Here is a 72,089-nt window from a genome sequence, read left to right as displayed (position 1 = left end):
TCAAAGGGGAAAAAAAATAAGACAAATACAGATTCAGAGCCTTTCCTAGGCAATCTATTCTAACAGAGCTCTACAAACAACTCTTCCTTTCACTACCTTCATTTAAAAGATATTTTCATTTGTTGTCATTGATGACAATGAGAGAACAAAACTGGATCACAATGACTGAGAAATTTTTTATTTTTAATTCTCAAAAATTTTCATTTTAGTTATGGACTACAATTACAGGAACAACCAAACAACAAATGCCTCTGCTTACACATCATCAGTTACTTTTGCAATTTTTTCTGTGTGTTGTTTTTTCTACAAAACCTGAATAATCCTAATAAGGGGAAAAAACCCATTCTGCAATTCCCCAGACTGCATTGGTACCAGTGAAAAGCACTGCTAAGAGTACTGGTAGCAAACTGTTTGCAGTAGCACCAGCTAAAATGCCCTGGTGTTGACTGATGTGGGACATTTAGCAGTAATGCACAAAAACCACACAAAATAGGGAATGAGTAGGAAGCAAACCAGAGAAGGAGAACAATTCTATCAGGGTCATGCACACACCAAGATCAGAGATAGAAAAGCCAGGAATAGGGTGACCAGGGTCAACATAAAGCACATGATTTCACAGCTTATATTAAAAACCTGCATCTGTGAAGGTAGGTAAAGTTTCCAAACCTCAAGAAAAGGATCATTACTGTCAGGCTAAAATGCTATCTTGGAGAACTCCCATTTGTGCAAAACGCTTCATTTTCAGGTAGAAATGTAAAATCTCTTGACCAAGAAGGAAAAGTAAAAAATAGCAAAACATCCTGCTTCCAGTTAAAGGCAGAGGAAAACTACATAGTAAGGTAGCACTGGAAATAGTTTACAGGGTTGGTGCCTGGAATGTGTACAAGTTTCCAAGCACTTTTCCTGATAAAGGAAAATACAGGAAAGCAGTATATAAACAGCCTGAATCCCAGACTGCTTTTAAACCATACTAAATCACCAGCCATACACACAGCTAACTCCCAGCCTAGGGTACGAGAGAAATGTTTTTATGGTGTTACAACTATGAGGTAACAGTGGCAATTGATGCCAATGAATCAAACATTTTTTCAATATCTCAATAGGCCTTCATCACAAAATGGACTGTAGCTAAAGAGGGCCTGGAAAACCCTGGGCAGTCACAACAGCTCTGGTGCAAACCCATTATGTGCTCAGAAAGGACACTGAGCTACCCACTGGCAAACAGGTGAACTTAACACACCAAAGAAACAAAAGAAAGGCAGTGGCAGTGTAAATGGGAACAAAGCAGTTTTTATTTCCTAGGTTTTTCTTTTTTCCATAGCTTTTCCATGAGCTAAGTTTAAAGTCTACCCCTCCCACCAAGCAAAATGTGATTCTGTACTCTACATGCTGAAAAGAGGGCAGTCTCTACCTGGAGACTTGATAGTCTATTTAAAGGATTGTAATAACCTCGATAGCACTAAATATAAATTTAGAGAGACTCTGATGAAAGAATGGCTCATACTGCACTAGAACATGATTCACACATTCCCAGTCAAGACAGTTACAACTGTGTGCTCTGTCCTCTTGCATAACTCATGCTACAGGAGCTCTCCCAACAATTTCTGCCTCAAGCCACAGCTTGTGATAAAGCTGTAGTGTACCTTCAGGAAAACATGGAGGTTTGATTCAACATGTATAAAATTGACTGCATCCTTTGGCAGTATTTTCCACTGGTTAATTGTTCTCCCTCCTCAGAAATTTCGAGTTTGAAAACTGCTGACTGATTTCTGCCATGGATCGTGTTATGAGGCCTTTTGTTTTGGTTTGATTTTTTTAAGAATCTTCTCACCTCCATTTTTACCTTATCCTTGCTATGCAGGGGGTTATAGACCACAGTCAAGTTGTTTCTTTACCTTTGCTTTTTAAATAATCTAAATAGATGAAGTTGCTTTGGGCTGCCACTGTAAAGAGCACTTCCCAATTCTCAAATTATTCCTGCAGCTTTCTTCTGAACCTGCTCCAATTTTACATCACCCCTTTAAAAAGTTAATATCTTAATGGGACACAATATTCCTATAGCAACCCTGACAGGCAAATACTACTTTTTAGTGAAAGACACATCTAGATACCTCTCAAATATCAAAAACATAATTTAAACTAAGATAAAAATGCATATGAAGCTGACTTAGAAAGAGTTGCTTTTAATTATTACTAAAGAAATCTTTTTACTGGCAATTTAGCATCTTTCCACATTACAGTAAAGCAAGGAATAAATATGTAAAAGTTTTAATTTAAAAAGAACAGCATGAAGCTTGAAGGCTGATTTAACAGATACTGCCAAGCTCAATCACCTGATGTGAAGCTGGAAAACATTTCTTTGGTGCCATTAGAAAACACTTGATTATAAAACTCCAGCCTAACTAATGCTGTTGGATTTTACATTTATTGAAAAAGTAAGAGTCCTGTTCCCTAACCTATAACATCTGACAAATCAAGATGGAAATCAGGCCAAAAGAATGAGCAATGAGCAAGAAAACTTGGAAGGTTTATTTCATCATGATGCCCTGTGTACTGCAGTCTAATAGACAAGAGCCTTGCAGTTAAGCTGTACATCCTCTGAATAAGAAACCTTTAAATAAAAGGGAGGTTTTCCATTTTCTTTTTCACACAGCATATATATATATTAAATACATTCTATATCCCATAACAAATCTAAGGAACTACAGTGAATGCTGGCTGTGATAGCTTTAAGGCTATATTTAACATGGGAGTTTTTTTCACAAAGATAAGGGCTTTTTTGGGACAGATTTTGTGATCTTTGACTTTGCCTATGTCTTCCAATTTATATGGCTAAGATTATAAATTCAAAATCCCTGGATTATCTTGCCCCATCTTCTTTCAAATGCATCTTGTAAAATGCTGCCTACTGTGGTTTATAACCCTCTGCCTACACGGGTAGGAAAGTGGCAGTTTCCACTGACCCGTTTGCCCTTCCTATGGGGTCTCCCTAGACACCAATTCTTTGCTCCGAGGGGACTGGTGGAAACATTGAGGGAGCTGGTGGGAGACATCTGCATCCAGATGTTTCTAACCATAAAATAACCTCAAAGATTTGCAAGAGGTCCCAATGGTGTGAAACTCCCCCTTCCCACCACAGCTGTAAAAGAAACACAGCAGGCGCATCCTGCCACCTGAATGTGCATACCTGAAATAAGATGGTTTAATGGTATCAGTATCTATTTAGGTCTAGTTGTGGGGAATTTCCAACAGGTTGAAATGCAATTTTTTTTTAGCCAAGTTAATGCTATTACTAGCTTTACTCTTATGTACTTAATGAAACTAAGTGCATGACTGGGAGATGAAGGTTTTGATTTATTGAGCTATGTCAGCCAAAGTTTAGAATTACGTTTATGCTGAGTTCCTTCATGCTGTTAAAGAAAAGCTTTCCAGAGTATCAGCAGAACAAGTATTAACTAGATTTAACTAGTTAATTAACTAGATTTAACTAAATTAACTAGATTTAACAAGTATTAACTAGTTTACTCAAATCTCTACTGCACAAGAGAGGAGAAAGCTCAACATGCTTTAAAGAAAAAAAATGTGAAACAAGAATGAATTTATTTAGTGTGCCAGCACTCTTATTACCAGCCAAAAGTCGTTGACTAACACAAATATTAAAGTAAAATATTCCTAAAATAGAAAACAGAATCTGCAATCCAGTCAATAGATGCAAATTACTAAGGTATTTTTGCAAATAGATGTTTGGAATAGCTTTTCACACAAGAGAGATTTAAATAGAAAAGTATATAAGGCAAAATTAACTAAGTCAGTCTGTTTGCTGCTTAACAGCATATTCTGAAGGTCAGATATTTTGATGACTAAAATATTGGTAATATATGTTTATATAGCATCAATGATCTGAAAGAACCAGACCTCAAGGCAATTTAAAGACTGCATGAAAGTCTGAACATATCTGTGAAGAGGCCTCAGAGGTGAATGGATGATGGATACAAGTAAATATAGAGAGAGCTGGTACCAGTTTGTGCTTTACTGCTAATTCTAGCTAGATCTAGAGCAAGATCCCACTGCAGGTATTCAGTGTAAAATATACCTGCTTACAGAAGAAGGCAAGAGGAGTAAGGTATTATATTAAAATCTTATGCTCTGCTTGAACCAGGGTCTCTGTCTCATCAATAAAAGTTAGAGAAAAATGCAGTGTCTGTGGGAGGAGAGACAGGGAAGGCAAGGTAAGGCAAAGCATGGTGATGCAAGGAATTGCTAAACACTGAAATTCCTGTATAATGCACATAAATATTCTGCATGATTCCTTTGAATATCATGGAAAACATTAAAATCTAAAGGCTTGGTGTTCACTCTTCTGTTTGTCCAGCTGTTTGTCACTGTGCAGACACACAGCAGTGGGACAGGGTACTCAGCAACTCCTCTCATTACCTGCCAAGAAAAAATTCAACTAAGCTATAACTTTTGGTTGATTCAAAGTCTGAGTGGGACACATTTCTGAGGTACTCTAGAGATCCTCTGATGGATGCTTCAGAACATGACATCAACAGTACATAATATCAGCATCAAAAACAGCTGCCACTGAGCAGTGCTTTGTTTTTTTATCTTTTTTTTTAACTGCATGAACTAAACAGGAGAGGATGTATGTATCCAGAACTTTCATTACTTGGTATGACCATCCTTAACAGATAGAAACCATGTTGCAGAGTATTTGTAATTCAAATACTTATCTGGAGTTATTTATATTCCTGTCACTTTCCCCACCCCCAGCTAACATGGAGTCAGATTCTATTCTCAGTTAGCCCAATGAAAGTCCACTGAAATCAATGGAATTACTCGGATTCACTCCAACGTAACATGGAACAAAGCCACTGAACATCACCATTGTGCTTTTGCACCTAAGCTGCTCCTTTAAAATATAAGTATTTGAGTAATTCCTGATCTTTATTTTCAATGGAAATACATCAACTTTTTCCCCTGGAAACTTTAAATGAGTAGCAATGTCCAGTGTCTTTACAGATGCACTGTGTTTCAATGTGCTTGGTAAATAGTCTAAATTGACCTCCCTTCCCCCCCTCCTGGTACCTGGTTCCAATCACACTCAAATCATATTACTTATTATTCCTGCTATGAAAATCATCAAATACAGTAGGTGAAGATTTATTGTATCTCTTTAAGAAATAAATAATTCATTGAATACATTAGATGGAGTATTGTAGACTTTCTGAAAATCAACAAGATGGCTATTTCTTGCAGCTGATATGGTTTAGAATGCTTTTAATCTTGGAGTAGATAATAAGTTATGTTTCTGGAAAAAAAAAAAGTAAAAGGGAGAAAAGAGAGTTGTGTAAATAAACTATACTGCTTTCTCCTCAGAAATGTATCTATGTCCAGAAAAGCATTTAGATGTGCAAGCAAAATTAAGACCTCGCTTAAAACAATACAATTTAATATTTTTAATTCCCTCCTGACAAGGGATGATACAGTTTTCTCTAAAATAATCTTTGAGTTAGCACAACAAGAAAATATAGTTTGGAACAGAACTACAACTAGTTGGAAACCCAATACATTTGTTATGAAATCTGGGGTAAAATGAGAATAAAGGAAGGGGAGAAGTGGATATTTTTAATTGTCATTACATGACCAGCATAACAAAATTTAAAGTACCACTCTCTCTTTCCAGAACTCAAAGTGAAAAGTAGATGGCAGGTTTAAAAATACTGGGCTGTGGTTTGGTCACAAATAATAGAAAGCCACAATGTCCACTGACTGCTCCAGGTCACTGGGAAAATCCAAGCCTTTGATCTAAACATAGATTACATACTAAAAATGGACCTACATCCTTGAGTGAGACAGAAGGAGCCAGCAGTCCTTTTTCTGTATTACAGAGGTCTTTTGCTGAGATCAAGTAATCTTATATAGAAATCTGGTCATAATTCAGAACATGTTTGGTAAGGATTATTCATTTGGATCAGGTAGATTTTCTGAAAGATTGGGTTTACATCCAAAGATACGTACAGTCAGTTTAATCTAACATCTCTGTCTTAGAATTTGATTGTCATGGATGTTGCTACTTCATTACAAATGAGAAAGGTATTCAGTCATGCTGAATGGGGATATTTATATGTAAATATAGGAATTTTTGCCTTGGCAATAACTTCATTTCTGGGATGGAAGTTTATGTTATTCTCCCAGTGCTACATTAACCACCAAAAAAACCTGACACAAAGTAAAGCCAAAAGACAAGCTGGCTTCTCTCTCCTTGTACATACTTAGCAGCCACTACAAAATTATGCAATCAGACAAAGAAGATGGTTCAAACCAAACTTGCCCCTGGTGTTGGTCCCTGGAAAATCAATACATCTGTTCCCAGAGAGACCCGGGCCAAATGAATGCTTTATGTAAGTGACGACTGGGTTCACTGACACAGGAAACTTTTGATGTCCTCAGGAGGAAAACATGAAAATGCAGAGATGATCACACAAAATATTTACATTGAAAGTATGTGCATGTTGCAAATTTAAGCCGCCTCAACTTCAGAAAAATCAGAATTAAGCTTGCTTTTGCAACTTTAATTTGAGCTCGTTGCACATATGCATGATAATAAGTCTTTAACTACAGAGACACATACATCATTCAGTTCATGGGATGGACGATGCTCCCAGAGTGAGCAGCTGTTCAATATTCTTTTTATTCTTATCACTCAATATGTAGCTCCATGCCTTCCTTACTGCACATCATTCAAACCCTGTGCAGAATACTGAATTATTAATATCTTTATGGGTGTTTCTGTAGCATTCTCTAGTAGGGTTTCTGAGTGCTTCCCAAATACTAATTAATTTACCTTCAAACCTGAGAAGTGAGACTGTACTATTAGACTCACTTTACAGATGGGGAACTGAAGTGCTGAGCCATTATGGCCAAGATTGATAAAAATACCTGCTAATTTGGGGTCCTCAATATGATGTGCTCAGAGCTAAATTTTCCAAGATGCTTAGCATTTTTATGGTATTTTATATGTCTAAAGCATAGGTCCCATTGATTTTGGCAGCATCTGTGAGTACTCAACACTTCTGTAAATCAGTCCTGAGTTTATGAAGTTGTGCACTCAGGAAATAAGGAATACACAAGTGCATTCCACCTATAAAACTTTCACTTGAATCACACGGGGAACATGAGTCTACAGAAGAGACAAAACCAGGATAGATGAGGGTTTACTTCTGGAGCTACAGTTTCAGGAGAATCCTTTTATCAATCATAACATAGAGCTGTTTTCAGAAGAGAGCTTGCTGTCTCCCTGTTCTGGTTTCATTTATGGCAGCTTCTCAATTTTTCATGATACTCAAGCAGATGACAGTCTTCTATGTTACAGTACCCCAGGAAACCCCTGTGCCTGACAAAGTGTGCATGCTGCAGAAAAAAGAAAAACAAAAAGACTGCTCATTTTAAGACTAATAGATAGCATGAAAAAGGCACTTAGGGCTGGCAAGGAAAGCTTAATTCTGTCCATTTCCAATCTCTCAGTTGAATGCACAATCTTCAGAGTTTTTTTGATACTAATTTTTAGTATACAGTTTTATAACCCTTTCTTTTTAAAAACTAAACAGGATTTTTGCTGTGTAGAGCAACACTGTTGCTCAGGGTGGCTCTTTGGCATGGCTGTCAGCTTGTGATTGACAACATCACCTCCTATAAGGCAAGATAATGTAGGGCAACAGCACTGGTGGTCATGGATCTCCATATAAACCCATGGCAGGGGTGTACCTGGCATCTAGCCCTGTTTGCTTTAGCAGCCATAAAATCTTGAGGCAAATCTTGACAGGAGTTTGTGCTAATGGTGTGTCTTTCTCCTTCTAGTATAGCACTTATGATCCTATATCTTCCTTTTTTAACCCCATTTAGATGTATTCAAGAAAATAATTGTAAAATAATTCTTAAAATTAGCTAAAATATGCTTGCTTATAAAATTAATTTTGGAATTGATAAGATTTTGAATTATTTTTTTCTTTAAACTATTTTAAAGTTTTAAGATTTGGCAGACCACTGGTATAGAAAATGTCACCATTTTAATGGAAAAATGCACAACATTAGAAATAAAGAGCCTTAAAATGGAAACTACTGAACTTCCTCAGCTTCAAAACTTTGGAGGAGGCAGAGGTTGGACAATGACAGTGTATTTATTCCTTGTCTGATTCTGACCATCTTCATTGCCTTCTTTTCTTACACTATTACTCATATCCCTTTGGTTAAAAAAAAAAATAAATTTACCCTGATAATTATTGAGCTGTCTTTTTGGTTATTGTTTGGAGGGGCTCCAGGGGGTGGTAATAGGTTGGGGCTTTTTGCTGATAGATTCTCTTTATACATGGCCATATTCTATATTTGGCTATTCTGCGATTTTCACCCTATTTTGTAAATTGATTTCCTTTCAAGGAACATATGACTTTTTTTCCTGGGATGCATTTAACACCTACACAGAGAGGCTGTCTGTGAATAGGGGAGGATTTGGCAGCTAAAGCCACTGTACTCTGTTTCTCAGCAGCCTGTTGAAACGCTAATGACTGATCTAATAAGCCAGAAGTATTAGAAGGTCAGAGTGAACAACATTGCTCAGCTTGACCCTCCATTATTTATGGTTTGTCACATCAGCTATCAAAGCTCCAAGCCAGGAGCTGATAAGGAGCTGAATCAGCAGCACAGGCATGACACTGCAACATTCTCACTTTGTGTGAATAGCGACCCTGCGTTGTGGTGACCTGTGCAACCACCCATGACACATGTCCCTAAAGGTGGTCCCTGCCTGCTCACTATTTCATGTAGAGACTCTCTTTGTAAAGTTCAGGATTAACAATACAGTTGGCACTCAACTTTTGCTTTCCTTTTCCTTAAAAGGTCTAGACCCCAAATAATCTTTGGAATCAAAGGCTCCTCTTTTTATAAGAGATCTGTTTTCACACTGCTGAGACCATAATTTAATTATTAAATAAATTATCTGGTTAAAAAAAAATACAGTCTTAAACTTGGAGATAACAGCATCTTGTTCATCTGAGAGCAAGGTACCTCACCTCAGCAGCAAAATTTCTTGATAAAGCAAAGACAGGGGTGAAGAGAGTGAATAAGTTCCTAGAATCAACTCCTGTCTGCATTTTAGCACAGAATAAAATGGATTGGATTAGGGTTGGAGCAATCCAGTGGGTGAGTGTTACAGGCTTTCAGTGGGACCACAGAGACAGCAAGAGGACAGCTCATGGCATAGCTCCTACAGGCTGTGGGATAGTATGGGTGCTAAAGGGTCTCAGAAGCCATCCTGCAATCCAAGTCAGAAATGGATGCACAAAACCATCCAAGTGTCAGGTTTTGAATGTTGTTGACTTGTATGCAGATCAGGGTAACCATGTTAGGAAGTGTTTTCTTTGTTACATTATTTATTATTCTGCCATGATGAGAATGTGAATGTTATTTTATCAGATTCTGATGTAATAAATGGCAATGTTGTTCCTTACCTCAAGAGTGATTTTCTGGAATCTGACAAGGTGACAGTATTGGCCAGGTTGTTAAAGGCTGCTAATTTTTCTCTACCTATTTCACATAATTTAACAAATCATAATAACATACCTTTGAAGGTTGCCAATCCAAAGCACAAACTACATGTCATAAGTAATAAGGAGTTCAATTGTGATCCCTTTTCATAAGACAAAGGCAAATTCTCTGAGTTGCTTCAGTGTCTATGTGCTCATTAAAATCTTCCTAAGCTTATTAACTTTCAGGATCTGCTTCCTTGAAAAGATTTGGAGGAGGAACTCAGTCAAAACATCCCCAAGGCTAGTAACAATGTTTATAACTCCCACAATTTTATTGTGTCACTATATTTGGTGTTTTTTCCAAGTTACAGACCTCAGAAGAAACTGCTGTTGCAAAATTCACAGCTCTCATTAAAAATGCACACAACAAACCAAATTCTATTCTGCACTATTTCACAAAAAAGATGGCATAAAATGAGTGTACACCCCACAGTCATAAACCAGAAGGAAAATGCAAAATATTTAATCTCTATCATCTCATGAGAAGGCCATGCAGAATTGGCAACAGTTTTCTTGCCTTCTGTTACAAAGCACAAGAAAATTCTATACACAGTGATCTGGAGAAAACTTACTGGAACATTTCTTTTGGAAAATGAAACGTCCAGGCCAGGGTTGGCCAAGTTTACTTTCTGAATACAACATCTGACACGACTGTCTTTTCTGAGCAATGAGAGAAGGCCAACAACCAATTCAGTTATATGTTGTTTCCCCCAGCAGACACATGCAGGAAGATATTCACCTTTGGGCAGTCTAGCAAGTCCCTTTCTTTCCTTTAAGCTATTGTCTTTCTTACTAATATCTTCACTCCATCTCTAAGATCCCAACCCTATGGTAACAGAGACCTGAGGAGGCACTGAATCAATTCCTGTCTCCAAAAATCTGGGGGCCTGGATGAAGACGAGTATGTGATTCCACATAGGGCAGAGACAAGTTTGGTATGTACATGAAAAGAAGCAGAGGAAATGAAAGGTAGGATTTTAGTTCCTGAACCAGAGAGACTGGAGGGAAAGTAGGATCTCATTTTTCATGATTCTCTTCTGTAGTGCAGGAGATTTTGCTATATCTGTGGGCTTCTTTTCTGGATTGGTCCAGCTGTGGAACCAAGATCATTCTTCTATATGTAAATAATAATAATAAAAATATTTTTGGTCTTTGTATGCAAACTTAATACCATATTTGCAATTGGTGGTGACACATTAAAATCTCATTTAAGTATAATCTGATACAGTCTAGTACGGTCTTGTTCTAGGACTTGATATGGGTAAATGCCTTGAGATAAGACTGGCACTTCTGTGGAAAATGTAATTCATTAAGTTTTGTTTAGAATATGTTTAATGAATAAATTGAATGTTAAATGAATCAATGAACCAGCCTCACTAACTGCCTCCTTTCTGCATTCTTTTAAGAAGAGCAGATAAACAGAGGTTAGAGCTCTAAGAATCAAAGCAGGAGGTAACAGAGTGACTGAGCTGCTGAGCCGTTCCTTCAGTGGCAGCATGCGTGTAAGCCACATCAGAATCACCATGTCACCACAGCCTCAGTGCCACCAGGCAGTGACAGGCAGCCTGACAGCCTGACTTCAGAGGGTGGATTCCCCTGGACAGCAGAGCTGAATGTCACAATGCCTGAATCCCTCCCAGCATTTTGCGCTTCGTGCTTTCCCCAAATCTTAGGACGTGAAGCTGAAATCGTAGGTCACAGGGGTGTTTGCTTCACACAGTTGCTGCTGGATGGGACTCCGAGGTTCATCACAGTAGTTCTTAACTGTGATAAGAAAAGGAGTGCACATTCCACTATTCACTACTAGTTTGTCGACAACTGGAAGAGGACATTACAATTAATTTGAAAATTACTTTAATTTCTATTCCGAGTTCAGGGATTGAGGGTTTTTTCTATTTGTTTGTTTGTTTGATATTTTTGTTCATTTGTTTATTTTTGCTTTTGACAAATTTTCTGGATATTAAACCAGAGATAATGAGGTTAAACATTTCTTTTACATAATAACATATTCTTCCCAGCCTCTTGCATCCCCTTCTCTTCCTCCTCCACATTTTCCCTCTTTCCTCTGCTCCATACACAGTTGTGTCAAAAGAGGCCACTTTTGAACTTGCGAAGGATAAGCTAAGTTACATCCCTCATTTTCATCTTCCTCCATCACTCACCACTGTAGTGTAATTCCTAACCTGAAAGAATAAGTATTTTCTGCTTTATGCTCATTTGTGTATATATCTGCAATTTGCCTGCCTAAGGACCACATGCCTAGGTATAAATTATTGCTAAACACTTTAATTACAATTAAAATGTGTTTTATTAACAAATGCAGACTAAACTAAAGCCAACAAAAACCCAAAAAACTCTTAGTAGGATCAAAATTCTGAAGACCTTCTACACTGCAAATTCTACTGTTCAAGCAGTGGAAAAACAATACAATTACATGAAAGGGCTTGTAGAGACTTGCTTAATGCTTGATGAACACGCTGACCAAATACACAGTCCTCCTACCTCTCTCTCCCAGAAGGATCTGAAAGGAAGAGGACAGATGTAGTCTTCCTGATTTTGGGCCATCACAGAGAATGGGATGACAGATGTTGAGCTATTCTTTCAGTGTGGGCAGGAACACCTCTCTGTCAAACAAGGAAGATTGACAGTCTCAGAGCCCAGTTTATTTGTATAAAAAAGCCAGCTGCTTCTTTAACAGTTGAAGGCAGTATTCCTAGCATAGTGAAAGTAGATGAATAAATTAATAACTACTAACATGATGTCTGTTGAATGATTCTCTGGAAACAGTAATTCCACAAAAATGTAGCATAGACTTAATGTCACTTTTCCCCATGGAATGAAATGTGTCTTTACAACTGAACATACCAGGTTCCTAAATTCGTACTTGAAGCCATCCTGAAATCTGTGCAAGTTCTAATTAATGCTTGCTGCTATCATGTATAAAACACTGACTGCATCCTAATAAAATATTACTTTAAACTTTCTGCCTGTGAGAGAATTTTTTGGTGTAAACAGATTTCTAATCACCAACAAATGGACTTCAGCCATTTCAGAAAATCCATTTAGCATTTGATATCTCTTTTGCCTATTTTTAATATTGCATGACACAAACTGGTATTTAAAGGGTCGTTCTTTAGAGCACTGTTCATTTTTCATTAGCCAAGAACATCTAAGGAAAAAAAAAAGTAGTTTATGCCACGAAAGTCAATTTTGAACCGCAGTGTCTGAAAAACAGAGTCCACATACAAGCTATGGTCCGATTACACACCTTTCCCAGTCACTGGGCTCTCTCCAATTAGCTATCATCACACTGAACCCGAGCTCGAGGAGCGTGCGCTTTACCGCTATCCCCCCGCACAAGCTCTGCTCGCGTCGCTTTGGAAGAGCAGGGTTTGTGTTCGCTGGGGCGGGAGCGCTGCGCCGCTCGGGCTGGCGGCGGCCCCGGCTCCGAGCGCTGCCGCCCGTGCGGGCGCGGCTCCCGCGGCGGGGGCGGAGCGGGGCGGGAGCGGGCGGGGGGCCGGGCCGGGGGGCGGGCGGGGGCCGGCCGGGGAGGGCCGCGCCCGCCCGCGCCTTTTGTGCGGCGCCCTCCCAGCCTGTCAGCGGGGCGGCCGTGATTGAGGGGGAGGCGGTGAGCGAGAGCTCGGGGCAGCGCACCGGGGCCGTGCCCGCGGCTCGGGCTGCCCGCAGGCGCTCCCGGGGCGGGGGGTAAGGCACAGGCTAAGGCACACGCGTGTGCTCGCTCGGGGCACGCTGCGGGGGCTGGGTTTCAGTACAGGTGCAGTGGCCGGTGTGCCTCGCTGTGATTTGGGAGAGGGGGCTGCGGGTCGCGCAGGTCACGGCCGCGGTCTGTCAGGGAAGCCCAGGCTCTCTGCCAGAACTCAGGAATCCCTCCCACAGGGATAGAGGTGTTTCCCTATGCTTTGGCCCGGCCATCTCGGCGTGGCCCGTGTTTATCTCAGTGTTGTTTCCAGCTCGGGGACAACCCTCTATCCCACTGTGGCAAAAGTCAGTACTTGCATCATTACCGTTTATTCCTCCCCGCTATGAAACAGGCCACTACAGTAAACTTTGTCTGAGACTGCTCAGTGTTTGAAGAACAATTTTACATTTGCACGAAAATGAGCATCCTTTCACAGGAGCAATGAGTTTTTCTACCAGAAATCATTCTGGCCTTTTACCATACAGCTCTGATACAGAGCAATTGCTAGACAATTAGCTACGACCCCAGGAGCAATGGTGTTGGCTTCATCTTGTGCAGACATCGCTGCTCTGCATCCAGTGGATCTAAAAGCTCAGTCTGCACGTTCTCTTTGGACTCAGTCTCATGGGGTGCAGTGCTGTCACTACTTTGGCCGTTTCAAGAGGCCACGCTGCATCCTGCCCAGCAGAGCTCTTCCCCTTCCCGATGGATGCTTCTCTTGGGTTGATTACAGTGGTGACCCTGAATCCAAATACCAGCTTAAGGCATTCAGAGCCTCCTGCTGGTTTAAACCAAACTTGCCTGTCCACAACTGCCAGGTGTACACAGGGCACCCTCTTACAGATGTTGCAAGAAATAGGGCAAAGATTCCTACCCAAAGAGAAACAGACCCATGTTTTGGGTCCTAATGGAGATTGACCCTTCTGAGAAACCTTCTGGGTATCTTAGGCCAACATGATAAAATAATCAAAGTAGACCTGGTCACCTGGACAGACACAACACATGTCAGACTGCTTCAGTAGGGTTATTCTCCTCCATCACCTCACATGTGTCAGGAGTGAAAAATTTATCCACTGTGAGCGTGGGCAGTGAGGTTAAGGAGAACGTTACACGGGGTAGACATCCTGGATAGTTGCATGAAGGGTAATGTATTGGCTGGGAGAAAAACACCTTGCCAACGCTAGTTGTGTTCCCCCAAGCACAATCCCAGTGGGTGACTTGCCTGTTCCCCAAGTAATAGGAAAAACAAGTGAACCTGCTGATGAAAATATAGAATATCATACTTGTGTTTCCAAAGGTTGCTACTATATGTAGTCAATGAATCTGTACTAAGCTGGCATGAAAAAGTGGAGCCTCTTGAATTTTTTTAGACTTGGCAGTACTTGGTGTATTCTTGAAGATGTAAGCAGAAGAATCGTGTAATGTCATGGATATGGAGGAGTTGCCAGTCTATCTCTTCGGGGGTGGATTTATGATGTGGAGGCAAGTGAGAACAATTTGCCGAGGTGATTTGGATCCTCGGAGAAGTAGGAGGAGTCCCTCCCTCTACAAAAGTAACCCAAACCGGGAGGAATGCAGAAACCCCGGGAGGTAGGACTCTCCCTCCGGGCTCAGCCAGCCCCGGCCGGCAGCACTCCGGGAGCGCTCCAGGGAAAAGGGCGCCTTTCCACCGCCGGTGTGCGGGAGCAGCGGGGCTGGGGAAGCCCTCGCTTCTCACATCTCGCATCTGCGTTCGCCTCGGCCATTGCGTCCTCCTTAAATGTATGTGCATACATACATATACGTACCGCTCGCCTCCGCCGCATCGCCTTTGAGGATGTTTACCCAGAGAGACGGCACTGCGATAGCGCTTTATTGCAATATAATGCACTGGGGGAAAAAATAGAAGGGGCTCATTATTGTGGTTGATAAACATGGGAAAAGCACATGCCTGACCTTTCATTTGTACAATTAATTGTTCCAGCAGAAAGAAAATGAGTCTTAATTGTGCACAGCTTCCTAGAGGATCAGCTGTGTGTGCTCCTCTGCGTTCTGAGAAAAACGCTGTGAAGTTTTCCTGGAGACTTTTGCTTTCCACTAGGGTAATAACAAGAAGAAAGGAAGATTTCTATGTCCCACCCCTCTTCTGTCTCAAAGAGGAAGGATATTGAACTATAGTCATATTTCAGTGACCTGCAGCATTTCCTTCAGTTTTGTAAAACGGGCTTTTCCGCTTGTCCAGTGCTATTTCGCCCCCATAATAAGGAAATTTTTAATAATGCACAACCAAACTCTATTTGAGAGATCAAGGGTTAGCCCAAAGCTGCACCTAAAACCCGAGCTCAGTTTAGCTGTCAGATCACGTCGATAGCAGCGGGTGGGTGGTCAGGGTTAGGAACGGGACTTCCCAAGCCCTGCTGTGCTGGTGTTCAAACGGGGTGTGAGCTGCTTGCGGGCTCTGAAGGGGCCGCTTCCTGTGTCCTCCTGCAGGACTCTCGGCATCCAAAGCCTCCCTCGGGAAACGGACCTCTTTGGTCGGTGACTGGGGACATCAGCCACGGCGAGCGGAGGGACAGAACACCGCCGAGGGGGCGGGAGGGGACGCGCCCGGGACGCCCCCTCCGCGCCAGGGGACAGTGGACGCCGGGGCCGCGGGATGGACCGAATTCCTCCCACAGCACTGACAGTCCCGCCGGCCCCGGGAGGCTGAAGCCCCCGGGAGAGCGAAGTTTTGGTCCTTTCAGAACCGCCGGAAAAGCTCTTTTGTCTGGCCCCGGTTGATGATTAATAACCCCCGGCACCGATCCTGCCCTCGGCGTCGTCCCTGGGGAGCCGCGGGGCTCAGCCCTCCCGGTGCAAAGGGATCGAGCCCTACCCGGGGCGCGGGTGAGATCCTGCCTCGGGAGCGTGACCGTCTTAACTTTTTACCGATACCGATTTTTAATCTCTAAATCACAAAGGGACACATTCTGTGCTCCTTAATAGAGCACAACGTCCATTGACTTCTGTCCCATTGACTTCAATGGGAGTTTCGCTCCATTAAGGACCGCAGAATTTGGCCTAAACTGACCGCAATAATTTTGTTGCCGGTAATGGAGCTTCAAAGCCCTCTCTAATTAGCCGACGAGCAAGAATCGTTAAACATGCTGTACAATTCCGAGTGTGCTACGTGGGGGCTACGGAACAGCTGAGCAGTCCCCATCAGACCTGGAGAAGCTTAGAAACCGTGTTCAGCGAAAATTCCAGCTTTTCGGAGACAACCTGGGGACAAGGGTGTCTGACGAGTCACTTAATATCTGCTGCCCGAGCCTGAGGAAAGAGACGCTCTGAAAAGTTATGAAAGACCTGATCTTACACTCGGCTTTTGCCCCCCCTTCGAAGACGCATTTAAAGAATCACAGTATACGCTGCTGCTCCTATTTATCAAAGCTAAACCAAATTAATTGTGTTTATCCTTAGCCCGGAGCACTCCTAACGAGTTACGCTAAATCCCTGAGCGCCTGCGAGCTGTAAGCAGCTGCAGTTTGGGCTGGGGTGATCTTCACTACGATCAGGCACCTTCACGTCCAGCTTTATGACTAGCACTTTTCTCAGTACGGGGGCGGCGGTAGAGGGGGAAACACAACAGAAACAAATTCAATCCACTTTAGCTGAATTCATCTGTAAAGGCGCTTTCATTACACCACACTCCTGGGCACAAACTCCTTCCTCAGTTCCGCAGCTGTAGATCCAGCAGCGTGAACAAATATTTCGCCAATGTTTAAATGTAATAACCTGATTGTTATACACATACATTTAAATCCCTGCAGACTGTCTACTACCTGTAAATTTTAAGCTGGAAAAAAAAGCGTTTTCCTCTTGAGATCAAATATTGAAGCAGTGAAAATGGAGTAAAGGCTTGCGATCCTTCTAGGTGAAATGCAGAAAGAAGAAAATAATAGTTGTTAAATAGCATAAACTTTTAAGGCGATTCATAACATTTTCTCGACGAACTAACCATATGAGGAAAGAAAAAAAAAAAACCACCTCTCGAAAACTCTAGTCATGTCCAGTTTATTAGTCATCTATGTTTAAAAAAAAATGGGTTCGGAAGTTTTGGTCAATATTCTAGGCAAAATATGCTCAACAGATGATAGTGGAGATGCAGCCAGAAAACAACTCCAGCTATTTAAACTGCCAAATGAGACATAAAGCTGCATTGTAAAAATCATCTGGAAAACAGGTTTTCCTATTGAAGTCGCTATGTGTTAATTACTGTGATCTGGAAGAGCTCTGTATCTAAACGCCTGGAAGCCGACTTTCACCCCGCATATGTAAATGAAGAAAGTGCTGAATCTAAGCCAGAGGGTTCATGTTCGGATTCATTTCCGTGCATGCCTAGACATTAATATGTGTTCATGTAGGGTTCGTACAGTACGAGGTGTTATTTCCTTATAAAGAAACACCAGGTCTCGCTTTCCATTCTCCTTACAAAATTATTCGCATTATTTATGCTACATTGAGCGATCTAATTTCTTCGTGATAGTCAGCTAATTGCTCTGGCAGGTAATTAGAAGCGGTTTACAACGCAAAGGGCTTTTGCGGTGGCCCTCGGATTATTAAGTTGCTCTGTAAATTATACCATATTTGCCGAAGAGAGGGAGGGGGAAGGGGCTTTTGAGAAGTTCTTCTGCTACGATCAGAGCTGAGACACGTCCCTGTCCACCCCCCAACACTTAAAAAAATGGGGGGAGGGGGGCTCTTCCAGGGCTCGGAGTCGAATTATTCTCAAGCACGCGATCTGAAGTCCATTTTGTTCGTGCTCACTGGTCCAGAATAACTTGGCCATAATGGCCGGGAATGGGCCAGGTCTGCAGCAAGCTTCCTGCGCCCTGGCAGCATCCAGCAGGCATGTGGGAAAAGAATGGCTTAAATGGGGACATCTGTTCAGTGTTGCTCATCTCGCTCCTGCAGCCAGGTCGGGTTAAGAGAATAACCTGTTCACCACCTTGCCTCCCTCCCGCTGCTCGTCTGCCCCCCTCCCCCGAAGTTAATAAGGCTGCTGGGGAAGGAGGGGGGAGAGGGAGCGAGGGGGTGACCTAATTGCTCTGCCATATAGGCAAATAACGACAGGAAAGGTGGCAGCTACATTGTAAGAGGAACAGTAAATATATCAATATTAGGGTCTCTCAAGTCAAATCGCAGGAGTTCTGCATTCAGGAGACGGCTGTGGTGCACACTGAGTGTGTGAACGGACGAGGGCAAAACCTTCCTGGCACAGTGCTTCGGAGGTACGTCTTTCCTGGAAGACCAGGGGTTCTTCCACGCCACAAACAGCAGCAAGCAAAAATGCTTTAATTTTTTTTTCCCAGATTGACACTTCTGTGCGGTTGGGAGAACAAAGAAATACATACGTACATAATACATACATACATGCGTAGAAAGCCTTCCTTTTTTTCTGTGTTCTCCGTAGGCTACGATTTTAAGTGTTTTAGGATTTGCATATGCGAGTGTCTGTCACACACATTCATATACGCGCACATATCCACAGGCGCTCATGTGTATATAGATTTATATATTTGTATGTTTATAAATAAATAGCATGTATTTCGGGGCGTGACCCAACTTCAGGCAGCCTGTTTAATGGGAACGTCCTGTCTTACACACCGATTTTCCAAACGGTTACTATATCTTGGCACCCTCTTGAAAAGCTTGTACTATGATTTGAACACGTGTGGTTAAACCATCGGACCCGGAGCAGCTCCTAGATTATTTGTAATTAAGCACAATTCCCAAAGTAACATTTATCTTCCCGAAACTGCGATTGCAATTGTCAACCGTCTGGAGGAGACGCGGGGTAATCTGGAAGCATTACCTCCTCTCCTAACGGAGCAGAATGAAAAGAAATCAATACCTCTGAGGAGAAGAATTTAGTAGTTTTTAACTGTAAGTGGTGCCTGGGAGAAGGTGATCTATAATAGGGAAAAAAAAAAAAAAAAAAGAAAAAACAAACCAGAAAGCAGCTTAAACAAATCTATTCTAGGCAGGACCGAAGGAGCGGCGGCGGGGGCTCCGCGCTGTGCCCCGCCCGGTGCCGGCGCGCTCAGCCCGGGCGCTCGCTCTCCCCGCCGGCGCCTCCCGGTACTTACATGACCGCCCAGGAGCCGATGCGTGCACAGCGATAGCGTACCGGGAGAGCGGGCTGGGGGCGGGGGTGGGGAGGGCAGGGGAAGAAACGGGGAGAAGAAGGAGGAGATGCGGATCGGATCTAGGCGCACACCGGCGATGTAAACAGAGTGGGTGTGAAGGTGCCTCTTCCTCTCCCTCCCCAGGCATGCACACACCAGCATGTGCGCGGTGTCTTCCCGGCTAATTTAAATTTAATTACAGGGACCTTTCGGAGACGCAGCTAGCTGCTTTTTTTTTTTTTTTTTTTTTTTTTTTTTTTTACCACAGATCCAGACAAATAAATAAACAAACGAGGAAAGACGTCGAAGTGACTCGTGAATCCCCTCCGCCGGCTGCAGACAGGTCGGCGTGTCCCCTCTCCAGAGAGAAGAGAAGCCCGGGCTCTGCCGGGCGCCTCTCCCCGCCGGCTGCGCGGAGGAGCAGTCAGGCCGCTCCAGGCTGGGAAAAGCGTGGCGGGCAGCGGGACGGGGACACCGGCAGGGTTGCCGGGTACCTGGGGCACGTTTACACCTACGGGAGAAAAAACCCACCGAGGCAATAGGTGGAGGCAGCGGCGCACACGCACCGTCCGCTCCCGCCGCGCCGCACCCGTGCCCGACAGGGAGCTCCGGTGTCCACGAAAGTGCCCAGTGAGGCAGGGAGGGAAACGTCCCAGGTGGAGCACATCTGTGCAGAGGTGTAGGTGGAGGTTAAAGGAAGACATTAACCACCCTCTTTGCTCAGTGACCGCCAGGCACAGCACGGTCCTTTCTGACTGGTGGCCGTTTGGTCTCGTTTATGTCCCATTCCCCTTTCTCCGTTCCCCGAGCAAGCCGAGCCCTCGTGCGCCGGGAGAGTTGTTTGTCACCCCTCCGTAAATCTTGCAGGTGACAGATTCTAGGTGAAAGTGTCGGGCGAAGGGGACACTTCCTGGCCCCCACCTACCCAGCCCAGGGCAGCAGATACGGGGCGGTGGGGCAAGCACGGGGGCAAGGCAGCCTTTTCCAGAGCACGGAGCCCAGGGAGGCGAGGACAAGGCCCCCGCCTAGAGGCTTTGCCCCGTGACCACGGGAGCGGAGCTGGGAGCCGCTGGACGCCGAGGAGCGAGGCTTCCTCCTCGCTGGACACTTGACAGACGGCGGAGCGGAGCCGCACCGCCAGGGAGGCGACAGGAGAGTCTGGCTCCCACCCGTGTGTCCCTAAATTGGCGCAAGGGTGGCCTGAAACGCTTTCCCCCGCTAACACGGACATTCAGCACACGGCGTGGTCAGCCTGCAGCTTAATTTTTCCAGCTACGCCCTTTCAAATAGCACAGACCTCTGTTTCCTCAAAGAGAAATCCTCCTCTACACCCCGGTAGCGCTGTCTGTAGACAGGCGAGGACCTCTGGTACAAGGGTCTATCCATCTCTGTCCGCTTGCCGGTCGCAGCGCGGAGAATCGGGGTATGCTCCAAGAAAATCCACCCCCCTTCCCGAAAGGTTAGCGACAGCTATCGTTGTGTCTAAAGTTCCGAGATTGCTAATCTACATTGTAGGCTCAAGATGTTAGGTAGACTTGAGCAAGTTGTTCCCAGGATGTAAATTAGGTCCAAAAAGCTGTTGTCCAAATCGAAGAAACAGAGAAATTAATCTGGGAGACTATCCATCATAGGCTGTAATAAAGGGAGCGACATGGATGAGACAGATGATATGATTAAGGAGCTGTGGTCGTTTTAATTAACTTTTTGCTGTCCTGTAATGATCAAACTGGTCAACAGACCCGGTCAATAAGCATGTTAATATCAAACAAATAAAACCAGGGATGATTAAAAACCTCCTGGTTTATTAAATTTGAAATTCAAATGAAATTTATGCTGCAGATGCATACAGAATGCTAATAGATTTTAGCTTTATTGAGAGTGGATCCCACAGGTTTTCAAGAAACGGCACGAACATTTATCTCCTCCCGTACATTAAACTTCAAATGGGGGGGAAAAAAAAGTTTTAATTAATTTCTGGAAAACCTCTCTTTGCTGGCTTCCCCCCCCCCCCACCGCCGCCCCGCCGCCCCCACCTGCATATTATGTTGATGTACTGCACCCTTAAGTGCAGTGGTCAATAAGGCAAATGCAAACAAAATTGTAAGCTTGCTTAAATCCTTTGCCCAGCAGGCAATGTATACAAAGGAGGAAGGTTACAGATGTTTCCGTGGCCAATTCAGAAAATATCAGCTCACCGCTCTCAAAGTTCAGAAGCTGCTGCTTTTCCAGTTTCGGGGAAATTATCAGAGTAGCAGGAGGATGCCCACTGGCAGGAGTTTTGTGATTTCTGTTCTGATGTATTTGCCTTTTTTTTTTTTCCTCCCTCTCAGTTGAGTTCCCTTGTAAAGACTCCCACGACTATTTTTGCAACGAGTTTTTCATAATTTCCCACATGGTGCTTTTAAAGGAAAAGCGCACTGAAAATTAAGGATTTTCGACCCCAAATCAAAGGAGTCAAGGCAAGCATCAGAACAAACAAACACGAAAAGATCAAAAAAGGACACGTTTCCTCTGGGCAGACAAGTGCAGACAAAATACGGATGCGAATGGAAGACCCACCCGGCGAGGCTGTCCTAAAAAGAGATATATCACTAAAGGCTTCTACTTCCCCGGTGTATGGCAAAGTCTCTCAGACTTTCTGGGGCTGAAAGGAATGCGTGTCGATCTTTTTACCTAACCTGGCACACCACAAAATGCGATTTTGTGTTCATCTAAAATGTAATGCTCACGATGCTTGTTTTGCTCTTACGCTTTCTGATCTATGTCTTAATAGTTTCTCCCCATCTTCGGCAGATAAAGAAAGTGGAGATAAAAAGTTAATAAGTATTCATACAAGGGAGTATCTCCGGGAAATGTTCTTCCCCTCTTTGCGGGTGATAGTATTGATTAAATTAAATCCGAAATTTAAACAAGTGTACGTTAGGTCTGTAAAATGAATATCATTATAGAAGGAGACCAAAGCAATGAAGTTAATTCTTTTTATTTGTTAAACGGAGTTCCCTCCTTCCCCCACCCCTTCCTCCTTCTGGGCTGGCCTGTCACGCCTTCTCAACAGGCTAAAATCATTCAGAGCAGCTCGCAGAGAGAAACGCGACATTTATGGTAAGCGTCAGCTTTCAGAGAAAGAAAGCAGTTCATTAATTTACTTCACTCTTACTTCAAAGTATGATAATGTACATTACTCCCTTGATCAATAGATATGATGTACAGTCAATATCCCCACGACACGGAAACGGGTCAAAACCGGAGCCGAGAGAAAGAGGAAAAACATCCCCTGGAAAGCTAAGCAAAGCCGTGGAAAACCCGCGGGGGTGAGAGCACCTGGGCGAGCAGGGCCGGGCCGAGCGGGGTCCCGCAGGGCCAGGGGGAGAGGGCTCTGACCTTCCCCGCAGCCTCCCAGGGCTGGGCGAGGAGCCGAGGAGAGCAAAGCGCTCACCTTCGGGGGGGACGAGGCGGCGGGAAGCCAGCCCCTGGTTGTGCCGGGGCCGCCCGGGTGGACTCCGCTTGTGCGACTCCTCCGCCAAGAATCGCGCCTGAAAGCGCGGTCGGCGAGGGCGAGAAGGGAGGGAACGACAGGCAGCAGTGACCTAAAGTGTTCCCCCCTCCTTGCCGGGACAACGGGAGAAGAGGGGCTGACCAGAAGGGATCGGGAAGGGCGGAAAGGGGGACTAGTGGAGAAACGGGATGCTACCGCTCTCGCCGTGCCGATTATCACAGTATGACTGAGATTATGATGATGATCATGATGGTATAAAAATTCAAACATAAACCGCTCCGAGGGGAAAAAAAAAAACAACCTCAAAAGCAACTGTTGTCAAATTGCGCACACGGCTGTGGGGTGGGGGGGTGATGGATAGGGCGGCCGGGACGAAGTAGCCCGACCCGGGGTGAGCGGTCCCTGCGGACCGGCACCGCAGCCCGCGCCGCTCGCCGACGTGAGTGCGTGAGGTCATCAGCGCCGGCGGGGCCCGACGGCTCGGCTCGACGGCGCTGCTGACTTCACGCAGTCACGTCGGCGAGCGAGGCGGCGGTGGCGGGGATTGGCTGGCGGTGGCTCAGCGGCACTTCAAAGCCGGCGAGGGAGCTACAATTGTGGTGGAATGGGCGGAACTGATCATTGTATTGCACACCTCTAAAAAAAACACTGCCTCTGATTTATCAATATAAAAAAGATCCTCTGAGAGGAGGGCACTTTTGTGTGATGGCAACTTCACTTCTAGGGGTGAGTCTAAGGATTTTTTTCTCTTGCTGGTTTAATTGGTTTCTTTTTATTGTCGATTGGAGGGGGTTAAAATAACCCCTGTCTTGACCGGGGCTATCAGTCTCCTCTATTCAGCCTGGTTTTTTTTTCTTATTCTTTTTTTCTTTTTTTTTTTTTTTTTCTTTTTTTAGCTTAAGTACAAGTGAATTTAGGTGAAAAGAAAGAGTGAGAGGGGGAAAAAGGGGCAGAGTCACTTTTCAGTGAGCAAGAAAAGGTTTTAAGGGCATTTGTAGAAACAACCTACAGCGCCTAGGCTGTGCTGTTCCTGTGCCCCCGAAGAAGTGGCTTTTCTTCTTTACATGTGACTGCTGGAAGAAAAAAAACAACAAACAAAAAATAATCCCAAACCCAGCACTATCGGGTTTTTTTGCGTGCAATTTTTTAAAAAAATTGCAACAGATTGTGGCTTTTTATTTCCCTTTAAAATAACACAACCCACCGTGTCTAGCAGGTACGTTCAACTCGTGTATGCATACATATTTACATATGTTAAATTTATAAATGTATTTCATTATCGTTGCTACGTAAATTAGGCTGATTTAAAGGACGCTTAAAGAAAAAAAAAAAAAATAACAGCAAAACAGTAATTTGATAGTCCTGCGATTCTGTATTTAAGAAAACAGCCTTACTGGCCTGAGGGACGGGGACCAGCCACGTCCTGGGGAAAGGGAGCAGGCTGAAACGTAGCTGCCGCCGTGCCGGGGGCATCTTTAAAGCTACGGTAACAGACGCAACTTTTTTCCCCTCTCTTTTTTTCTTCCCCCTTTTTAACCCTTCCTGAGCTCCTTCGGGGGAGGGGAGTTGGATGGTGAAAAAAAGCCCCGGTAGGCGTTTGGAGGCAGAACTGCGGTGCCGGCCCCAGCGAAGGGACCCTCCCGCGGGAGTCGCGAAACTTTGCGCCCGGGGCCGGGCGGCGGAGCGGAGCGGAGCGGGGCCGGGCGGCGGAGCGGTGCCGGGCGCGGAGCGCGGGGCGCGGGGCGGCGGCGCGGGGCCGCTCCATCCCTGACGCCGGCGGGACGGCCCTCTCCCCTCTGTGCCCGCAGGAGGAACCGCGGGTAGGCTCCACGCCGCTGGCCATGCTCGCCGCGACCTGCAACAAGATCGGCAGCCCCAGCCCCTCGCCGTCCGCCCTTTCGGACAGCACGTCCTCCTTCGGCAAAGGCTTCCACCCCTGGAAACGCTCCTCCTCCTCAGCCTCGGCGGGCAGCTGCGGGGCCGTGGGCTCCGGCCTCCCGGGCTTCGGCGTGGCGGGCGCGGCGCGGAACGGCTCCTCGGCGGCGGCGGCAGCGGCGGCGGCGGCGGCGGCCGCCCTCGTCTCGGACTCGTTCAGCTGCGGCGGCTCGCCGGGCTCCAGCGCCTTCTCGCTCACCTCCAGCAGCGCGGCGGCCGCCAGCTCGCCCTTCGCCAACGACTACTCCGTCTTCCAGGCGCCGGGCAGCGCCGGTGGCGGCGGCGGCGGCGGAGGCGGCGGCGGTGGGGCGGCAGGACAGGAGGCGGCGGCGCACCAGCCCGTCTTCATCTCCAAGGTGCACACGTCGGTGGAGGGGCTGCAGGGCATCTACCCGCGGGTGGGCATGGCGCACCCCTACGAGTCCTGGTTCAAGCCCTCGCACCCGGGGCTCGGCGCCGGCGAGGTTGGCTCAGCGGGCGCCTCCAGCTGGTGGGACGTGGGCGCCGGCTGGATCGACGTGCAGAGCCCCAACGGCGCGGCCGCGCTGCCTGGCTCGCTGCACCCGGCGCCCGGCGGACTCCAGACCTCGCTCCACTCGCCACTGGGCGGCTATAACTCGGATTACTCGGGCCTGGGCCACTCGGCCTTCAGCAGCGGCGCCTCCTCGCACCTCCTCAGCCCCGCCGGGCAGCATCTCATGGACGGATTTAAGCCGGTGCTGCCCGGCTCCTACCCGGACTCGGCCCCCTCGCCGCTGGCCGGCGCCGGGGGCTCCATGCTGGGCGGCGGCCCCGCCGCGCCTCTGGCCGCTTCGCCGCGGTCCTCCGCCCGCCGCTACTCGGGGCGCGCCACCTGCGACTGCCCCAATTGCCAGGAGGCCGAGCGGCTGGGGCCGGCGGGGGCCAGCCTGCGCCGCAAGGGGCTGCACAGCTGCCACATCCCCGGCTGCGGCAAGGTCTACGGCAAAACCTCGCACCTGAAGGCGCACCTGCGCTGGCACACGGGCGAGCGGCCCTTCGTCTGCAACTGGCTCTTCTGCGGCAAGCGCTTCACCCGCTCCGACGAGCTGCAGCGGCACCTGCGGACCCACACGGGCGAGAAGCGCTTCGCCTGCCCCGTCTGCAACAAGCGCTTCATGCGCAGCGACCACCTCAGCAAGCACGTCAAGACCCACAGCGGCCCCGGAGGCGCCGGGGGCCCCGGCGGCGGCGGCCCCGGCGGCGGCCCCGGCCCCGGCGGCAAGAAGGGCAGCGACACCGACAGCGAGCACAGCGCGGCCGGCAGTCCGCCCTGCCACTCCCCGGAGCTGCTGCCGCCCCCCGAGCCCGGCCACCGCAACGGGCTGGAGTGACGGGCGGAGGCTCGGGGCCGTCGCGCCCCCCAGTCCCGCCGCCCCCCTGGTCGCGCAGCCCCCCGAGCGCGCAGCCCTGCGGCGGGGACGCGGACACGTAAGTAGCTGGCACGGCTCCGCAAGAACGGCGCTCAGCCCCGCGGCCGCTCCGCTGCCCTCCCGGGCAACCCCGGTGCGGCCGGGCCGCGCAACCCCCGCGACGGGGGCAGGGGAGCGGCTCGGCAAGGGCGGAGAGCCGCGACCCCCCATGGGGCGGCCCCGCCGCCGCCTCCTTTCCCCTTCGCCTTGAGACCCCCCCGCCTCGTGTTGCTTTTAGAGCGGAAAAAACACCCACGTCCCCTCTCGCTTTGCTGCTGGAAACCGTCCCGTACTCCCTCCCTCCGCCGCTGGCGCCGGCAGAGCCGCGCTCGGTGCCCCGGCGGGGCGGGCAGGCGGGCCGGGGCTGCTCCGCGGCGGCGCCTCCGACGGCAGCGCCGCCAGCCGCGCTCCGCGCCCCGCGCAGCGCCGAGCTGACTCTCGGACCTGCTCTCAGCCCGGTGCCTGCTCGGAGCCCGTCTGCTCCCCGGGACCGGAGCGGCAGTGTGCTTATTTCCCTTCCTCTTTTTTTTTTTTTTTTTTTTTCAATTTTAACGAATCGTTTACCTCCTCGAGTCCGAATTTCACTGCGTTTGCCAGCATATTTGTATAATTCTCGTTTGAGCAGGAATCGCGAAATACGTTGAAAATAATTAGGTTGAAAGTCGTATATTTTTTTTTAACTTCAGACAGATGAAGAAGAATCGTGGGTTTCAAGCGAAGATGTATTTCCAATGCCAAAAAAGGGAGGCCGGGGGGGAATAGGAAAATTAAATATTTGTAAAATGCGTCTGAACCTATAGGTTTGTACCACTGGGAAATCGTTCTAGATTAGCTAACAATTAATTAAACTCCACCAATATATCGGTGTGAGGTGCAGTTGTCCAGGAGACGATTTTGTATAGTATTTTTCTTGTAAATTTCTTCCAGTAAATATTTGAAAATATATTGAAGTACACTTGAGCTTTTTTTTCTTTTTAATTTTTATTTCTTTTCCTGTCACGAGAAAACATTCTTGTTGCAGTCCTGGTTCACTGCATTTTTTTTTTCTGGACTCCTCTCTTGAAGTGTGCATCAAATCACTCTTCAGGATATAGGTTTTGCTTGAATATTAATTTAGCTAGGCATACAACTGTAATTAAGCAAACAATATTTGATAAATGTTGAATGACATTTAATTTAATGGAGCATGTACTTATTTGCATTTGCTGGCAGTTCAGGTATAGTTACGGTGAGAGTTCTCCTATATTTCATAAAGTGGGTTTGCCACAACCCATGTATTAAATAAACTGTCCAAGTGAAACTGAACTAACGTTGGCCTATGTGTATTTCCTGAAAATAATATTGGTAAATGTTAATAAACACTCCTGACACTACATTAGCAGTTTGCAATGCTGCAAACTAATTGTCTCATTGTAATGTTGAAATAATTTGGATATTTCACATTGAAATGAAAAGCCCTTCGCTGGAACATTTTAGATTTGCATTTTAAATGCATGAAATGTAATTGATTTTTATCTGTAATATTTTAAATGGTATTAATAAACTCCAGAAAATCATTCTACCTTAGGTCAGCCAGTTGTTTTTCTTCTTTGTAAGTCCATCGTTGCAGTCAATGATTTGCTTTGAACTCATATGGCATGAGTTGTTCTCTAGAGTTTCAGAGAAAAGTGCGCATACAACGAATGTAAATTTTAGCACATACTAAGAGCAGCTTTGAGGCATTAAAATGGGTAAGTTGTTCTGTTTCATGCTTTTTAAAATGCACCATCAGAGGAAACTAAATGAAGGACATTAGCTCTTCTTTTAGAAAATTGTTAAATTGTTCTTATCAGACTAATTTTACAGTGCCTCTCACAAATCTGAGTATGTTTGAGCAGCTGCTTTGCATATACCTCCTCCTTGAAATTATTTTTCACATCCCTCCAGATCCATTGTGAAAGGAGATTTAATATTGAAATGCTGAGGGTCATTATTGCTTTAAAAGACAAAAGAAAAAGTGGTCCTCCGCTTTTGTTTTGAGCTGAGGTGGTTGTGGCTGGGGGCGATGCTAATTGCCGTAGCGAGCACTAACTTCTTCAGGTCTCAGGGCTGGGAAACTTCGCGGTTGTGTGTGAAAACTCCCTTCTTGTTCGGGGGCGTTTTCCCCACAGGACCGGGAATCTGGGCAATTTCAGGGGCTGCGGGGTGCTGTCAGCCAGCCGGTCAAGCGCTGCCGCCCTTGCTGTGTCCTTTAAATCTTTTCCACAAGCTCCCCCTGGACAACAATAAAAACACAATTGTGCATTTGCTTAGCGTTTTGGCAAAAACCCCCAAAACACCAAACCGAAACCAACCCAAACCCCTCAAACTCCTAACACTTTCTTTTACCACCTTCTTTGGGGAGTGGGGGGATGGGGGTGGGGAAGCGTCTGGAGGTCGTGTTATTTCTGTTTGGAAATCTGGCCTCTTCTGTTACCTAGGGAGGTGATGCTCGCTGTCAGGGTACTGGAAAATTAGGGCTAGAGCATGTAATCTGCATAGCAGAATGATCTTTTGTGCACACGTGTAAAACACATGGTCGTTGGTAGTACCTTGAACAACAGGTATTAAACTGCAGGGCAAAAAAGCACAGACCAGTCAACTCCAGAGGCGTTCAACATTTTGGTCCCCTGCATGGTGTAGGGGTTAGATGGGACTGTTAACAACCACTAGAAACGGAAGTTGCTCTGGTTGACTTTTTCTGAACTGCATTCAGATTTTTCTTCATTACAAACGCAACCAGGAGAGGCCTGCAAAGTTTGCTACTGAAACAAAGCAACAGTTTGCTCTGATTTTTTTTGGTTTTTAATACCATGTAAATGGGGTGGTGGAGCAGCACCTGATTTCCCCATTTGGAGTGAGAGGCAGTGGTTATGTTACTTGGAAATTTTGGTCCTGATGAAATGGTCTGAGCACCTAGTAAAAAGGGTAATGGAGCAGAGGATAACTTCTAATACTGCTTCTCCAATACGCACCTGAAAAGAAAGTGCTATCAAAATGCTATTGTCCAGGAATTTGATGGTTTCTTTAGGGCACTGGTTGCTCCATCTTGGGAATGTTTGGCAGTGGGATAGAGCCAGCAGCAAAATCCATCCTTGGCCCAGGAAGGAGCGTGTGCTGCTGCTGTTTGGGAGCTGCCAGTTTGCATCCAGGGTGTGTGAGAACACACATATTTTTCCTTTCTTTTACTAGCAAAACCCAGCACTTGAAGGCTGAATAGCTCCTTTTTGTAATGGATTTGCTTTTACTAAACCCTTCCAGATAAGGGCATTGAGTTGCTTGATAGGAGCCGGGAACTTGTCTCTGCGTTGTGCAGATCAAGGTAGAGTTAAACTAGTTTGCTGACCTGCGGGTCAAACCGGTGTCCATCAACTTACCTTCCAACAGCCTTCAGATGATTGTGGCCATTCCCGTTTGCTCTCTGACCTTTTAAGTCGCTTCCCTTCAAGCTCGTAGCAATGTCTATCGAATTTCGTGTCTTGCTTTACCCATTATTCCGGCTTTTTATTGTCATTTTCCAGTTTAAATTTTCAATAGAGCAGTGACGGGAGATGTGTGGAGCTGAAGTGATGTAAAACGCCACTTCATTTCTGCCTGCTGATAGTGCCTTTCCTGCTACCCTCCTCCTGTGCCTGACGAGACTAAGCAGCAGTCAAAACGTGCTGACTTCTCCTCGATTCCAGTCTAGGAATGTGAAAGCAGAAAACAAGAACTGAAATATCAAATGCTTTATTTGTGGATGTGGTGGCTAATCCAGCCGTCAACACGTTCACAGCTGTAAAGGTGATGGAGGAAGGATACTTGATGCAGTCCAACAAATCTTTCAGTACGAGTGGCTGAAAGTAAGTATGCACTTGCCAAGACCTGCCACATTTCAGTTACATTCTGTGAAGCAACCTCTGGTTTATCTTTGCAAAGAAGGAGCTGGGAAAAGGTGTGAGCAAATTAGGTGTGCAGTTGCCCATGTTCTTGCCAGATTTATGATAGAAGGACAAAAAACTCTTTTGCTGTATCAGAACAACCTTATGTTTCTTAGAATAAATTGGGATTGATTTCTAAGCTCACTCCATTGCACTTTGTTTTTTTAATCATAAAGATATATTAAAAATTACTCAACAATTCCATGGAGGAGAGCACATTTCGTAATATCTGCTTTAAAAAGTAGAACACTAATTTTTCACTTGTTATGGCATCGTTTTAAGCAAACTGTCTATCTTTTGCTAAAGTGTATGGAGAAATTTTTACACATCAGGAAGGTGTGTATTGAGGAAAACTGCGCTATTTAGGACAATTATTGTGTTTCCTGTTGTATGGTTTTCTAACTGCCACTTGGAATTACTTTTTTAAAAAAGGGATTAGGGAAATACGGGATAATGGCAAGTGGATAGGAGCTTTAGTGGGGCACTTTAAATACAGAGTAATTCCATTTTACACTTGTGGATTTCGAAACAGACTGGGATCCTGTATTACTTTTTGAGAAGGGCACAATTTTTCAAGAAGCATATTTATATTGCCTGCAAGGCCCGGTGAGGAGCTGAATAATGGGCCAACCGCCTGTGGCGTAATCTCGATTTTGGCAATCCGAGAATTCTGCTTTTCAGCCTGAGCGATACTGCTCTGCTAAGTGCAAAAAGCAGACGGGGAGCCCCGACGCTTGCGCGAAGTCGGTGTTCCCAGGGAGGCGATGCTGGGAGCAGCCCCCGCTCCCGGCTGGAGCCTCGGGGCCGCCCTGTATGTCGGGGACGCAGAAAGAAGGCTTGTGAGTGTTCATCCCTTATTATGGAAAGAGAGGTGCTTGGGCGGGAGGTTTCTTTTGAACAACTTTTGTTTCTGGGGCGATGTCAAGCCGTGCAAATTTCTTTTGCAGGGACGAGGAAAAGAACACTTTTTTTTTTTTAAAGTATTATTGTTATTATTATTATTGCCGGCTACATACTTTGCTTTACGCCTTGAGACAGGAGGATGTGCATGTGTGTGCCTGTGCACCCAGTGCTGCTCTCCCACGCCTTACCAGCTCTCCTTCCGCTGACAATCAAGCCGGCCACTCGCACATCCCGGTTGCTGCTGAGCAGAAGGCTCTGCACCTCGCCCGGACTTTCTCCCCATCGCCGCACCGCTGCTTCTTTCGGGAGCCATTAGCTGCCTCCCCATTGCCCCTTCCCCTTTTCCTCCCCCTTTTCCACGGACACGCTGGCGCACACCGTGGAGCGGGGGCGGCGCGGCCGGAGCTGCCGCGGGCTCGCAGCGCCACCCGGCGTGTGCGCCCCGTGGGCAGCGGGAGCCCCGAGGGGACCGAGCCGGCCCGGCGGGAGGGAGGGAAACTCTCGCCGAGCTCTGGGGCTGACCCGTGCGGGAGCGGCGGGAGGCGCGGGGCTGGCCCTGCCCGGTCCCACCCGTCCTGGCACCGGGCGCCGGCGTGTCCTTCAAACTCAGGGTGTTCTACTCCAAATCACAGCCAGTTCTCTCCCCCCGGACGAGGTGCCCGGCTTTCCCTCGAGGGACACGTCGCGACACTCCTTAGGACGGTGGGCTTATTTTTTTGCAGAGCAAATGGTCTAGTATTCGTTTCTGCGGGCAGATGAGCAGCTCCAAGCCTGTATGGGAGAATGAATCTCCGTGAAATCGCCTGGAAATAGGTGAGATGAAGAAGGTGCCCGCAGCCCCCCAGGCTCTGCCGAGCGTTCGCACAGCGGCTGGAAATGGGGCGGCCGGGGATCCCCGCCGAGGCAGGACGATATCCTTGTCTCGGATGAAGAGACGCTGGAAGTGCAAAAGCAGCTACTAGGGAAGGATTGGGGATTTATTTTAGATGCTTCATCCTGGAATTCTTTGAAAGCTGCTGGGCGGGGGAGGTGACAGGGTGACAAGGGCTTTTGGCTGAGTTGCTAAACTCATTCATGTAGTTGAACGCTGTCTCGGAGACGGCTTTTTAAAAATTTTTTCCTTTTTCTTTTTTTTCTTTTTTTTCCTCGCGTTTGTTGCAGAAAACTGTCCCGAGGAGACGCTCCAAAGTACTTTCCTATATTTTTGTAAATTTATCTTCTCAGGGTAGCTCAGGTGTTCTCTTCACAGACTTGTGCGTGTGAAAGGCAGAAAGTGTGTTCCTGATAATTAAAATTGCTCCACAGTTAAATAACGCTGCTCCTGGCTTCAGTTTTAGAAAGCACTTTTTTTTTTTTAAATCAAAATATATAGTATGTTATTAAATTCTTACAACCCTGTTGGCACCCGGTTTGGGAAGGGCTAACGGGAGGCACCGGCGGCGGCTCCCGGGGCGCGGGGGGACGGAGCGACACGGTGACAACGCCGCGGAATGGGCACAGCGGCAAAGGTGTCCTCTCAAAGGAAAGGCGGCCGGCAAATAAAACCCCTTCAGCCTGCGAATGAGGTACTGAAGTAATATCCCCGCCGGCTTCCCTGCCTCCGATTGCAAGGAGCAGGCAGTCGGATTTTTAACTACTCGAAGGAAGATGTTTTAACACTCAGAAGCGCAGGAATTTTTCTCTTTTCACTGCTGTCCCTTCTTACATAGCTCTCGAAATTTTTAACCCCTTAGTCGCCTTCTCGCCTCTACTTTTCAGAGATTTAGGATTTTTCTTTTTGGTTTTGTTTTGTGGTGGGTTTTTTTTTGTTTGTTTGTCTGTGGTTTTTGTTTTTAGGTATTTTCACGCTCATACTCAAAGATCAGACATAGATGCCTGGCAACAGGTATGAAGATTTTCTTCTCCATTACAGCCATCAACCTGTTGAGAGGATGCTGCCTATCCTTGCAAGTCTTGCTTATTGCAAAAACATAACCACCAGACTCCACTCAACTGCCTTCTCAGACCTGCCAAGTGAGTTCTGTGAACCTCTCTTTCCTCAGGGTAAAGGAGGCAAGCCACAATTATTTGCCAGTAGTGATTTTTGGTTTCTCCAGATAAATAAATATAAGGTGGGATTGCTGAGCAGTGAAAGGTATTAGATTTGATGCAGAGTTTAGGTGGGCAGTGCAAACAGGCTGTCCCAAGGAGGAAATCCCTACCTGGTAGTAGGTTGGTACCTGAAACTTCAGTAAGAGCCAGCATCACTGTCTGCTGTGTGTGTTTGCTTTGCTTTGCATAGTCCGACCATTACCGCACTAAGAATGGGGTTTAATTTGCTTGTCCATATACATATGAAAGGACAAAGCCAAACGGAGAAAACACTTGCCAAACACAGTTTTCAATTGCGCTGAATGCAGCGGCACACTGTTAACTCTGCACAGCCATCTTCGGTGTTAGGACAAACACAGGTCTCACTTTTTAGAGGGGTGCAGAGCAGGACTCCTTCCCTCCAGAGCACTGGTGTCACTCACGAACAGTGTCACTCACGAACTGTGTCACAGTCCTGGCTCAAGCAGCCAGGGAGTTTATCAACCTCGTGCACCAAGCCCAAGATTTCCAGCAGACTTCTGTTTTAATGCCCACTTTGACAGTGGACCACTTCTACTTTCAATTAAACTCAACAGCCTGTGGGAACAGCTGCAGACTAAATTTACGTCCCGTTTTGCCAAGAACAGAATATTTAGAAGAATGGATGAATGGATGAACGAATGAATGAATGAATGAGTGAATGAATGAATGAATTGAAAGCACATGCAAGCAGCATATCTTTATTTAAAAAGAGCTTTCAAAACTCTGTGAATTCTGAAAGACTTGGATCCTGAAAAAATTGGTCTCATCAAGGACGTCCTTAAAAAGGTAGCTGCAATAAATTTGTTTTTAGTTCTGCCTAGTCCTTCTCCCTTCATGACACAGAAACCCAAAAATTCAGTCTGTTTCTCCTCATAAATGAGAAAAGCTTAATTGATGTCAAAGTCATGCTGTGGATCTTGTTTCTGTTCTGGAGAGCAACTGAGTACCCAAACATGAGTTCAATTACAAAACACAGTATGTAAGGGTTCATAATGTTTTATAGACATTAAATCACAACTTGGCTAGCATTCATGTCAGGCCCTGCTAATTTTCACTTACTGTGGCAGACATTAGCTTTTTCTGACTGTATGAGTCAGGTAAGAAAGATGATGGACTTCTAAGATGCTAAGCTTCCACATGTGTATCCTCTAGTCTATTGTGAGGTAAATATTCCAAGGTACATTGCATTCAGCATCAGGGCATATCAGAGAAGGAGTGTAAAAAAAAATCTGTTACACATACATTTAAATTGAAATATAGATACAAAGAACAAAAGATTTTCCTTCTCTTGTTGCAGTATTTTTTGGTCTTAAATGTACAGCAGGCAATGATTTCCTGTTGTCAGTAATACTACATAAAATGATTGGTGACGATAGAAGTTGTGTTGCCTTCTAGAGATAATACACATTTTACAGGTTTAGACTACTTACTTTCAATATCTTTCAATCAAAATTTAATAAAATATGAAAGCCATGAAAAAAACCCCATGGTTAGTGGTCTTAATTAACAAGTATTTTCATCTGGTAGTATTTATCTATTTTGTTTTAATTTTGTCATTTGTAGGCAGAAAGACATGCTTGTTTCATAACATAATTGCTGACCTGCTGTCAAAGTGCTCATGGGAGAATTAACAGAAGTTTTAAAAGAGACCCAAATCTTCAAGAAAATATGCACATCATCACTTCTTCTCATGTAAAGGAGCGAGAGCGAGATTCAACAGCTAAAGATGAATGAAAAAGTTTCAGCCTTTTGTAAAATAGCTGGTGAATTTTACTTACTGATTGTGGGCCAAACACAATCAGTAAGTACAATTATTTCATCTGCTGCAATAAATTTAAAATTACATGTGTGGATTTTTCCATTTGACAGCAGAGGAAAATGTGCTTCTGAAGTCAGGCTTAATTCAAGAAAGTTCTGTTAAAAATACTTTTATATAATTTATTGTGTTTCTTCAGGCACAGAAGAGATCAGAAGGGAATAGCTGCATCAACTAGATACATTTTTGGCACATAACTTAGTAATTTAGCCACATCTCCTCTTTTTGTAGTAGTCACCATGAGATCACTAAACCTGCTATACTTTTTTTTAAATGTTTTTTGTCAGCTGTCATTTCTAGCCCAACTGCAATAACTTCTCTGATAAAATCTCTGTTTAGTCTGTGTAGGACAAATTTTCATTCTCATGAAACATTGCTTTTATTGGGGCTTTTCCTGGGTGAAGACTAAGTTGAAGAGTCAATAACACATCAGGCTGTACCTTCATGACAATGTGCTTTAGGGCACAAGCACATCGGAGAAAGAAGGATCTTGGTTTTGGGAGGGTTTCAAGGCTGATCTTACTGTGGTCTTCCCCTGATGGCATGGGTTTATCTAGGTTGTTATTTCTGTTTTCTGAGCCATAATCTACATTTCCAGAGAGTACAGCACCAGCAGAGAAAGTAGGTAAAGTTTTGTCTCGTTGTGAAAAAAAATAAAAAAATAAGAGGAAAGATGAAACCCAGTGAAGAGAATAGGAACAGGAAATAAAACACAGGCACTTGGCTGCTGCCAAACCCAGCAAGCACCTTACTGCACAGGTCCCTGCATGCCCAGGCATGGATGTCCCTACATGCTCTCAGGCTCTGTATGGCCACTTTGGTGTCATCCTGCTCGTCCCTCATGAGCTTGACCCTGTTCACATGCTTTGAGGATTCCCACTGTATGCTACCAGGATTTAGCCCCCCACACAACTACAGGGAAGTGCTTTTAATGGATGATGAGAGGAAGGTCACAGCAGTGTGCCTCCCTTTCCTGTGACTCACCAGAGGCCTGCGCTCCAGCAAGGCAGGACTTCCAAGTAGTCAGAGCAGGGGTGCCCAAGCTGAGAAGTGAACAGAATTTCAGTCATTTGTCCTGGGGCATGGTCTAACTGCTCAATGAACACTGACAAAACTAAGCTCCAGAGATCAAATGATGTATGGTTTCTTCTGTATTCCTGCCAGAGAAGAAAGAGATCTGTATCTCAACAGAGATGTAAATGCTGATGAAATCTTCCTCTGAAATGGGAGCAGTAACAAAAGCTGCCAGGCTGGTGAGATACTTTAACTTGTAACAAGGCATGAGGTTAATTGGGATATAGGAACAAACTCCACTACTTAGCTGCTTATTTTCTTCATTTTTAATAAGATAATTGCGCCTCAAACCAGCCAATAGATACAAGAGTTCCTGTGCTGAGAGGTACAGAGGCAGACTGGTGGTTTGATTATGTGAGAATTATTTCCATAAGAAATCACTTCAAATTACAGACAAATTTATTTCCACACATGCAGACTGGCAAACAGTATTTAATGAAATCAGGATAACCTTTACATTTTTTGACTAATACAAGAATATGTCCCTAGTATGATGAGAGACTGCCTGCTTTTTTGAGATTGCATTTATATTTGACAAGTACCTTTCCCATTATGTAAAGCTGATCTGTGTAACTGAGGCTGTGGGATGGATTGTTCTAATAAGGGAAATTCAGCAGGGAATTGTAGTACACTTAACTCAGACTTATGAATTAATTAATTAACAAAAGACAATTCACTTCAGAATCTGGAACAAATAGGCTTGCAAACTAAAGTCACTGTGTTGCAGATCACTTTTCTTAAGAGATTATGCCTTGCAACTTGGTTTTGCATGTGGAAAAATTCTGGAATACTTTTTGTTTGATAAACTGAACTCAGTGATTTTCCCTGAGCATAAGGACCTTAGGTTTCACTTTTATCTAACAGGAAGGCACCTCACATACTGCAAATCCTGCCACCAGGACCAGTTTCATTCCTCCCTGTGGGAAGCTGGGGGTATAAGACCTCTATTGTGATGATATTCTGTGTCACAGGACTAGAGCAGTTGTGGGAAGCTGTAAGTTTGGGATGGATTAAGGACTGTTGAAAAGAAACCCTTTCCTACTGTGTAAGGAGCAGCTCTGATACTTCTTCCAAGACTGGAAGACTTTATGCAGCAGCATGAAGTACACATTTTTGAGGAAGAGAAGTGGAGATGTGCATAAATTATACTGCAGTCCAAATGAACTACTGCAATACCCAGGGTACTTTCAAAATTCAACTGGAAAGCTATATATCTAAACATATAAAATCTCCTGTCTGTGGAACTCTACCAAGACAGGGAGTTAGGACCCCCAGAGTGAATCTGAGCAGTCAGAGGCTTGGTTAAACCAGCAGGAGGAAGGGGTGCTGGTGGGTGACCAGGACTGCTCTCATGAGGGTGAGGCTGGTGCTGCTGGGCACAAAAGCAGGCACTGCAGTTGTGCCTCCAGGCATAAAGTGGCTCTTCTTAGCCAAACATGTGACATGCTGAGGGAGGGAGAGAAGTCTCAGTCACACATACATGTTGCATAATCATCAAATATGCCTGTAATACAGTTCTGTCAGAGGCAATTTTCACTTCCATGTGGTTGTCTTGGGAAGCCTCCCTTTCCTAGGCTGAACTGCAACTATCAAATCTCAGCTGGTTTAGCTGAAAAATTATCATGGAATGGCGCCTTTTGACTGAAATGGATTGTTTTACACTCTGTTGTGATGAAAATAAAATCTAAAATTAGCAAACTCTGTCTTCACCAAGTTATGAACCCGGTAAATTTTATGAGAAGACAAGTTTACTTTGCTTTATTTGCAAAATTATTTTGAGAAGGTTTTCACATTTTCACAGCACTTTCCACAAAAAAGTGCCAATTTTTTCTCCCTAAAGATAAAACTGAAAAAGAGATGCTGAGGCAGGTACCTAAAAGTTACAAACGAAGTCTATAAGAATAGATTTATTTTTTCCTCCCCATATTTTTGACACAGAAAAGGTCTTTTCACTAATTCCTAATTAGATTTATCATTAGCATGAAAACTTCAGTGAGCATTGCAGATCTTGTGCTGTGTGCTCAGGTCAATACTTGTCCTGTCTACTGAAAGATGAATGGTATGTTTTCATAGGATCATAGGCTAGACTCTCTGGCAAAGCTCATGTGGAAGTAACACTATCACAGCAAGTGTCTACTTGAGTACTTGCAAAAACACCCAAACACCTTCCCCATAGGCATATTCACAATTTGTTTCCTAAAGCACTCAAAACAAGTTGAAACAAGTGAGCAGGACAAGAGGGTGGAGGGCCCAGGTGAACAGCAGTATCTTTGTGCAGGGTACATGAATGGCTGTCCCAGCTGAAGATTCACAGCTGTTACATGGTTTAAAATTTTCCAGATTTCAAACTACAAGTCAGATATTTCCAGCTAGACCACCAAATTACTAAACTGCATCACACAAGGAAAATATTCAGTGTTATGTAAAGAAGAAGCAAAACCCTTCTGACATTCTCAGTTTGCATCCATAGAAGAGGAACACTTCCCATAGCAAAGTGATGGATGAGCAGAACACCTGACATATAAGGCACCCTGAAGAGGTCAATCAAGGTAATTGAAATTCAGAGAAAGATAACTCTCTTGCAGTCAAAAAAAATACACCAAGATGAAATGTTATTTATTACTTAGTGAAATATTATTATTATTAAAATTTTGATGTAAAAAATACAAAGGTGAAATATCATAAGCTTATCTTTAACAAACACAATCTGTCTATTTGAAGACATGACTCTAGCCTGTCTCTTGATAGTCCCCCTTTTCCTCTATTCCATCCTCCCTCCCCTTTCACTCTTGAAAGAACAGTCTGGTTTGCAGTTTGTTTTGTCACTCCAAGTTTTTATAGGACAGTCTCTTGCCCAGAGTCTCTGGTGGGCTGCCCTATGCTCATCAGTGACTGCTCTCTTGCTGCTACCCTGGTTTGTGCAAGTTCACACAAAGAGAAAGCAATAGGTCTTCATCAATAAATGCAGAGAGCAGTGCACACATAGAGGGCAGTGTGGAAGGTTAGGTACAGAAATGCATCCTGAAATACGGCGGGAAAGAAAAGGGCAGCTGAAAGGATCTGTAAAGATAGTCCAAACAGTAGGAGATAAGTCACAGAAAACTGTGGTGATGCCTGCCTCCAGTGAGTAAGGGCAGAGGACTTGAATTCGAATGTTGTAGATATCTAGTGTTAATTCACAGAACCATAGAATGGTTTGTGTTGCAAGGGACACTAAAGATCACCTAGTTCCAACTCCCTGCCACTGGCAAGGGCACATCTCACTAGACCAGGTGGCTCCAAGATGCTTCCAGCCTGGCCTTGAACACCGCCAGGGATGGGGCACCCAAAACATGTCTGGGCAAACTGTTCCAGGGTCTCACTGCCTTCATTTGAAATGAAGCTATTTTAAAAATCCTGTCACACAGCTTGTGTGATTTCCTCAGCTTGTAATTTAGTGATAGCATTAGAACCTGGTGAATAATTTCTGGTGAAATCAGATTGAAGGATGATGCAGGGAAATGTAAGGGGTATTTAGTGAAGATCCACAGCTGGGGGCTGGATAAAAAAGACTGTAAGGACACTTCTGTCTAGTGAAAGAGGAGAATTAGGGGTTACACCTGAAGTAATTGTATGGAAAACAGAAATATAAAAGGGAAAGGGTCCTCTGATCCTTCAGGTGTCATTGTGTGTGAACTCAGCTGAAATGAGCCAAGTTTAGACTCCAGGCTGCAAAATTTTAACAGTGATGATAACTAGCCATTGGAATGAAAAGAACCGTTTTCTGGAATCATCAAAAAGGCTACAGTAAAATTCTTGCTACTTTTAACTCTTTGACCACTTTTATTTTTAAAAGGAAATAAAATGTAGTCTAGGCAGAAATTAGTTGAAGGGATTCCTATTTGAGGACAATAACAGCAGTCCTCTACAATGAGTTTACTATATCTGAATCTATGTAGATAAGCCATCAGCTACAAAATTGCAAAATTGACTGCCAGAGGCTATAGGAAACTCTAATCTATATTTAACATTTCAAACTCTGTGAGAGCTAGAAGAGGCTGACTCTGAACTCACAGGTCTGTTTCAATGAGGCCCACCATCAGCTCATGCTGAGATATTTTTTGGATAATTAGGTTTGAGTGGGTTATTCATTTATCTTAGATGTTTGCATAATAAATTTGAAATGTGTTCAATTTATTCCTTGATCATTTGGGGAAAATACAAAGTTTGAGAAAAATCAATTTTTGGCCAGTTTTGCTGACTCGTTAGTTTAATGAATCAAAATATTTTTTAAAAAAATCAAATGCTGACTTCTGCAAAACTTTATTTTCGTGTCAGTGAAGGATCATGTTTAGCCTTTTTTCAACCCTGATTCATGGCCCACTGAAATTTATAGGAGCCAGTCATTAGCTATAATGAGCTTTGAAATGGGTCCCTTGTGAAACAGACTGCTCAGATGAGAACAGATGCAATCATATTTGGATTTTTAAACGGTACAGCTTGAATCTGAATTGTTTGCATTCAAGTCAAAGTGTGCTGACTTAGAAGAAGAGATAATTGTAACACTTAGATGCATCTGCCTACTAACTTCTACTGATTGCTCTGCCATGAATTCCTCATCTAAACAGATGCATAAATGGAATTCTGCAAGAGTTTGCCCTGGCTGTGTTATATTCAATATTTTCATTAATGACCTAGATGGGAAGAAGAGCATGCTTATTAAATTTCCAGAAAATGTCAAGTTGAGAAAGACTGGATGCCGGAGGACAGGATTAGAATTCAAAATTACCTTGACTAACTGGATAAATTGTCTGAAAAAATAGGGCAATATTCAATAAGAACAAGTTCTAGGAACTAAACTCAGCAGGGAGTGACCAGTTGCAACAATACCATGCTGTTGCAAAACACCCTCCTGACACACACTAGGCAGGAATAGAGACTGCAAAGCATGGCAAATAATCTTTCTGCTCTGCACTGCAAATGCCTCAGCTAGAATATGCGACCTGGCTTTGGGCAAAAGACTTCATAAGGGTGTGTGCCAGCTGGAAAATACCCAGCAGAAAACAGCAATGATTTAGATTAGATATCAGGGCAAAGCAGTCCTTTCAACAAGGAGAGTGAAGCAGAGGTTGCTGATGGTTAGGAATCGTCAGCACTGGATACTTATTTGTGTCTGAGAAAGTTGAAGGTCTGCTTTAGACACTCCACCTGCAAGTCTAATAAATCCTTTAAGTGAGATTGAGCAGTGTTTATTCTAGGCTTTGTACACCACAGGGTGAATTAGTTATGGTTCAGTAAATGTTTTTAGAAGATAAGTCTACTCTAAACTCAGAAGTGGGCCATGTCCGGCATAGAACGTTTAGAAGTGCCTCAGTTATCAATACTTATGTATTTCAGCTAAGATTATTCTACATTAAAAAGGTACACAGATTATTTAGACACAAAATTTTTAAAGATGTTTAGTACTTCAACAAATCTGAAAATGCATTTCTAATTTTTTAACCCATGACTGAGTCATAATATGACCGATTATTAAGGAATTTACCACTCTCATTTCCTCCTCCATGTAACTTCAATAATTCTACGGGTCACATAATAAATGCAAACCAAAAACCCTACCATTTTCCAAATAATTGTAGTAATGGTCTTTATTGAGCTGGGCGCACTGAAGGATTTAGCATCACAAGGGATTGAAACTCAAGCACTTATACACCCTATTTTTCATGTGATTTATCCAGTTTTTCAAGGACATGTTTTATTAACACATTTTGATATTTTGGTATATGCTTGGCTGCTGTGGGATTGTGTGCACCTCTGAGAGAGTAAGCAGTCTTCTGTTATGGGTTGAGTAGAGTGAACAGATATTTCTTCCAAGAAAAAAGCAGAAGGAAAATCATAAGGAAACCATGAAATTTTAATGTTTTTATATGCTGAAAACTGACTGATAAAGCCAGTAAAAAATTATTCTCCTTTCCAATTGTCCCTTAAAGAAGCTCAACATAGCCTTGACGTTGTGCGCATACACTTCATATTGCCACAATGTGTGCTAACCACTTTGTCAATTAACTTATAATTGATCTACAAATGTGTAAAAGAAAATACAAATCAAGAAAAAAGAGATTTTGATGAATGAAAATTTGTCACAATCCTTGAGCTTTTCTGTAATATGTCACTATCATAGCAAGTATTTTTTATCATATTTGCTCCTTATTAGGATTTCTCTATCCCTTGTTCTTAAGGTGCTTTTAAGTTTGAGGTAGTTAGCAGTAATACGGATTTACACAAAGAGAAATTGAAGCATGGGATGCAAACATTTGTGGTATTCAGGGATAGAACACAAATCTCTAAAGTCCACCTGTAGCAATTTAAATTGGGACTGGAAATGGTTAGAAAACGAAATAATAAGTTAAATTTGAACAGAGCTGAGATGTAGCCTGAAACCAGAAAAAAATAGTTTACAGATTTTAATTTGTTTGATTTGTGCTTCCAAATCAGGTCTATCACTACAGTCCTTAGCACCAAGAGTTCAGTTTAATGATTTAAACCTCCTCTTACAAAAATTAACATAAAAACTAGAACAACAATTTAAGATTATGCAGCTAATTAATTATATCTGTCACTGTTAGTTCCAAGGGAGTCTGCTCAGTTGCATATTTTATGGAGGAGAAAAAGAGGGAGTAAGCAGTTGAGTGAAAAGGTGAAAAATTGTCTGCAGCCACATTCATATTCAGTTCAATGTAAAAAGTGTATATTTATTCTCTGAAGGCAAGAATACTGATCAGGTTGAAAGACTCCCAGTCCTAAATAGGACCTAAGTACTGTGGAATAAAGCCTGTAAATCCAGCAGGTCAGACAACGCCCTTTTGATACTAACTGCTCTTTTTTTTTTTCCTTCCCTGACAGCTCATTTCTAAAGAAGACCTCAAGCTACTGATGTTTTATGGCAATGTTTGTGCATTTGCTAAATTAAAATATGCTTCATGTCTTGCCATTACTGCTGGTAAATTCTTTTTATTATTTTTCATTGGTAACAACTGGAAGAGTAACTGTGCTTGGTGCTGGTCATGGGTGGTGAGTGGTCACAATGCAGGTCCTTCTGTTCTGGGCACAGGCAGCAGTTTGTTCCACCACCTGAGGAAAAACAAGAGAAGTTATAATGTGTCTACATGGTCTGGCAAAAAGAGAAATGGGTTTGGAAGCCTCTGAAGGCAGCTCTGGATATGTGAATTCATGCAAGTTAAGATGGATAGGATAATTTCTCTGAGTCTGCAAAGCATCTCTGTGTAATGTCTGTCACTGACTAGCTAAGGAAAGAGTGTAGGTCTTTTGTAGGTCTGCTTCACTGCCCAGGTTGCACACACTTAGGATCACAGTACAATGCCTCTTGCACTTGATAACCCTCTGCTGGCAAAACCCATTACTTTATTGACCCTTCCACCACAGAAATGGGATGAGCACAGGCTGCTTCATGAAGTTGAGTCTAACAACCCAAATCAGTTGAGTTTAATTCAAATAGTCAATGTCTAATCCAAATAAAATGGAGATCTACAGAGCATTAAGAGGGCACAAAACAATGCCAAATTAGATGATGATAGTATTTTATATGCTGGGATATGTTGTCAAGTAACAACTAGGCCTCCTTGCTTTTTTCCCTAAGGTTAAGCAGCTGTGTTGTCTCTGTGTTGCAACTTCATCAATTATGTCTTATGAATATCAGGTCTGAATTTTCAAGTTATGGACAAAACCTGAAGGGTTTGTCTGCCCTGAGAAATTTACTGCCAGAGCTACAACTTTCTTCATGGATACACTTTTTCCTTCCATCCCCATAGGGAATTACAGCAGTATAGTTAAGTTGGTAAATTTTCCTATTTAGACAGGCCCAGACTTCTCAAGAAACACTCTAAATTAAATATTTCTCCTGGGGGAGTAGCAGATACATGCATACTTTCATCAGGTTTTGGTTATACCTACACACACAGCAAACAAGTTTAAGAGACAGCTACCTGCAGTTGTGTTACAAGGATATTTTCTCATGACAAGGATATTCTGTCAGGGCTCATTTATCCTGCAAATCTCAGCCCAACTTTGAGCAGCATGACTTTGTGGCCTTGGCCCAAATTTTGTGAAGCCAAAAATCCCTTAGAGGAATATCTGCAAATCTTTTTCCTCCCAGAAAACCTAAGTCTAAACTGTGAGGTAGAAGTTCTTAGAAGTGTAGTTAAAGTATGAGTAGATATCTACTGAGAGTTATCCTACCTTTTCTGCAGAAGTAAGATTAGAATCTGGTGGTAATCCCATTCTCCTGTTCTTCATCTTAGATGTATGCTGGAGAAATAATTGTGTTTTTTTATACTACATATGTACTGACAGAATAACCAATGAGCGATGACAGAAGATTTTTGTAATTTACTTCTAAATATATTCTCAGGGTAACAACTGATCTCACTGAAAGCCACAGGAACTTTTTTTGCTTTAGACTCTTGTAAAATAAAAAGTATAAGAAGTGCACATAGGCCCATGTGTCACCAGAAACTATGAATAAAGTGCTTCTCTATGTGAATTTAGGGCTTACGTATCTTAACTAGATCAGGGCTATCCACCCAAGAAAATCTTTCTAGTGTTAGAGTTGGGCCAGCCATGCACTAATGAACACCTTGATCTCTGTCATCTGCTCATACAAAGATGAGAAATTCTTGAGCCAGAGATCTGGCTCTCAAGGTCTAAAATCACCTTCTAGAGCTTCTTGATGCTAAGCAAACTGATGACTGCCTGTCTTTTACTGGATTTTAAAGGCTTTTGGCATGTATCAATTAAACTATATTTTTAAGATTTAAATACCTGTCTTAATTCAAACAAAAGCCCCCAAAATACTCAGCAATCCTCCCCTATGTATTCTGAAAAAAAAAAAGGAATTTTTAAAATATGGTTTGTACTCATGACTCATTTGAACTACTGGAATGTCACTGGAGAGTGGATGTGTCCAGATAAATTCTAAAAGAGAACTGTTGTGAAAGAAGGCAGTGAAATATCTACTTCTATGAAAATGGCTTTTAACAGGCTTCAACAAGGTCTATGGTGGTTTTAAAAAATTCCTGAGCACTTAGTTTCAGCAGTTCATAAGAGAATCCTGGGCTTTGGTTTTCTTTTATGAGGATGTCTGTAATTTCTCTCCACTCAAGGACACTGATAAAGGGGTGAAAAGACAGTAAAGAATCACCAATTTGGGAAACCTTGCCTGGTTGTGTAAGAAAAATTAGACATATGGCAACCTTAAATACACAAAATTACAATAAAGTAGAAACTATACTAGTATACTAGTATTTTGAAGCATAACAACTTGAAAATCAGAAGAAAAGAACAAAAAAACTCAGAAAAATTATTTTCAAACTGAAGTAAGCATGGAACTTGCACCAAGACCCCACATTTGCCCTGCAGTGTATTAGCTGTACACATCTGAACAAGGAGACAAGTAATAACCAGACACAGCTGTGGGGTGACAGTGGTGACATAAGAAACATTACTTCCACTGTGGCAAGGGCAGAAATTACTGTTTCTACCTGGAGTACCCACACTGGATCAAATTAATCTTGTTCTTTTTGTCTTTTCCCTTTTCTTGTACATTGCTAAGGAACTCTGTACATTTTTATACAAGACCTCAACATTTATGTTTTTTTCCTGGGGAAAATCACAGGGTGTTTTTTTGCTTTACATCGGAGAAGGCAGGGAAGGGCAGATGTTGAAAACCAGCTGTCTATGTGCCTGTCAAGCACATCTGGCATGATAACATGATTTTCTATGTTAGATATCAGCAACAGCAAATTCAAGAACAATCCTAGTGGACTGGAACACTTATAAGGACAGAAGGGTTCACAGGATGAGAGGATGTGAATACAAGAGGGCAAAAGAAGTCTCCAAAATCCAAAGCTGTGGCAGTTGCTGAAGTTGAACCACCCTTTATTAAGTCTTCATCATCCTTCCTGCCACAGTGCATGAAAGCAGCATTTCATTTCCACTTATATCAACTGGAATTATTCCTCAGGGAAATTGGACCCACACTGACATGATGGCAGTTTACCTGTCTAATGTGATGCAAACAGGGATAGCTTAATTGGAGTCTATGGAATCATGGTGAAGCAGAATGAAATAACAGCTTTCCTCCTCTCAATCTGCAACTTGCTGATAGTTTTTAAGATGGATAAGTAAAAATAAAGCATGTTTTCTTACAGATTACAATATGAAACTTCCCTATGTTAGTAATAACTAACAAGAGTAATCACCCTCCCTGTAAAGCACTTGAGACTGGACAGTAGCTCTCCTTGCACAGCTGTGGCACTAGTTAGATAAATCAATAAAATCATCAGTACAGCAAATTGTAGTCTTCTACAGTGCAGCAGAAGAGAAGTGCTTTTACCTTATCCACAGGTTTCAACAGATGATAACGTGTCCAATTTCAACTTGAAGGGACAAGCCTTCTAGATGAGGATATCTGAGTGAGATAGATACACAAAAGAAATGTCACAGAGCTCTAAACTTCCATCAAATGCGCCCTTTGAGATGCGATCAACAATGCTTACATGCTACTTTTGTTCTGAAAACTAATAATTTCATGTAGTCATTTGTCTTAAAATGTTCATGTTGGATTAAGAATCTATTGCAGACATATGTTTTTAGGTAGTTCCATCATACTCAGATGCCCTGAAGTATTATATTCACCAAAAGACTTCTGCAATATCCCTGAAAAGCTGATGTGGGTGTAATGGTGACTAACTATTCTGAATAACCCTTATTAGCTGTTCTTCAGTTTCATTCCACTATAATCAGTCTTTAATTTTAGGTCTGAAGCTGTATTCTTAACATTTACAGGAAAAGAATTTGTTCAGAGTTTGCATGGAAAATAATGGCTAACTTGACTATATATGTCTATTTGTAGAGGAATGTGTGGTGTCCTCCCCAAACAAAACAATTTGAAAATGCTCACATAGGATGCAATAATATAACTACATCAGCCTCTGGGCCTTGAAACTCATAATATTTAAGTACCACACAACTCATTTTTGGTCTGAGACCCTGTTGTCTATGATTCCTTGAAAATTGTTCCAGGACATAGCAACTCTGCTATCTTTTAATATAATGTAATATTATCAGATGTTCTTATCACCAGTAAAACTGGAGCATGAATAATACACTGTATTGTATAATGGTTGTATACTGTACTGGACTGTTTTACTGTAAGTGTAATTGAAATACTTACTCAAGTAATGTTTGATCTGTGCTTAATCTTTATAGATTATAAGACAACTGTGAAAAGGATCACATTTTCTGGTTATTGAAGACAACAGGGACATACAGTCATTTTTTACTGGGCTGTTTCTGCTTTATTTTTTTTTTTTTAAATTTTACTGTGTTTTGTGACATAAAGAAATTTTTGCATTAAAAAATTCTTGAAAATTATTATTTTTTCATCACAAGATTCTTAATAGCAAAGTTCATGACATGTTTAGCAAACTGTGTTATTTTTATCTTGCCTGATAGAAGATCTTGAGCAGACCTTACTTAATGTGATTTTCTATAGTAAAAGAATTAATGGGAAAAATATGTTTTCAGGAATGGGAGAGAAACACAGTATTACTTTTAAAGGATTATCAGTTGTAATGCAGTTACTTTGAGGAAATAGATAGAAAGGCAAGAAGGGAATTAAGCAGGGTATCTCACAGTAATGCAAAAATAATAAATAAAAGGAGCTCTCCTGCATGGTTTATGACTGTGCATCAAGTATTTCTTTCTGTCTTAGACACTTCTCTGTAGATTCTGCCTCTTGGCAGCAACTGAAACAACACAGACCACCTGTTTCTGCATTAACCCCACATGAAAGTAGAAGGTATCAAGGCATTTCCTCTGAGATACTGAGCTCTAAAGCAGACTAGCAGAACAACATTGTTTTGGGTTAGTGACCATAGCTTCAGAACAAATTGAATTTTTAGACTGCATGCAGAACAAAATCAAGCCCAAGGGGAATGAGTGATCCATAGTCCAAGAAATTATTTTATTTTCCAGGTAAAGTGCCACTTATTTATTTTGTATCCTGTACTTTAATGAAAAACGACACATTTTGACACAATAATATATTTTGGCAAAAACCACTCCTATAATTTTAAAAAGGAAACATGAAATTACATTGCTAAAATGTGCCTTCAAAGAGAATTCAGAAAACAGAAATTTAAAAAATGTCTTTGCTCTGTTGTTTGCTTTCTGTTTTCGAAGGTGTAGGAGGCAAGGGGATTATTTTGCTTTTTCAAAAAGCATACAGAAGGGTAACTTCACCAAAGAGCTAGATTTCCTCTGATATGTATGGAAGTCGACAGTGTGTAGGCTTAAATGGCCTAAAGATGTTAGAGGTATTACATATCCTGCTGTCCTCCCACAGAAGAAAGCAACACTGTCCTGTAGTCCTTCTCCATATATGCCTTGTGTTACTTGAAGCTCATTCGAAATATCTGCCAAATCAACCTGTTGCCTGAGCTCTGCTTGCCACCAACCATAGGATGCTGTGCTATTTGTGAGCTCTAAATGTGGTGCTGTTTGAATGTGTGACCTACAAACCACCCTACAGTGGTCAGATTTATGCTGTAGAATGCTGGTATTGCATATTTTCTCATTTTCCTGGAACACACTTAATCTAACACATCGCATACAGTTCTGGTGCCCCCAACATAAGAAGGACATGGAACTGTTGGAGCAAGTCCAGAGGAGGGCCGTGAAGTTGATAAGAGGACAGGAGCACTTCCCCTATGAAGACAGGCTGAGAAAGCTGGGGCTGTTCAGCCTGGATATGAGAAGGTTGTGCAGAGACCTCAGAGCAAACTTCCAGTGTCTGAAGGGTCCTACAGTGAAGCTGGAGAGAGACCATTGGTTAGGAACTCTAGTGATAGGACATGGGGTAATGGCTTCAAAGTGAGAACAGGTTTAGATTAGATGGTAGGAAGAAATTCTTTGCTATGACAGTGGTGAGGCACTGGAACCGGTTGCCCAGAAGAGTTATGGATGCCCCATCCCTGTCAGTCTTTAAGGCCAGGCTAGATGAGGCTCTGAGCAACCTGGTCTAATGTCTAATAAAAGACATCCCTTCCCATAGCAGGGCAGGTGGAACTAGATTATCTTTAAGGTTCCTTCCATCCCAAACCATTCTAAAATTTTATGATTCTATGATTATGTCAAACTCTTGATGGACACTCTGAAACTGAACATTGCACTCCAGGAGCGATCTTAAAAGCGCTGTGTTTATTTTCTTGAGCTGGTGCACTATTGTAAATGGTGCTTGGCATGTGGTTAGTCTTCATCACCAGAAGGTCATACCACCCAATTTACCACCCAGGTAATTTAATAAATTAAAATAAAATAAAGTTCTGGTGGTAAATTGGGTTGTATGACCACCCAATTTACCATCAGGATCTCTCAGGTCTTCTCTGCAAAGGTGACACCCAGCCAGACAGCTCCCAGACTCTCCTGCTACCTGGCATTACTTTTGTCCCAATTATGGCATCCTCAGAAGGTCTCTGTCCATCCATTTTTTCAACCTATCTAGATCCCTCTGAATGACAGCCCTATTTTCTGATATATTAATCCTTCTCACGTTTTTACACCATCTGAAAACCTAAGTTGTTAAGAGGACATTTTAAAGCTGGATATGTTAGTGGAAAAATAATAAAAGACATTGGCAAAGCGTTAAGTGTAAACAGATTCAAGCGACATACAAAACATTTTCCAGAATTTTTGTTCCCAATGAACTGTCCAGATTAAAATATTTTCATCACAGGATTGACTTGGTCAGTCCTGATAAGAGACCTCTCATGATACTGGCCCAGTGTGGCAGAAGGCTGGAGTGCCCTAGGGTCAGGGTCACTGGTGCTGGGTTGGAAAGACTGCTTCATCCTCTCATGGCAAAAAGGAGGAACAAAATTATTGCTTAGCCTAATTCTCCTTTTAAAACGACATGGCCAATACCAGAGGACAAATGAGGACAAAAAGTAGATTTCATAAGCTTTCATTTTAATAATCAGCTACTAAAAACACATTCCTGCACACCAGTGGCCTCTCTCTTGCTTTGTGATGCACTCTGTCCACTAATGCAGTTCTCTCCCCTGGCTCTGGGTGGTCATATTATACCAATATACATGTCTGTCTGGAACAAGATATGTTTGTGTTTAGCACTTAACCATTTTTAATATGGCAAACTTCTTTTCCAGACACTCCCCTTTTGAGGAGCTATTTAAATTTTTTGATCATCTGTCCTTCAGATGTCTCATGTACATTGTCAATATCTTCTGAGATATTACTAGCATATATGATTAGGCACAACAAGAGTAAATACATTTTACTGCCAGAAGTTTGATACCAGAATCAGGCAGGATCCAAAAATGTGTCATCCACTGAAAGTCCTTGGATAAAAATGCAGAGAATGCCCAGACTTTTAGTTTTTCAGTTTAAAATAAATGTATTTCTACATATTTTACTAATTACTACAAAATGCAAAGTGGTAAGGGGACAGAAGGGATGCCTGAAGAGAGTATAAATAAACACTGACAAGCTGAGAAAGTTATGTTAGGTGGTTTCAATTTAACTGCAAATTTCTTAGCAATGCATGTTTCATATTTTCCTGAAAAACATTCAAATCCTTTTCTCCAGCCTCAACTTATTAGTGTGCTTGACACACTATGTGGCGTTAGAGCAATTCCAGGCATGTCATGCCTTTTGGATGTGCAAATATACTGGGATCGTGGTTGTGGTGAATAAAAAATGTACCATCACAACTGAGATCAACAAGGCCTCCTCTTCTCCAGATTAAACAGCACCAGCTTTCACCCACTCCTTGTAAGACTTGTGCTCCAGACCCTTCCCCACATCCACTGCCCTTCTCTGGACACTCTCCAGTGCCTCAATGTCTTTTTTTTGTAGTGAAGGGCCCAACACTGAACTCAGGATTCAAGGTGTGGCCTCACCAGTGCTGAGTACAGAGGGATAATCACTGCCCTGGTCCTGCTGGCCACACCATTGATGATACAAGCCAAGATACCATTGGCCTTCTGGGCCACCTGGACACACTCTTGGCTTATATCCAGCCAGCTGTCAGCCAGCACCCTGAAGTTGCTTCCTGTTGAGCAGCTCTCAAGCCAGTCTTCCCCCAGCCTGTAGTGCCACCTGGGGGTTGCTGTGATCTGAGTGCAGGACCCAGAACTTATTGAATATCATGTAGTTATCATCAACCCATCAGAGATATCCCTTCAGAGCTTTCCTACCCTCCAGTGGATTAACACTCCCACCTAACTTGGTGTCAGCTGTGAATTGACAGAGGGTGAGCTCAAACCACTCAGCCAAATCATTGATACAGGTACAAAACAGGACTGACCCCCACACTGAGCCCTGGGGAGCCCCCAGAGTGGCTGTATGCCAGCTGTGTTTAGTTCCATTCACCACCACTTCAGGGCCTGGCCAGCCAGTTTTCCACCCAGCAACAACTGCACCCATCCAAGCCATGAGCAGCCAGTTTCTCCAGAAGAATGCTGTGGGATATAGTGCCAAATGGTTTACCAAAGTCTAGGTAGGCAGCATCTGCAGCCTTTCCCTCATCTGCTGAGTGGGTCACCCCATCCTAGAAGGAGATCAGGTTGGTCAACAGGCCCTACCTTTTGTAAACCAGTGCTGACTGGGCCTGCTTCCCTGGTTGTCCTGCATGTGCTGTGTGATGGCACTCAGGATGATCTGCTCCATGACCTTCTTGGTACTGGGATCAGGCTGACAGGGATCTGCTCCATGACCTTCTTGGTACTGGGATCAGGCTGACAGGGATCTGCTCCATGACCTTCCTTGGTACTGGGATCTGGCTGACAGGGATCTGCTCCATGACCTTCTTGGTACTGGGATCTGGCTGACAGGGATCTGCTCCATGACCTTCTTGGTACTGAGATCAGGCTGACAGGGATCTGCTCCATGACCTTCTTGGTACTGGGATCTGGCTGACAGGGATCTGCTCCATGACCTTCTTGGTACTGAGATCAGGCTGACAGGGATCTGCTCCATGACCTTCTTGGTACTGGGATCTGGCTGACAGGGATCTGCTCCATGACCTTCTTGGTACTGGGATCAGGCTGACAGGGATCTGCTCCATGACCTTCTTGGTACTGGGATCAGGCTGACAGGGATCTGCTCCATGACCTTCTTGGTACTGAGATCAGGCTGACAGGGATCTGCTCCATGACCTTCTTGGTACTGGGATCAGGCTGACAGGGATCTGCTCCATGACCTTCTTGGTACTGGGATCTGGCTGACAGGGATCTGCTCCATGACCTTCTTGGTACTGAGATCAGGCTGACAGGGATCTGCTCCATGACCTTCTTGGTACTGGGATCAGGCTGACAGGGATCTGCTCCATGATCTTCCTTGGTACTGAGATCAGGCTGACAGGGATCTGCTCCATGACCTTCTTGGTACTGAGATCAGGCTGACAGACCTGTAGTTCCCCGGATCATCCTTCTGACCTCTCTTACAGAAGGACACTACACTTACTAATTTCCAGTCAGCTGTCAGCCAGGGCTGTTGGTAAATGATTGAAAATGGCGTGGCATTCTTTTTGCCAGCTCCCTCATTACTCTCGCATCTGGAGATCTGAACCCATCTCACCCATACACTTGTAGGTGCCTAACAGGCATAATCTTTTCTTCTTTCTTCCCCATCACTAACTTCCAGCTCTGGGAGCTTGGTAACCTGAGAACAACTGGTTTTAGTATTAAATACTGAGGCAAAGAAGTCATTAAGTACCTTAGTCTTTCCTTATCCCCAGATGCTATGCTACCCTCTGCATCCAGCAAAAGATTGAGCTGCTCCTTAGTCCTCTTTTTGTAGCCAAAGTATTTATAGAATTTTTTTTTTGTTTCTTCAACCACAGTGGCTAAATTGAGTTCCAATTTTATCCAAAAAGCCGTTGCTGAAATAGGAGCTGAAGTATTTTGAGAAAGTCTCTAGAGTTTAAAAGAATACAGATATAAACTAGAATTTATTTCCTTCTACTCAGAAGGCAATTTATCTTTGTGACAGTGAAATATTTTCCAAGATGTGAAGGGAGGTGTAAATCTGCACATTCTTAATAAACACATTTATGTTTATTAATTTATATGGTTTGCCTGAAAACACCCTTCACAGTCAGTCTCACATGAATAATTAGATACACCCTCAACCTGAGTCCTTCAGTACAGGGGAAATACAGAAAATCAATCCTGAATCCTTAACAGGATCTACCTATCTCAACACTATTCTAAGTATTTCTGAAATACTCACTATTTAGAAGCATAACTCACTTGAGAAAACTCAACATCATCTCCATTTGAAGAGTCAGGGAGTTCCATAAATGAGACAGCTTCACTAGTAGATGTGGTTCATATATGCAGCAAGATCCTGTGCACAGTAAGACACACAGGATCTCTTCTAATCTCTTCTATTGCTTTCCTAATCTCTTCTATTGCTTTCACTATGGAGTCTGTATAAGATATGACAAATTCAGGTGCAAATGACTGCTTGGTGAAAACCTGAAAATACATTATTTAATACAGAGCACCCATAAGTACAGATCCACCCTTGTGAAACAGATCCACACTTGTGAAAAGTCAGTTGGAGTACTGCATCCAGCTCTAGAGTCCTTAGACAGGAAAGACATGGCCACATTGGACAAGATCCAGAGGAGGGCCACAAAAACAATCACAAAATTAGAATATGTTTCCTATGAGGACACGCTGAGAGAGCTGGGGCTGGTCAGACTGGAGAAGAGAAAGTTCTGGGGAGACCTTACAGCAGCCTTTCAATACTTGAAGGGGCCTTACAAGAAAGATGAGGACAAACTTTTTAGTAGGGTCTGTAGCTACAAGACAAGGCATAATGATTTTAAACTAAAAGAGGATAGATTAAGACTAGATACAAGGAAGAGGTTTCTTACACTGAGGGTAGTAAAGCCCTGGAACAGATTGCTCAGATTAGGGGTGTATGTCCCATCCCTGGAAACATTCAAGGTCAGGATGAAAGGCTCTGAAGAACCAGGTCTAATTGAAGATGTCCCTGCTCAATGCAAGGTCTAGATGACTATTAAAGGTCCTTTCCAACACAAACTATTGCATGATTCTATAATTCTATAATCCCTGATTCTGTCCCAACCTCATATCACCACAGCCCCCCATCACTTGAAGAAGGAGGAAAAAAGCTTTCTGGAATCTTTAAAAACAGCATCCTTCAAGCAAGGCATCTGGGCAATGTTTGCTAACAACCTATCACTCCTAGGAATATGCCTTGGAAGCCTCTCTGTCAGTGTATTCCTGGCAGTTTCAGTGAGAGATCAGTTACTCTGAACACTTCTCCTGCTTCTAAGAAATCAACAGGGACTTGGTCTCAATCTGCTTCAGGTACCCAAAGGAAAAGATACCTTTCTTTCATATACAAAAGTAGAAGTATTTGCAGGATGAAGTCACAGAACTACAAAAATAAATGTTGTTTTCACCTGTTTTTAAGAGGTCAGCATTTAACCTCTAATCACCCAAATGTAACATCTTTCCCACATAAAAATTACCTAAATATGAGAAATTATGGTCACCAGAATTATTATAGCTAGCTACAAAAGGGCTGGAAAATGTCAATGTATGATGCCATATGGTCTGTATTTCTTCTGCATTATTTTATTTTTAATTTCAAATTGGTGTTGAAGGCTGTTTCCTCCCTAGGAAACCGCTGTACTCATCTATATCAGACAGATTTTTGCTAGCTTTTCCCTCCTCCTTTTTTCTTCTGAGTAGTTTATGAATTATCCTGTTCTTTGAGGTTATATGACTGAGAATGAAGGGAATGTGCCTCTGCATGCCCCAGGAGTTACACTTGTTGTCTCTATGTTTGCTGACTGTGTTTGACTTCTGTCTTGTAATTTTCTTGTGGATTTTTTGAGTTTTAACATTCTCTTTATCAAAAATAAAGTCGATGTCCCCCCCAGCTGATTGACAATATTATCAAGTGTATATAATATATATATATATGTAAAATATTGCAAATGTCACTGTGTGACAAGTATAGCACAGAAAAAAGGGGAAGAAAGTTATAAAGAAAACACATCCTAACAAAGATGTATAATATATACATATTGACAATATTATCAAGTGTGTATAATATATATCAATACAGATTGACAATATTATCAAGTGTGTATAATATATATATATATATGTAAAATATTGCAAATGTCACTGTGACAAGTATTGCACAGAAAAAAGGGGAGGAAAGTTATAAAGAAAACACATCCTAACAAGGACTCATGTTTAAATTTAAATTCTGAAGATCAGGAGTAGCACTGACTTGCCTTCCCTCATGCCTGCAAGTCCCTTTTCATCCTGGTTTTCCATGGAACTTACATCATCTGTGCACTTACAGCATTCCTGTGACAGGAAGCATAGATGCTATGGAAAAGATCAGCAGTTATGCATATATAAAGGAGACAATTTAAAGGAGACAATGACAGAAATACCAAAGATAGAGATGTTTTATATTGCCACTCTAAGTCTTGTGTCAGTAAGCTATAATCAGGAAATTAAAGAAAAAATAGTTTACCACTGAATGCTAAATATTAATTCAAAATCTCATCCTCTAGATCACAGCAGGAACTATAAAAGAGTTGTGAAATGAAGAGGAGAAAAATAAGAGGCCATGAACATGTCATGGAAGTCATTCTCCATGGCCTCATCTCCCCTGACAGAAATGTGTATTGCAATCTGTCAACCAGGCAGTGACCATTTTTTAAAACACTCTCCCAGGCTGCATGCATCTGTAGTCTGTGTGCACAGAACTGCTGGTCACACAGAGCTGGAAGTGATTGGTTTGGAGGACAGAATCACACTGCCCTTGTTAGGACACTTTGAGATGACACAATTTCTCTTCTCCTACTCTAGCTTTGTATTTTAACTCCAGAGATTATTCAGTGTAAGAGGCCTCTTCTCTCCTTCCAACATTGTTACTATTAACAAAGTCTTCAGTGTCTGCAAATGCATCTGTTTGCACATGAAAAATCTATGACAAGCATTAGTTCAATAGTGCTCTTGCTGATTAGTATGAACACTTACATGCAAATCAAAATAACTATCAGTTTGTGCATGCAATTACTTGATTTATGCATGCAAATGTCCAGCTGAGGCCAGATCTTAACCTGTTGTAAACTGGAATAACTTCACAAGCTTCAGTCAAATGATGCTGGTTCATATTTGCTACAGAATTATTCACTTTTTTTTTTTGGCAATTTTCATTCTCGTGGAATTATAGACACTGTTATAGACTTCCTTAAAAAAGTTGACTTTTTTCACTCCTAGTAAAGGCAGTGTCTAACTCTAATGGTGGCCTGGATTTTGCATTGCCTACAAGTTCTATATGCTCCCTATGAGCTCAGACTGTGCCCTATAACCTGCAGTCTGTTTCCAAGGCTGGAGTGAATCCAACTGCAAAAGGAAGATCTGGAAAAGGCTTAATTTTTGAAATATTTTTCCAGCTTAAACTCTACTCTAACAGTGAGCAGGCTATTTTGATGTAGATGTTGATTCCTTCTGAGACTATTTCCATTGTGTCACTATGGACTATGTTGCATTTGATTAGGGAATGTTGTGGTCTAAATGACATCAACGTGGTTTGAAAAATATGGTTTTGAGGTTTTTCTAGGTTTGTAACCTTCTAGAGGTTTAAAGAAGGAGTTTCAAAATCATTACTAAAAGCATTGAGTGGATGTATCACAGAGCTCATAAAATATAAAATGCCATTTTTCTTGTCATGAGATAAGATTAGTCTGACCCTAAAGAATACAGAGATGCTCCACTGGCACTGTTGGGTGGAGAAGCAGGCCTTTTAAACAAAAGTCAGTTGTAAAATAACCAGAATATGATATAAACTCTCATTTGAGGGTCAGCTGTAGCAGGTAATTTGATTATGGCAAATACTGCTGGGCAATAGATACAGAGGAATTCTTCTCCATCTTCAACTATTCACATTCTAAATGTGCACCCTAAATTGCTTCCCTGGTCACATTTGTAAGCACAGTCATTCCCACCCAGGGAAGTGCATGTCACTGGTGTACCATGGACACCTTGGGAATGGTTTTCTGTAAAGTCACTCTGAAATAACCTGCTGAACCTGGCATTGAGATGGCCAGAAATGAGTCCCCAGAATAATCATGAATACTGGGATACAAGATAAGGAGACATACAGGCAATTCTGGACAAAAGTTTTTACTTTCAACCAGATTTGCTTGTTTGATCTTACCTAACAGATTTGCAGAAGTAAGGATGCAAGGAGCAGCATGGAAAGCAGGCAGTGACAACAGCCTTAGAGACACATGAAGAACAAAGCCCAGGACACACTGCCAGAAATGTGGGGAAATGCCTCCTATTTTCTCAAGCAAGGTCCAGGTTCAAAGAGACTTTTGGCTGTGATACTCAGAAACCCTGAAAAAATTGGGACTCTATGTATGTTGCAGTGAGATTTTTTCAGTAGCAACATGCAGACAAGACCTGAGGAATAATCAACTTGACCTTCTAAAAGATCTGATGGAAGCAATGTTAGCATCCAGAGGTGACTAAATATATCTTTCTGCTCCCTGGCAAATGAAACAGCTATTTTGTCCATGAGCTCTGCTTCTTAAAATTACTACTTGATTTACAGCTGTTAAGTCATTTTAAGGACCTGATTAATCATTTGCTCTTGGCAGGCAGAGTTACAGCTGCTAAAAATAAGAAACAATGTCTTGTGTCTTAATCAGCAAAATGGGGATTGTGGCCAAATAGTGGAGATTCTTGCAAACTTTTTGAGCACATATATGTATGATGTATGTTGGGAATAAACATACAAACACATACTGCAACATGTTTGGTTAGTTGAGCCAGTTATTAAAAGGAAGCTGAACTCCATTCCCACTGCATTTTAGTGCCATGATTGGTCAAGGAAATTGTGTGAGAAGACAGTGTTCAGTTGTGGGTGTACCTAGCAAAGGTCTCCTCTGATTCTGACAGGTACACCAGAAGGTAGGTAGTTAGCAAATGCTTCAAGTATCATTTTTTTTACTACAGAAATTGATACAATAAAATTGAACTGGACAAGAGTATAATGTAAATAGGACTATTTACTAATAGTTGGATTTTTGTTTTCAGTAGTGTGCTTGACAACAACCCACTAAAGTAAGACTTTAAATTCTATACACCTGAGGAATGTTTGTAGAATTTCTCCCACTTTCCTATAATGAAATCCTTGCAAGAAAACAACTGTGTGTGTACTATATTTCCTTTTTCATTTATAGGCCATTTTTACATACTCTAGTAGTAACCTTTAGGAATAGAATATTACAGGTAAATTCTAGAGGAACTGGATAAAGACAGTTGCATAGTCAAACACTTCCTCACCTCTTATGTCATGATCCCTCAGCTGTTAAAACTGAAGCTGTCCCAATTTAAGCAAGAAGACTAGAAACTGCTTCTTATAAATCTTATTCTATTAAACATAAGACTGTCTGTAAGACTTCAGTGATTAGCAAAGAATTACTAATGTAATAGAAAAAACGTTTGGTTCCCTCTGAGTCCCCTAATTATAATTCTTTATGTACAAAAAATGAAAACTAGCAAAAAATAATACTGGTTTAATAACTCACTGAAGAGTGCTGGAGTTTGTGAATTTTATACAATTCTCAGTCACAGTCTTGACAGGGGAATAGAGAAGGGAAGAAAATACTGTATGAGTGATAATTTCCATATTGAGAATGAACACTCAGTATAAAATTTTTCAAAGCATTTGTGTTGCAAACTCTGTAAAAGACATTGGGTTCTAATGTGCATTTTGAAAGAACATCATCAGTGTGACAATATGGACTTCATTAGCTCCAACTTCAGCTGCGGAAATAAATTTGTGTTGAAGACACAGTCTAACCTCTCTATAACAAATCACCACTGAGCTCAGATAAATATTTATGATTTCAAACTGTTCAGGGTAATAGGGTTTGGCTGCTTGCTACATTAGAAAAAATGGAGAAACTTGCAATTTGAAGTAAAGATTTATATATAGTACTTTTATGGAAATTGTTTCCCACTCATCAATATTTAGATGAAATCTTAAAAAGGAAGCTGAAATTAAATGAGAATGGAAATAAAAAGGAAATTTCTAGATCATGTACAACACGTATTGGGGAAAGTTTTTGTAGGTTTATATTAAGATTAATTTTGCTTTTTTTTTTTCCTACAGACTGATCAATAAAATTAGTTCACTGTTGCTGATAGGAGAATTAAAGCAGGATGTTCTGTTGAAAGTTAGGATACTGATTCAGGAAAAATATTATGTATACATGGAGGTTTTCCATAGGAAAAACAGCAGTAGAAACATAAAAATAGAAATAGATTATGTGTTGCTTTGTTCAAAATATGCAGTCATTACAGTTTTGCTTAGACCTCACAAGTATACTTTGGGTTTATCTACACTGAGTATATGTATTTAAAATACACTTAGGTATACATATAGGTACAGATTTCAGTCATATGCAGGAAATTTTTTATGCACATATTTTTTTTGGATTATCTTTAAGGTTTCTTGACCATGACTTTGACTTCCCTAAGTGAGATTGTCTTACTGTCACTTTTCAGCTTCTCACTCCTGGATCATCAGTCTTCCCTATTTTATAGGTATCTGGGGATCCTGGTGGACCGCAAGGTGGGCACGGTGAGCAATGTGCCCTCCCAGCAAAGAGGACACCAGCACAGGGGATATGATTAGTGATTAGTGAAGGAGAGCAGTCAGAAGGTGGAGAGAGGCAGTTATTCTGTTCTGTTCAGAAACTGGGAGCATGTGAGGAGCTGTGGAACCCTTTGGTTTGGGTTTCCTACTGCAAATAAAAAAGACATTGACACTCTTCAAGTGAGCTGCACAGAAGGCTACAAAGACAAAGAGGGCTCTGGAAAACGCTGCATGAGAAGCTACTGAGATGCTGAGAGAAATGTGTGCTCAGTTTGGAGAAACCAAGTACAATGATTGCTGTCTCCAGCTGGGTAATGGGAAGATCCAGAGGAGCTGGAGCCATATTCTTGTTAGGGGTGCATAGTAAAAGGATGATGGGCAGAAGATGCCTACTACACAAAGGAAACACTGACTGAATGATAGGTGCACAATATTCACAGGGGAATGGCCAAGCAGTAGCTCAGACTGGCCAGAGGGGCTGTGGGTTTGCCAGCTCTAGGGATATTCAGGAGTGTGTTCAAGAGCCCTGAGTAACCTGACCTTGTTTCACAGTTCTCTCTGCTTTGAGCAAGGGTTGCATCAAATAAAATCACTCAGCAGTTTAGGACTGGGGCTGCGAGCCTCTCTGTTGAGAAATACTTCTGTTTGCACTAGGGATGCTAGAAAAGGGAATGATTTAGCAGTGTAAACACAACAACTGGAAGTCAGAGACTCCAGGAATTCACTTTTAGGGGAAAATAAAATGAGCAAAAGCCTCTTATGCTCCTGAGACATAGCAAAGTGTACTTCTGGGAAAACGTATTCTCAAATGTACTGTAAAAGCTCAGTCATCAATTCTTCATGCTTTGTAAATGGGAAATGTACCATTAAAAAACAATGTAAAGAACAACTATTTTGAGTAGTAGAACCCATTTATTCTTTCTCTGAATGAAGTAGGACCACATTCAGGACCATTTTGGAACTTAGTCATATTCTTCTTAAGCTGAGGGATTAAAGACCAGGGAAGTGATGGCAATAATGTTTAATAATCAGTCTAAGAAACATCACTAACTGGTATTCCCCTGTGTTATGGATAATCAAAGACTGTTAAAAGTACTTACCATGTTACTTTACTGAATTTATTTTTCAATTTAATTATGGTAATAAAGGGAATTGCTTTACACCTTCAGCAAGTGTGATGCAAAACAGAGGACCAGGCCACTTTCAAACTGTGCCCAGTGCTCACAGTCCAGTTAATGATCCTTCACACTTTAATTTTATTGCCTTCAGACATAAGAAATCAAAAATAGTTTGAAATTACAGTTATCTCTACATTTTTAGGATAAACTGCTTTTAGTGTTGTCTTCAGCTGCAGGAGGAATCAAACAGAAGGATCCTGAGGCAGCAGAGAACGGGGGTGAGGATACAGGTATGAATCATTTCATAATGCTGCTTCAGGACCGCAAATAGCAACAGAATCCAACCTTAATAAATGTGCTGTATCACTGACACTAATTTTAGAAAAAAGAAACAGTCCTCCTGATCAGTACAGAAATAGTTCTTGACGTGTTCTTCTGAAGAAGTCATGTCAGTGTGAAAGGGGAAGTGGTGTGCAGGAGCTCTCACCAGCTTTCATAAGTTCACAGAATCCTGCTGATCAGAAGGAATCTCCAGAGGTCATCCAGTACACCCTGCACTCAGAGCCTTCTGCCTTGGGCCTCACTGCTTGGAGCTTCACCAGCTCCAAGGACGGAGAGCCCACAAGCTCTTACACTGCTTGATAAATATTTATCCTTTTCATTTTAGTTGTTTTAGGGTTCAGTGATATCCCTGGACCTTTTAGCCTGTGTGGTTCATTACTTTTTGAGGAGTTTATTCATCATCTTCTTATTATGGAGCAGGATTTTGCTTTTGCTCTATTTGGCTTCAAACGGTTGATGCTTGATCCACCCTTAGGATCTTCTTTGGTCACTAGTTCCTCTAGTAACATCCATTCAAACTAATTCAAGGAGGATAAGACATGAAAAAAATTCAATCAGTCAGAAATGTATTGTGTTGGTCACTGAAGCTCTGGAAAGTGGGCTGATTTCTCTTTGTAGTTTCACATAAGTATGCTGATATTGTTTTAGATTTATTCATCTCACCAAATTAGCCTACTTTCTAAAAGCTATTTCTTATGGGACCTGGTGATCTTAGATGTCTTTTCCAACCTAACAAGTCTATGATTCTATGTAACATTATAAAAATTTCCCTTATTCATTAGGAATCCACATACAAGTCTACAGTATAGGAAAAAAAAGGGCAAGTATGTTTTCTAAAGACCTAGGAAAACAGTTGTGTTTTTTTTTTCCTCAATGGGATTATTTCTGTTAATTAATTAATTAACCTTTGAAAGGTTCCTGCAAGTATCCATTGACTACAATGATGTAAAATTTCCTTAGCACTTCTTCGAATTACCAAGTTTGCAAGCAAACAATAGATTCTTATAACCATTGACAACTTTTAATTCCATGTTCTGGAATTTTGTCAAATTCTTGATGAAATGTTTTTGGTGGCTGCTGCAATTTGCAAGTACCTTTTTGTCAGTGTCTATAGTCTACCAAAGCTAACACTAAGTCAAGTAGAGCCAGATTTCACCCTTAAAATTGTGCAGTCATTTTCTTTGTGAGTCCTAGTTTTAGCCACCTTTCCCCCCACAGTTTTAATTCTAGACAGTATGCCTGAAAAACCCTGGCCAGAGCATGCTGACATCAATGCCAGAACCATGCCTACCAAATACTTCGATTTGTACCTTTCATTTTGCTGTTGGAGGTAGATCAGAACGGAAAAAAAGGTCCAAACTGTTAATATTTCTGCACAAAAAAAAATATAAAAAAATGGAATGTTTTCTGCGTCCTCTTGATTTTGCTTTCAGTTTGGCTCCTACGTACATACAGGGTTCAGAATTACAGCCTCAGCTACTGCTCTTGTCCTTACAGCCCACTCTGAATGGTGAAAACCTTCACCCACACTTCTAACTGAGACTACAGGCAAAATTGTTGCCAGGAGATTGCAAAGAAATGATATAAAGTGGTGCAATCTTATTTGGAGGTGACTTGATTTTGATATCCCAGTACCAGGCAGCACTGATAGAGGAGCACCAAGGGGTTTTCCTGATGGTGGCCATGATGTAGCTGCTAGGTCTGTGTGTCCACGTGTCTGTGTGTCACTTCAAAGCACATGCCAGATTATGCTTGAATCATGGGTCATTTTGTATTTTGAAGGTCATCTGAGCCAGTCAGAAATTAGCAGAATCACAATGATGCATACAAAAAACCAGCATTTGTAAAATTGCTGCGTGACAAATGTATCTATTCGTGATCATATTTCTAGCTCCCATATCTAAAATATGGCTCAGTAGGGATTTGATCCATGATATATCCAGCCTGCATACTATGCAAACAATAAAAACAATGAAAATCAACATACCTGTGAGGCTACAAGTGAATAATATGGCCCCTTTTTCCCAATCATCTCTGTGTGTGTTCCCATTTCAACCACCGTGCCATGCACAGTGCCCACTGTTACAGCCACAGTCTGAGCAGTGGAGAGCCAATGAGCAATAATAAGAGTAGTTTGACCTCGTGTGGCCTGTAAACAAAACACCAAACTGTAATTCATGTCCCCTTTTGTTTTGTAGTTTGGAGTAATTCCTCTAATTTGTCATATTGATACTGCTGTTACATCCCATTGATCCCATCTGCTGAATATCCGTATAATCCATGATTCTCTCCCAGCTAACTTAAATGACAACCTGCTCCTTTCCCTGGCAGACTGAAGTCATCACCTGTTCTCTCTTTTGGCTTATTGTCTGCTTCTGCTTTCCTTGGAGTATGTTTTTTAAAATGCTGTTGAAAAGCCCAGCCAAGATGTACAAAGTTGGGAGCATTTCCACAGCGAATGGTTCACTGGTGAGGGACACGTGTGCTCCCAGTGTCTCACAGATTCTAACAGCATGACACCAGTTGTTTGCCACTGCTAAATGTTGCTCAGCATTATCTGGCTGAAGGCAATCTGTTTGCCTTAAATAGGCAGCTTTGGGCTTCTTTTGCCACACAAAAAAATCTAGAGGTTGTAATTTGGTAATTTATGGAGGAAAGCTATTCACCTCACATAAGTGGAAATGACGAATTTCCAGGAGTAAACAAACATACAGGTTAGTACCAGCAGACTGCCTATATAACCAAAGAAGAGAGACAAAGACCTTTTCCAAAATGCATCTTACTCAGTTTTCTTTCTAATGAACTGTTGGGAATTAAACACTCGGTGCAGTTAAACTGTCGGGGGTGTTGCAGTGAGGGTTCCTCCTGTCTCAGGGCCATTATGCCAGCCCAGCCCCCACCTAGATAAGCCAGGTGGAAATCATTATTGCAGTGGTGGTGAGGTGGAAGAGATGAGAATATTTTCACAGAAGAACAGTAGGCAGCTTTTTGCCCTGAAAGGGAAATAATCCTTGTCCTTGTTACAAACCTGTCAAGGAAAATGATAACTGTCACTTATGTCTTCTCTCTGAATTTAAATTAAATTCATGATTGGAGAAAAGAAAAATGAGAGACATATCAATGACAAAGCAGTTACTTTTCCTAGTTCAATGTGAGCTACCAATATCTTGCCTATGTCTAGAGCAGATACAGTGTTATCTAGTAAGAGAATTTTGGGATTGCACACTAAAGCTCAATCAATAGCCATTTCTGGTTTCTGAACACTGATTTCTGCAGATTTCTTCTTTCAACCAAAATGTTGACACATTTTGAGAAAAAGGGTATACGATCTATCACTTTTTTCACTGTGAACAAATAATGCCTAATAGAACCTGATTGAGCATTAAAATAAGTGGCAAGATGCCCTTTGATTCTGCAAAGTTCAGGCTGCAAAGGAATGGGATCTAAAAGTAGTATTTTCTTGCTAGGTGACATTTTCTCCTAGAAACTGAGGATCAGTGAAAATCCCCTCTAATTCAGGGTGTTTTCCCACTGGCAAAACTCCTCATGTGTGAGCAGGTCTCCTGGCAGCAACAGCAATATTAATGAGCTTTAAGTCCCTTGGGTGCAACACCTTGCTGAAGCTCTGGGCTTTCAAAAACAGATTTTGAGAGCTGCATTTTCCATTTTCGACACAAGGTGGCTGCAGAAAATCAGTTTGTGGTTCGAATTCATACACACACCTCCTATCCCCCTGTGTTTTACTGGATTTGCAGGGAGGCAGATGTGACCCACTTGGGAGTGGCGTATAACTCTCTTTTCCCCCCTATGTTCCTCCAACATTTCTACTGAATTTGCATTTACTCAGCCACTCTGTAGCTTTGGACTTTGTTCTTATTACCTGTCTGATCTTAATTTCTCTATTCCCAGTGTGCATGTAAACCCCTCTGTTTTCATTTCATTGAGTTAAGAGAAAAATTAGAGATAAACTGGTTTATAGAAAAGCACACAAAACTCCACTACACACATGACAAAACCCCCAGCTTCTATTCAGTACTGAACTTCATTTCAATGCATTTCCAAGGAAGAAATAGATTTGAATGTCATAACAGAAGATCTATTCGGTTAACATAAACATGTTCTCCTGTTGTTCTGCTTACAGCTTGTTCATACATTGTGTTTTCTTTGCCATGTCTTACACCTGTTTTATTAGTTGTCCAAAAATGCTGGCTGCCTGTCTGACCATGCCTATGAGTTCTCAGAAAGATCTAATGCAAAATAATCTTTAGGTTATGTTCCTCCAGGATGATCTACAGAAAACTCCCCACTTTACCAAAGTAAGAGATTCTATTTTATGATTTTTCACCTCTGGATCAGACTGATATATGTGATAGGGCAATCTGATATCAGAATAACAAGTCATTAAGTAATGTCTCCTTTAAGTGGGTGTTCAAATATGCCTGCAGATAGTTAGACATCAAAATTCTGGATGAATGGCTAAAGCTAGGTAAAATAATGCCCACATGAATTGTAAAAATGATTAAGTTTAAACTAAAAATGCTTTATGGGGTGAAATGTTAGAGACTGGTAAATAGATTGCTTTCAGGATTACTCATCTCCTGTGGAGAAAAAGTGATCATCACAAAAAGACAACAAGAAGGTAATTCTTAAATATTTATCAGCTTAAAAAAGTAGTTACTATTACAGCAAACAAGAGTTATTATTACAGCAAATTTTACATTGGCTACACTGTAAACATCACTATTTCATCTATAATCTTGTATCAACTAGCAAATCAAGCTTCACTTATGTAAGTGAACATGATATCTATTTCCAAAAATTCTTTCAAGCTTGTAGAGTAGCTTACATTGAACAGGATCATCCATGTATTTTTGTGAAATGTTCCCTCAGTTTATCTATTTGAAACATCCAGGAGAGAAGAGTTTACAAGTCTGAATGGAAGTTCCCAGTTTTGTCATGCACTTCCTTTATTCTTCACTCAAAGGGGAAATACTATGAATGAGTCATCTCGTACAATAGACACTTTCTACAGCCCTCAAATATAAAGGCACACATTTCTTCTCTACCAAAGGGCTGCAAACATGAGGAATTACACCATATATAGGCAGCACAGCATGAAGTTTGAGAGGGTTTTCCAAAGGCATCCGGAATTGCCCAGGGATGAGCAGGAGCTGTGTAGCAAATAGCAGCTACAGATCATTTCAAGAGAAATATTAGTTCAACTGTAACCAATTTCCTGCTCTTTGCCTTGGGACATTATTTTGCATTAGTCTATTTTAAACTTGGGTTATTTCTTTACTGTGTTGTGGTAGCTGCAGGCACACCGCCTTCAGTTTATCAAAGCAAACATTAACTTGGAAAAATGGATTTATTCAGACTGCATATAAAGGGAGAAATAATACTGTTGCCTTTTATTTTACAAGCAAAAAATCATAGCAAAAGATGTGTTGAAAGAGCTGGTGCAAAATATTATGAAAGTAAAGTCTTAGGGACTGATAAGAAAAACATAGAGAAAGACCAGCTTCTCTGACAGACACAGCCTGTTGTGCCATCTATGCCAAGAAAACCCATTTAAATCAAAGTCCTCCAGCCAAGCTGCTGGATTTGCATGTGGTGCACAAGAGGGCACTCACAAAGATTGCTTCTTTGGCACCCTGAGCCTTTGCTGCTGACAGTAGTTGAGGGTCCCTAAGAACTCCTGAGGCTGTCCTGTGACAATTTAAATTTGAGGGCTGAAGGATCCCTTGAAAACAGCCTCTTGAGACCGTTTGCACCTTCAGATCTGCATTTTCATACCTCTGTATTTTACCTCTAGAATCAAATAAAACCATTACACCACTCCAGAGCATTGTTTCAAGTATGTTTATGCTAGTTGTGTTAGGAGCCAGGTGTTGCCCCAGCTGACTCACCTGTGAGCTGAAAAGAACTGTCAGAGGTGTAAGGGTGAAGAACTGGCAGGGGTAAGTGTGTCAGTATAAAAAATGACAAACACTGCAGAGTAAGAAAAACTGGTACATCTCTTGCTTCCAATTCTACTGCAGGGAAATGAGCATGGGATGGAATCTCCAAGACAGAGGATAAAACGTGGTTGAAGATACTTTTAAAATATATGATGATACCTAATCCATGAACTTCACCACTGAAGTACTGCAGATCCATACCAAGACAGAAAAGACTGTAGTCCTGAAAAAGTTTTCTTGAATTAATTTTAGGATGATTGACAACACAAAGTTAGCAATAGATGGGATGTGTTTTTAAAACTGAAAGACAGATGGATTCATTTTCCAACCGTCCTATACTATTCCTCCATTTAGTTCACCTGTTATCAGGATCATAAATATGCTAACTGAAAAAGTTTATTATAAATTTTTATTCAGGTAGATTGAGTATCAGGCAAAGTCAATTGGGATATAGAGCTCAGAGACTGAATTTGAAAGGTTGTTGTATTCAGAAGAAGCAAAAACTAACAAGAGTTAAACTGCCTTAGGCCAAATACTCATCTCAAAAAAAGACTACAAGTGAACAAAGAACTTGGGAAAGGGGAAAATATGTTTATCATCAAATGTAGGTATATTTTGGATGTCAGGATCATAAAAATGAAGCTAGAATAATGTCAAATCAAGCAGATGAGGATTCTGCAAAAAATTAAACCAAATATCAAGTAGTTCTCAAGACACAGAGAGAGAAAATGAAAGGAGAAGCCAGGCCATTGTGTATAATTGCCTCTGCCACGACTGCATAATGTAGGCATTAGGTAACTACAAAGTTATTACCTTGTCTCAGCTTCCCAGGAAGCTGATGATGTCATGTGTGTGGGAAAGGCAGAATCACAAAGGGGTCAGACAGCATGGAAATGGAAATGACCATGGTCAGGGAGCCTGTGGGCTCAGCTTGGATAATCTCTGTTCCGGAAAGGAAATGACATCTGTGATTCTGCCCAGAGGCAGCCAGTTTGGGACATTCTGGGTGCAGCAGAGGTACATCACATGCTTTACTTGGCAGAAAACAGACATCACAACTTTTTTTGGATGTGAAGAAACTGATTAAAAATGACTGAGTCATATTCTAGGCTTATGCGAACAGTTTAGGCAATCCTAAATTTATTTTACTGAATAAATAATATGTGTTAGACAAATCAAGGGAAAGTGCAATTTATATTCAAATTGATGACCAGTATTTTAATTTAATGAACACTTCCCCCATCAGCAAAAAATTGAATTTTAAATCACCAGATTAAGCAAAGAGAACCTTCCAATATGTAGAAGGATTTTTTGTACAAATTTTCTGTGTTAGGCCAATGATGAGTATGACCTGTAAATCCAGAAAAAACCCCCTTTTTACTGGTGTAGAATAAAGACTGGCCACCACCAGCAGCATTCATAAGATATGACAAAATAAAATCTGTAAATCCTTTAAATTCAATATATTATAGCATATGAAGTTCCCGTTTAAGGCTAGTGATTCATACCACTACTCTTGGATATAAAACAGATGCTCAGACCAGAAATTATTATTTCACTGGTGCCTTTATCTGGTATTTGAGCACCTCTAGGACTGCTAATTCATAAATACCCATATATAAATATAACATAATAAATGATGCAATTCACATGAGGCATAGAGAACACAACCTGATTTACAAAGAGCTATGGTTATAAATACACTCTTCTGAAAAATGTTTCTATTTGAAGTGGTGGAGTCACCATCCTGAAGTGCTCAAAAATGTATGGATACAGCACTTGAGGACATAGTTTAATGGTGAACATGGCAGTGGCTCTAGATTGACAGTTAGACCTGATGATCTTAAAAGTCTTTTCCAACCTTAATGATTCTATCAAAACTCTGTGAATTACTTTAACCTACTTACACACTTCTATTTTGCAATGAAATAAATACTACCACATTTTTATGATATACTTTTAGGACATGTAAATATTAAATGAACTAAATGCATCATTGCATATGGTATATATTTATGCACCCTGTATGTGCTATAAAATTAATATTTTCTTCTGTCTGAAGATATATATACATTTGTTTCTCCATGAGTACAGAGATTTGGGTCAGTATATGGCATTTTCTTCATGAGTTAATTAAATCTTTGATTTTAGAGTATAACTTAAGAATGTGATCTATTTTTTCATGTTGTGCTTACAGGCTTTCTTTTGACTAATGAGCATTGTTGTCTTTTTGCACTTTTCCTTCGAAATACCAGCAAATTATATTTCTTTTCTGAACAGATTCCACACAGACCTTTCCTGTCCCTTCACCAAGATGAATACTCTTGACTCCTAGAGCAATTCTGCCAACTCTTCAATTGATGTATTGCAAGGGTTTTCTTTTTAGTATCTTACCTGCGTTTCTTGGTGAAGCATTTGAACCCGAGTATATAATGAATAATTGGCTAAAACATAAATTCAGTGGGATATCTTCTCAGATTTTTACTTTTTTGGATTAAAACTTTTTACTTTTCTTTTTTTCCTTTGTTTTTTTTTCTTTTTTTCTTTTTTTCTCTATTTTTTCTTTTTTTTTCTTTTTTTTTCTGGGTTAGTGAATTTACAAGAAAATTCTGTTGGAAGTAAACATTCCCATGCTGACAAAAATGAATAAAAAGTTCATGACCATACACCACAAAAACAAGCTTCATATTTTAACATATTTAATTTGAAACGATGGAAGGAACACGCCTGAAGACAGCTTGGAGCCTGGAGCAGGAAGATGTTTTCTGAAACAATACAATCATTTTTAAATGACAAGCCCTTTTTTTCCAGAATTAGGAAAGTTGCTATACTTGGATAAAGGATAGATATGATACATTTTGGAAAAGATTTGTTATTTAGGACATTTCTCCTACAATTTTTCTTCCTCTCAGCAAGACACATATGTAAGCATCGCTTGAGAGGGACCCTGTGTTTCAACCCTATAAAACAATATTCTTTGCAGAACATATTGGAAAAAACAAATGAACGAAAAAAATACAAAAAGTTGCATGTCCATCTCTCCTTGCAATAATGTCCATCTTCAAGCACCCAGAGTCCATTCCAGCTCTCCAAATTCATCACACACGTCAATACCTGTCAAGATTTCATTTTAGGGACAAAACTAAAGATTAGGACTTTCCATGCCTAGGCTCTGACTAGTAATGGTGATGTCATGGGTTTGATCCTGTATGAGCCATTCACTTAAAACTCAATGATCCTTGTGGGTCCCTTCCAATAGAGAAAATTCTGTGATTCTGTGAGTAGTAGTTTTGACACCTCAGGAAAAGCCACCAAGTTAAATTTGGAGCAAAGTAGAGAACCTGTTGGACTACCCTTTAATTCTATGGGGTCTTTTCTCCTCACACTTGTCTCCGTGTTACTATTTCTTTAATATTAATTTCACTGGCTGGTCCCCCTAATCCTCATGTTGCTGATGGAAGGCTTTGCTTGATGGCTCCCCAGGCAATGCTGTGCTGGAAAGCTTTATCAAGGAAGGACATGTGTGCAAGAAAGAAGCCAAGGAGGAAACAAGAAAGGTTTTTCTGAACTCTAGCAAACTGTCTTTGCTGCCAGATATTGCTGGTATTGCTGCAGAGACTTTTAAAGCCAAGCTTATCTGCAAAACTGATGAAGAAAGTACTGCAATTTAATAAACATTTCATAAAGAAATGTAGGTGATTAACAAAATACCTTGATGACTCTGGCTTCTTCCCTTTGCTTTGTAATGGTGGATCATCTAATCTGTGTGTGTCATTGTAGGTCCTAAAATAGTGACTCAGTTTACAGTCAGGATCAAGAGCCACATGTCTGAATTCACAAATATAACCAGTTATGAGATCTGTAGAAAGCACTCAGATAAAAGCAATATTTAAATTTTAATAAGAAATAAAAGAAGCAAATGAAGCTTTGTGAAAAACTGAATTTGCTCTCCCTAGCCTTTCTTTGGCTCTGGCTGCAGGGAATCCTTAGCAAATGGCTACCTAGCAGGATCATCACTCATGGAAAGAGGGAAAAACTTGTCACCCAGGGGGTATTATCATGTCCTGCATGCATACAACTATACAACTTTTCACTCAGGACAGCTCTGATGCCACTGACAGCCCTGACTGCTTAGTGGGGGGTTTTTTGCATTGCTATGTAGGAAAGCTACTCTCTTCCTCCAAAGGCAGTATTTTTCTCTGCTTGGGCTCCATTTTATTAGTCATTAGCAGTAAATGCATCAGCTATTGCTTCTCCTGAGAAAACATCAATGGAAATCCAGTCCCCTCACTGTGCTTGCCTTCTCTGCTTTTGATAGAGAAGATTTCATGAAGTTCATGATGTGCAGTCTTAATCAGCTTGGATTTCTTTACAGACAGCTGGCTTGGAGGTGAGAAACCTAAAACTCATTCATACAATAAAACTTGACAACACTTTATTACCAGAAATATGTAAAATGGAAAATCAGTTTTATAGAATCTCTTCTCCTTTTTTCCCAGGTTTCTCTGCTGACATAAGCAAAGCAAACCAATGTTTCTTGATTAAAGTATATAATCCTTTAAGTTTTCCCAACATCTCTTCAGACCCACATGGTAGTGGGTGAATTCCTTGCAAATGAGATAATCAGAAAATAATGTCACTGAAGGAAGCCTTAAAAAACCCTAAAACCCTAGCAGAATAGAAGATTTAAACTGACTCAATACTCCTAAAATACTAAAGCACACTTTATTCCAGGAACTCAGTTTATCTTCTTGCCTTGAATTATGCAGTGAAGAAATAATTAT

The 72,089-nt window shown here is 42.1% G+C and overlaps 1 protein-coding gene across 5 annotated transcripts; it reads left to right on the top strand.

The window, feature by feature from the left end:
* Positions 1-22,512: 22,512 nt before the first annotated feature.
* Positions 22,513-43,101, top strand: LOC129125954 (transcription factor Sp8). 5 transcript variants are annotated; one of them, XR_013181467.1, is made up of 5 exons: positions 23,467-23,652; positions 31,855-31,945; positions 33,045-33,145; positions 38,475-38,683; positions 43,017-43,101. XR_013181467.1 is itself a non-coding variant. In XM_077175842.1 (3 exons), the coding sequence occupies exon 3, from the start codon at positions 24,768-24,770 to the stop codon at positions 26,211-26,213; it is 1,446 nt and encodes a 481-aa protein (XP_077031957.1). In that variant the 5' UTR covers positions 22,513-22,532; positions 22,628-22,741; positions 24,735-24,767; the 3' UTR covers positions 26,214-27,852. The 5 variants fall into 5 exon arrangements, 3 of the variants coding, with proteins under 3 accessions (XP_077031957.1, XP_054497634.1, XP_077031951.1); XM_077175842.1 differs by lacking the exons at positions 23,467-23,652; positions 31,855-31,945; positions 33,045-33,145; positions 38,475-38,683; positions 43,017-43,101 and adding exons at positions 22,513-22,532; positions 22,628-22,741; positions 24,735-27,852; XR_013181469.1 differs by lacking the exons at positions 23,467-23,652; positions 38,475-38,683 and having other exon boundaries at positions 31,635-31,945; positions 43,017-43,052.
* Positions 43,102-72,089: the final 28,988 nt, after the last annotated feature.

Source organism: Agelaius phoeniceus, chromosome 1 (assembly GCF_051311805.1).
Source record: "Agelaius phoeniceus isolate bAgePho1 chromosome 1, bAgePho1.hap1, whole genome shotgun sequence".
NCBI classification, from domain to species: Eukaryota; Metazoa; Chordata; class Aves; order Passeriformes; family Icteridae; genus Agelaius; species Agelaius phoeniceus.
This window is presented reverse-complemented; position numbering and strand designations above follow the sequence as displayed.

Bases quoted from the DNA above. Each gene is read 5' to 3' on its own strand.
- LOC129125954 (XM_054641659.2), top strand. From the start codon at position 23,632: ATGGCAACTTCACTTCTAGGG. The intron at 23,653-24,734 runs GTGAGTCTAAGG...CTGTGCCCGCAG, and splicing joins TGGCAACTTCACTTCTAGGG to GAGGAACCGCGGGTAGGCTC.